Here is a 65,323-nt window from a genome sequence, read left to right as displayed (position 1 = left end):
AAACTGAAAATAGAATCTAACAGCTTCAGTCCAAACAGACAAAGCTCCCAGTTCTCAGCAACTCAGTTACTGGTTCAGGAATCATGAAAGAAAGTTCCTTTGTACTCTGAAGCTTTAAAAAATTCCCCCATTGCGGATGGCGTTGTATCCCAACAGACTAATCCTGCATCTTTAATAACCCGAATCCCATATGGGTGCTGGTGTGGGTCCTGGCTAATCCGCTTCCCACCCAGCTGCCTGTGTGTGGCCTGGGAAAGCAGTGGAGGATGACACAAAGCATTGAGACCCTGCCCCCACATGGGAGACCCGGAAGAAGTTCCTGGCTTCTGGCTTCAGATCAGCTCAGTTCCAGCCACTGTGGTCATTGGGGAAGTGAAGCAGCAGATAGAAGTTCTGTCTCTCCTTCTCTGGAAATCTGACTTTCCAATAGAAAGCAAAGAACCCAATCCAGGTCTGCCATGAGGGTGGCAGGAAGACAGCTTTTTGAGCCAGCTCCACTACCTTCTGGGTGTGTGTGGGCAGAAAGCTGAAGTCAGTAACTGGAGCCGGGTAGGAGCCCAGGCATTCTGACATATGTTTTAGCCTTGAAGCCAAATTGCTGTCCCAATAACATGATTTTAGACACTACATGGAGAGTCATCTAGAGAGGAAAGCTTACTTCAGGGACATTAAAAAAAAAAAAGACCTCTAGTAAAATCAAGGAATAAAATGAGAATGAGACCAAGTCACCAGCTATGATAGGAATGAAAAGAAAGTCCCTGAGATGAAAAAGGCCGGATGGACCTAGAAACTGATCAAAGGCTGGTGGGTGGATGTATGCACAGAAGAAAAAATATGACTGCAAGCTTTGTCCTGGGTGCTGGTGAGAGTGAGTGGCCTCACAGGTGCAGACAGCAATCAGAAAGGAGAGGCAATCTGAGGGAGGGGTGTTCAGTTTTAATACTTTATGTTGGTGGAGATGCAGCAAACAAAGCCTTCTGGTTGAGTGAAATGTCCACTAGGCAGAAGAACACGCAGGTATAAATGTATATATAAACTGTACAACATTTCCCATGGATGATGCAGTTTTCTTGTTAGAGGTTTCCCTGGTGAATATACTCAGGTTCTCTTACCAAAACCTTCCATAAACTAATAGGCTTTGTTTCAAACATGTCAATACCATAAAGCATTTTTAAGAGACAGGGAAGAGTTCTAAATAGGAGAAAACTAACGATTTCTAGTAATTAAATACAATGCTGATGTTTGATCAGATTGCAGATTAAAAAAAAAAAACATTATATGAGTTGCCAGTGTGCCAGCAGATATCAGCAAGCTGACAGACTGGATCCAGGACTTGTGCTCAAGCATGCACGGGCCGCAAGGAGGCAGGTAGGGCCCCAGGCCAGCTTGCCATACCCGAATAAGACTGGGTCGGAGATCTGTGTGCTCACCAGCATAAGGGGCTATGGATTTCCAGGGAAGAATTGTGGAGATTTGTGTGAAGAACTGCTGAAGGAGAATATTGTAGGTAAGGAATGACTTCTGTGGTGAGTCTGAGATGCCTGGTGATAACTTTTGGTGGTTTTTCATTCTGTTGATTTTTATTTATTTGTAAATTAGGGATAAATGCTTAAAGCTATAATGTAATTATTTTAGTTCATTCCTTCAGAGTAAAACTCTCAATTTCTGAACTACTCTCTCAATGAACATCAGGCTCCCAGTGACTGATAGGAAATTTGATGCTCTAACTGTTCCTTGTGCATAAGAATCACAGGAAAGAAATGGAAGGGAAGGAATTAACGCTGAGGGCCACATGGTGCACTGTGCTCTCAGCTTGGTGCTTTGCTTCCATGAGCACTCATTTGTGCACTGCACCACAGTGTGTAGCCTGCTTTTATACACAGTAGGCCTCCAGTGCCTCTGCCCTAGAGAACAGGTGTAAAACATTGTTGTTGGCTTGTTTTTGCAATTGTGGAGAAGAGTATAAGTGACACTGCTTTATTCTGAGCCTGAGAGTTTGTGGTCCAAGACAGGCATGGCTGCCTGGCTCCTCTGATGGAGTGGAATGCCATCCACCAGTGGACAGCCCAGCTCTGAACCTGCTCCGAGGCTCAGGCTTCTCATTGGGCAGTCACCCAGGGACTTTGCTGTGGTTTTCCGGATATCTGGAGTCCCACTAAGTAAGTAACTAAACTCCACCAACTAACTTGAAGTCCCACTAATGTTGGGATTCCAGACAAGACTGCTCTATTCTCCCTAGAGCTTGGATACACATCTCTGTCAGGATCCAGGACTTCAGCATACTAGTGAATGCCAAACAGTGCTGTTTGTTGTCGAGCACACTTTTCCACCTATTAACCCCTTCTCTCCAAGAGGGGGCAGAACAAACAGTTTAATGGACTCACAGAGAGGAGAAACAAGATGGAGGCATGAAGGGGTGAAGCCAGACACCCAGTTTTCTGTCCACCGTTGACTCTCCACGCACTCATGTTCCTTCTTTGTCATGACGCTCACCTCCTCCTCTCACTCTCACAGCAGGGTCTGGGAGAGAAGCCCAGCCACACAACAGCACACTTGACCTTCCTGCACTTCTTAGATTATTTGAGGAAATTGTATCATTGTTTCATCCAGCTACCTTGCCTCCAGCTCTCTCTAGGGACTTGTACATGGCTGATTATAAATTACCAAACAGGCTAGATCTGACTGATGTTGAGGCTATGAATCTAAGATATTCATAGATGGAAGGAGCTTCATGGACCAGAAGAACCAGTATGTGTTAGTTACTCCCTAGGAAATTTTGGAAACAATAGCATTGCCTCCAAGTATTATAGCACAGGAGACTGAACTCAAAATCCTTATCCATGCTTTATGCCTTAGAATAAGGGCAAGCATCTACATTGACTCTAGATGATGACTTGGGCTTCCCCAGAGATAGAGAAAAATATGTATTATGAGTCTCTCTTGAATTCAAGGAAGATGGAAGAATATACAGAAGTCTGGCAATTTCCTAAATATGCTTTGTTTTAGCTAGACCAAGCTTGTCTTCCAATTGTGTAATGATAGGTTATTTTTATTGTAGAGATAGGTCCAAAGTGTGCAATTTTGTTCCTTCAGATACTGGTAAATGATATTCAACTTTTCCTCAATTAACAGTACTAAATACAAAATCTATCTTAATCTGGATTCAGAACTGAAAGTTTCCAGTGAGAGGCATTCACTAATTTTTCTGTATAGGAAAGCTAATATGCTGTTGTCTTTATTGATGCTCAGGAATGGTGACACATAGACAAGCTGTACAAAACTGTTTGCGCCAAATGCTTTCATTACATGGAGCATCTCCACAGCAAAACCAGGTGTTTGAAAACGTGCTCTTCCCTGATCCTAAAAACTCAGAATATGAAGCACTTACAGGGGCTGTCATTCCCATTACCTCAGGATTGAGGAGTAACAAGAAAAGGCCAAGCGGGGGACTGAAACTGAACCCCTATGATGTAAAAGCATGGCCCGGACCCTTTCCACAGCCCCAGGTGTCCTTGTCTGTCTCCCTTAGTACAAGGTTTCCTTGCCTGTTTTTTGTTTGTTTATTAAAAGGAATTCACTAATTGAGAGAAGGACCTCCAGGTTCTAATCATAAGGCGTCTCCTATCTGTAGATAGACCTTGATGGTCAGTATCTTCCTTCTGCAGAATCTTGGAGGAAATGTTAAACTAGCCGCCCCCAATCCCCTGCTCCTGTTCCAGCCAGGTGAGCGATAGCCCACCTGATCATTAAAAACTCGCTAAATCATAGTGTCACTGACCAATCAGGAGCATTGCCTGTATGCACCCCTCAGTTCCCAATTTTCTAAGCACCTTCACCTGATTACTTGGGGACCCTAGGAATTAAGCAACAGTTGCCCGGCTCTCTGCTCTGCATGTTGTAAAAACAAAAACAAAACAACCACCACAAAACCACCTTTCTTCTACCACCCCAAAGTTAGTGATTGCCTTTCTGAATGTTGGGTGAGTCAGCCCAGTTTGGGGATTTTACAACAATGCATCCAACTAGTTTATAGTGTTGTTCAGCAACAATGTCATAGTTTAATACAACAGGGAGTTTAAGTGTACTCCCCTTCAATGCATATTAAAAATGTCAAGAAAGGATTTAATGAAAACTAGAGTACACTCCCAAAAGTCCTCACAATTTTTGTGAATCACAACTGTTCTTACCTGGGGGTTGACTGGCCATTGGTCCTATGACCCGTCTCTTGTCAGCACTATTTGGAAAAATGCAGCTATACATGGCCTGGTTGGTTACCCAGATTAGTTCCCAAACATTGCCTAATGGGTAAATCTTGTTTTACCCATTGCTTTTGAAGCCATCTGCTAAGTGGCTTAAAAAAGGTAGAACAGGACCCGGCGGCATGGCCTAGTGGCTAAAGTCCTCACCTTGAACGCACCAGGATCCCATATGGGCACCAGTTCTCTAATCCTGGCAACTCCACTCCCCATCCAGCTCCCTGCTTGTGGTCTGGGAAAGCAGTCGAGGACAGCTCAATGCTTTGGGACCCTGCACTCGCGTGGGAGACCTGGAGGAAGTTCCTGGCTCCTGGCTTCAGATCAGTGCAGCACCGGTCGTTGCGCTCACTTGGGGAGTGAATCATCGGACGGAAGATCTTCCTCTGTCTCTCCTCCTCTTTGTTATATCTGACTTTGTAATAAAAAAAAAAATAAATCTTAAAAAAAAAAAAAAGAACAGCCTGCCCCCATAGAGAACTGTGGGTGAGTGAATGACAAGTTTGTACACAATGCCTCAACGACAGGCCCTGGGATAGGTGGGATTGTTGGTCCCAGTTCCCTGCCCCTGTCTGAGCCACACATTGCCCTGATCTCTTTGTGGGTGGACCATGCTTGCTGCCCCCCTGGCTTTGGCCTTGCCGATACAGCCTGCTTTGGCCCACGGAATGAAGAAGCAATGACAGGGCGCTGGTTCTGACTTTAGGCTTGAAGAGGCCTTGTGAGTTTCTGTTCACTTGTCCACTTCCATTTCCACTGTGGGTAGAAGGTGCCTCTTTTGCCTGGAACCCAGAGTGGACACCCTAGGACCAGCCCCCGCCCTGCCCTTGCCAACGTGCAGATCTAGGAAAAGCAGAGAAAATCTTAGTTGCAGAGTCCTCTGGTATAATGATACCATCCACCTGCAGACCTTAAATGGGAATCCTGATTATAATCCACTGTTTCAGTATGGTAGCTTACATAGCATTTTTGTGGCCATGGTATAGTAACCCTTGACATGTTTTCCTATCCTTTATGGTCCAAATCTCCATTTCTTCTCACACTGTAAGTCCAAACACCCACAGGTTAGCACCATACCTTCTTTCCCATTTTACTCTCTAGTATTTAAGGCTTTCACTTGAGCTGCATTTTCAGTTGGCATATGAAATTGGGTCATGCGCGCTTAGTAATCAGGATCTGACACTAATTGCAGGACATCCAATTGGTGTTCACAGAGGCAGACAGACTCACTCCTGCCCTGGTGCTGCAGGAACACGATGCAGACCTATGACACCCGCCCTCGGTGCATAGCAGCCTGAGGAGCCCAAACCACCAAAGGCCTTCCCTGCGTCAACTCCAGGAAGTAAGTGAGCACAAGTGCAGGGCAAGACCTGGGGATTCGACCAAGGAGCCCTTCATGCACTCCTTCCTGAGCAGCTGTGTGAGGCTGGTTCTGGCTTCTGGTTCCTGTCCTTGCTTGTGTCTGCAAGACACTGGGGTTGTCATTTCACCTCTGTCAGCTGATGGTTGTGCCGATGTGTGTGGTGCTTGGAAGCTGAGCCCATCCATGTCTCCTTGGGTGCAGCAGTGCAGCCCCGCAGCGCAGAGCCCAAAGCCAAGTCAGAGCCTCCCGCAGGTCTTTCAGGAGCCTGAAAAACATGAGACCTGGCCTTTTCTGTGCAAGCACATACTCAGTTTTTCAGAGCCTTATTTTCTTCTTGTATAAACAGGTGATAAACATCGTACCTTTCAAACTGCAAAGATGAAATGAAATTACCTATCAGATTCTATCAAAGCTCTCTAAAAATGCTAAAATACTAGCAATACCAGCAATAAACACTAGCATTGTTTGACATACACAAAAAACTATGGAAACAGATACAGTATCAACTGGTATGTGGTAGAGTGGGCAGTTGGTTTAAGTAATGTCATTCACATGCAAGGAAATCTTTTAAATCAATTCAATCTTTTGAGTGTTAAGAAACTAAAAATTAATGCTGTGTTTTGCCTCTTGTATGATACCCTGCTTTTTTGGTGGGAGGGGGAGGACACACGGACACGGACACACACACACACACGGAGTTCCCATGGTGGGCAGCATTGGGAGCAGAATGCCTGCACACGGTAAAGGGCATGCCCGGGTTTGAGAGAGCCTACAACAATTCCAACATTCCTGCTAATGTACACCCTGGGAGACAGCCAGTAATGAGTCCCCATTCTGATGTGGTAGAACAACACAGAATTGCCTGCTCCTAGCTTCCCACTGGTCCAGCTCCCTGCACTGTGGCTTGACTGGGTTTTGGGGCCTGCATCCTGTCCCAGAGTGCCTGGAGTAGTTCTGACTGCACTTACTCATCTTGCTCCCTGCCAACGTGCTGGGAAAGGCAGCAGATGAAGGCTCAGATTATAAACACTGCCCTAGACTTAGAATATAAACCTATCATCTTCCTTTAGTATTTTGCTATGCTTCGTTGTAAAAAATACAGATAGCACAGCTCTGGTAGTGCTTCAACAACCTGGTTATAAATTATTTCCAAAAGTAATTTATTTGGATTTTTCAAAAGTAATTTATATTGACAGAAGACTCTTCCCCTGCCAAGCCTGTACAATTCTGAAATGTCAGGGAAAGCAAAAAGAAGACACAAGCTAACATTGCCTCAATGCAGGCAGAGCAAACACATCACACCCACACTTGCACTTTCCCAATCTCACAAAGAAGATGGGCAACCACACTGCTCAATGAAGATCCAGGCTATATTCTGGCTAATCAGACACTTCCAAACATTTTTCTTCAAAAAGAATATTTTTAATAGACTAAATACTGGTTATCACTGAGTTTTTGTATAAGGTACAACAGCAGCATGGTTCAAATGTTACTTGCAGTTCTTGGAAAAAATAAAAAATCTTAAAATAATGAAATACAGAAAAGAGTAGGGACCACCTTTCATTATTTTGAGTACCACCATTCTCTTGAAAAAACAGTCCATTCTTCCAAAATCCCAGAGTCACAAACCACTTCCATGGGGGAAAAAAATCCACCGTCACATCATAACTTCTAAACAATAGTGTGTGTAAGCATACATATATGCATGTATGTGTGCAGCTGCGTGTGTATGAAAGCTTAAGCAGAAAACAGGAGGGCAAAGCACTTTCTACTTCCTTCAAAATAACTTCTGAAATCTGAAGCAAGTATGTGCTGCTCGTTCTGGTTGTCTGATCCTGATTCCATGCCAAGAGAGAAGAAACAAAAAGAGGAAGCGAATAGTAAAGCAGGTGGGGGAGAATTTAGACACCTAAATGACTCTAAAAGCAGGTGTGAGAAAAATAAAAACAGCTCAAAAGTGGGATGAAAATTCCCTTAGCTAGTTTTGTCATAGTATACACCTTCCATGCTTATCCTTGTGTTCTTGGTCTCAAAATCAGTACCAGAATGCTTTTCACCTCTGGCACAGGACATAAGTTCCTATACAAAAAGAAAATGATTACACTTCAGCAAATGATGTTCTGAGCTTAACTCTCTCCAGATTTTCTAATACAGAACTCAGGCAACAATTTCTATGAAACTCTAGATTTGATACTGTTATACAGCTGGCTTATGATTTGCTCCTTAAAAAAATAAAAGCATCTAAAATTAAACATTATAAAACTGCTGGATAATAAAATGGAACATCTGTTAAAATCCAAGTGCTACCCTTTGGGAGCTTTTCAGATATTCATTTATTCCCAACCTTTCCTATTCTTATTTTTATATGTATTTTTAGACAGCACACATATGCATAGATTTAGGTAGGAAATTTTGCTAAATACCTCTCTGGCACTCAAGACTTCATCAAAGACTCTAACTTGAAATTATTTATAATGTTCAAATGAGAAGATTAACAGTAAATTATAGAAAACTGCTGAGTCTATTGGTTAATAACTTTTTTCCTTACAGCTTTTGTAATTACCTTATTTTCACAGCTTGACTAATACAGGTAACCAGTAGATAAGTTTGTCCTTCATCAAATAACCCCAAATAATAAACGTAGGCCTGTCATTCATAAGAAACTATAATTTGTTATATTCTGACATTGGCACTTTATAAAATGTTAACAACTAAGGTTCTTCTAAAAATTTCAATACATTACAATAAGGGATATACACAATTTAAGATGTTTAAATCTGTTACTGTGAAACTCCAATAATTTCCATTCTATATGCAGAATCAGATCTCCAAAATTGTGGCATTTCCCGAAGACATCAACCTACATTATGACAAACTCGGGGGGGGGGGGGGGGGGGAATTGTCTCCTTCACAAGAATGCTCTTTTCTCAAGTTAAAATTTCCAACATCCTAAATCCAGTCACTCTCAGGAAATGTCTTTATGATTTATACTACTGAAAATAATCTGAAGCAGAGAACTGAAAAGGATGGAAATTAATTCAATGCAAGGGAACTGCATGTTCCTGGATTCCACTTGAACACTTAGAAAAGTCAAAGCATACTGTCTGGAACAAATGGAGGCTCAAAGTTAGGATACAATTCTGACTGTATTAAGGCTTTCACTATCATGATCTCCAGAGTCTCTCCACATTAGCAGATTCACACTGATTCCCATGGTGAACTTATAGGTCATTAAAGGCTTTGTTTTGGCATTTAAGTGGGGAACCACTCTACCTTCTCCAAATGTTAAAGGTGATCCCACAGAGTTCAAAGACAAGAGGCAATTATGGTCAGGAACAACTTTAAAGTTTGTAATACCAAGACAACAATGACCAACACTCTGAAGCAAGGTGGATAAATTCAAATTCTTGGTTAGATATTAAGCATTCTTGCCAAGAATAAGTGTACACACATTGTATGGAGGGATATTTGATTCCTACATATGGGTCTCAATATGCCCAATATATTCATTTATACGAGACACTGCAAGTTTAAGGTAATTTACATTCCTTGGCAATCAAGTTACTCTGTTATAGGCATTGTCTTTTATTGTTTCATCTGGCACTTGCTAACACCATTCTTGAAGAACCTAGAAATGAAGGTTAGTCTCTGTTTACCAGGAACAGAACCAATTAAAACAAACTTTGGAAAAATGACCAAGAAATGCTGGTTCTTCACCATTTCCCATATCTAATGGTTTCTTCAAGATAAAACATAACTCTTTGTTCCATGATAGTTTTCCAACAAAGGAGATTAAAGAAAAAAAATGAAAAAGAAAAGAAAGTTCCCCACCCTATCCCCCCACTAAATTGTCATTCATACTGGTAAAAGAGCCAGTCTTATTAGCAGCTAAATATTGCACTGCCTTTCATTTTGTGCACAGTCAGGGTCCAACAGTGGCACACTCATGGTGTAACGGATGATGACACTGCCAGCTCAGAGGGAAGTCTCAGCACATGGAGGGTCAGAAACATGTCAGCACTAGTCACACATCCGGTTGCAACAGCCTGATTTCCCAGAAGTTAAAACTCATCACTTTCGGCTGCATGTAGTTGTGTGTCGTCGGCATCTGTCATGCTGCTCTCCTGGGATTCATCCGTTCCCACTTTAAAAACAAAAGAAACATTGTGAAGTGTCTGACAGATATATCTCTGCTAATTTCAGAAAACAAATATGGAAAAACGGTATCAGATTTGGAGATTAGAGTCTAAATAAAGGCCCTTAAAATACTGGTATCTGATTTTATAGCAGGTCGCCTCTTCCTAATGACTTCCTTGTTCATGCCTAGGAATTAGAAATACCTCTCTGAGGAATCCTCTATTTCCCCTGAAAAAGACATTTCTTCCTCCCACTCAAATCACTGACTCTAAGTACAGTCTATGGGCCAGTGCAGTGACGTAGTAAGATAAACCTCTGTCTGTGATGCCAGCATTCCACAGAGGCGCTGGGTCATGCCCTGGCTGCTCTGCTTCTGATCCAGCTTCCAGCTTATGGCCTGGGAAAGCAACAGAGGATGGCCCAAGAAAGTGCCTGGCTTTGGACCGTCAACTCCAGCCATTGCGACCATTTGGGGAGTGAATCCATGAATGAAGACTTCTGTCTCTCCTCTCTCCACTAATGAAAACTAGACCAAAAGCCAAGACTTCTCACTTGATTCCATAGGTGCTTATTATTACCTTACCTGGTTCACCTAAAATTGCACTTGGTATAAACAAAATACCACGGATGAAAGAAGCAGTCCACCAATCCTGTGCAAAAGGCAGCTTTTGAACATAGAATTATGCACAATACTCACTGATGTGCTCTTCTTGAGTTATGGGCTCCTCATCATCTGGAAGATAGCGCTTATCAATTGCCTCTTTAATCTGGTTATTGGCTCCTTTAGGATCTAAATCCATAGCCCAAGAGAAATTCATCAGGGCGAGGTGTGTCTGACCTAATTTCTTGTAAACCTAAGAAGAAACAGCAATACTACATTTTTCATTAAGTTGTGAGCTTCCGCTGTAAGATTCACAACATTTAAAACTCCAATCAGACTCCTGATTCATGTGCTCAACCTCACCCAGATGTGGAGGACACTGTCATCCTACAGATGAGCTCACACTGACTTCTGAGTTCCTTTTGAATGTTTTCAGATATATTTTCAGAATTCTGTTTCTATCTTTCAGGTAGTGATTTTCCAATAAATCTCACTAGGTTAGAACAATTATAATGGCAAGAAATGGATTCTCAGTTGTTTTCTTAACACTGATGCAAAACAGCAGGGCAGGCATTTGGTGTCTGGTGCTTGGTTCCGTGAGCGAGGGCCTGGCTTTGAGTCCCGGCTAATGCAGCCTCTGGAGGGCAGCAGGTGGAAGCTCGAGTTGTTGGGTCCCTGCCACCCACAACAGGAATCTAGGTTGATTTTTAGATTCCTGCTTTCAGCCTGGCCTAACCGCTGGCTGCTGTGTAGGCATTCAGTGATGAACCAATGGATGGAATATTTTTCTCTTTTGTTTTTTCAAACAAACATGGACAAAAATTAAAAGAAAAAAAAAAAGAAAAAAGTTTATTCATGCTAACTTTAAATGTAGTTGTAACAATTCAATATCCATCCAAAATTTAACTAATTTTTTTTAACAGATTGGGTACCCAGGCAGTTAAACCAACTAATAAAGACAACGCCAAGCTATGAATGCTCTTCTTTTGGGGGAGTTCTAAGTGTTTCATGGAGAACTGGAAGCTACATGCCTTCTATTTGGGTTAATGACTTGCCTTTGGCTGTAAATCACTGATCTGCTTCGAATACCATTCTGGGTTAGAATTCTGGGTGTGTGTTCTTGCACCTACATTAGGATATTATCTTCAATGTCAGAACTCAATCCATCATCCCCGGAGCACTTTATTCAGAGGCCTCACTGATTAGATCATGTCTAAGTTTATATTTGATATGAAAGTCAAAGTTAGGACCAAGGCCCCAATCTTTACCTTTCCTATTAAGAAGTAAACAAGGGATTCTTTGGGAACAATTTGTTTCAATTCTTCAAGTTCTTGTAAAGCAGACTGAAAAAGCAAAAAAAAAAAAAAAAAAAAAAAAAGCAAAATTTTACATTTGACTAAGCAACTATGTTTATTAGATTTTCCAAGTCATTTTAACAAAACCTGAGTATATCCTAGTCAATTTAACTTCCTTATTGCATTAATCCCTGTGAAAAGTAAATGAAAAACACTTAAGTTACAACAGGATATAAGAAATGGCGGCACTCACCATGGTATTCTGAAAACCCCTTCCTGCCCACCTCATTCAGTGAAATACAAAAGGGCACTACTCTTGTTTTTGTCACCATTCTATTTAAAAAGAGCCACCGCACACGTTGTGTGGATGTGTTTTGAAAACTACCCTCCAGAACAAAGTCACTCTGTCCCAGTCTCTTCCGTGAGCCAAGTATCTGTCCAAATTTAACTAATAAACTGAAGCTTAATCTTCTCAAGTGAGATAAAATTATCTAGTAATGTGACCACACTGCTGAAGGGTTGGGAAAATGAGGAAAAATACATGAAAACAAGTTAGTTTTGTGTGGCAAGCATAATGGTACAGTAGATTAAACCACTGTCTGTGACATGAGCATCCAACATCAGAGCACCAATCTGAGCTCTGGTTACTCCATTTCCAATCCAGCTGTCTGCTAATGTGCCTGGGAAAGCATAGGAAATGGCCCAAGTGCTCGGATCCCTGCCACCCATGGGAGAGGCCCAGGTGGAGTTCTTGGTCCTGGCTTTTGTCTGGCCCAGCTCTGACCACTGTGACTACTTGGGAAGTAAACCAGCAGATGGAAGATCTCTTTCTTGTTAAACAAACTGAAATAAATCTCTGAACAAAACAAAAAAATCACACACACACTCACACACACTAAAACCAAATCAAACGAAACCAAACACACACACACACAAATACACACACCTCACCAAGTCATGTTTATAAGGACAACCAATGAAAAATTAGAAGTATGGAGTTCCCTAACTGCAAGCTAACCACAGTCCATCCTCTATGGAATAACAGATTTAGTATCTCTCTCGATCTCTCTCATGCATACACAGTTTATATATTCATACACACATGTATTTTATAAATACACTTCTGTAAGCATACACATTTCCTTACCTCCTGGTGTGTATGTGTCTATCTATATATCTAATCTCTGCTTTACTGGTTTACTTCTGGCAAGATGAAAAAAAGCGGAAGCTGATGTAGAGGGTAAGGGGGAAAGACTTCTATTTTTAATTTGGTAGATTTCTTTTAGAATTCTTTTTAACATCATTAATATTGTATTTTACATCCCTGTAATGTCCACAAGAAAAAAAAGTGGCATAGCCAGCACTAGAATTGGCACCCACACGGGATGCCAGTGCTGCAGGCAGAGGATTAGTTGCAATGCTGTGGCACTGGGCTCCTGAAAGTCCCTTTTGAAGACAGTTGGGTTCTTATAATCTGCTTTTACAGTCAATATATTACAATAATTTTGCAAAAATTCATGTCTATTCATGTTAGGATGACGGAGAAAGGGGGAAACATCTAGATGTTGTTCTGAGAGTAGATTTGACTTCCTAATTCTTTGAAAATGTTCTGGGGACTCTTATTTTTTTAAAACATTGATTATTTTTATTACAAAGTCAGATATACAGAGAGGAGGAGAAACAGAGAGGAAGATCTTCCGTCTGATGATTCACTCTCCAAGTGAGCACAATGGCCAGTGCTGTGCCAATCCAGAGCTAAGAGCCAGGAGCTCTTCCAGGTATTCCACACGGGTGCAGGGTCCCAAGGCTTTGGGCCGTCCTCGACTGCTTTCCCAGGCCACAAGCAGGGAGCTGGATGGGAAGTGGAGCTGCTGAGATTAGGTTAGAACTGGTACCCATATGGAATCCCAGTGCGTTCAAGGCAAGGACTTTAGCTGCTAGGCCACCGTGCTGGGCCCGGTTCTGGGGACTCTTAGGAGGTTCCAGACTATGCTGTAAGAACCATCACTCCACAGAAAGCCTGGGTGACAACCCCTGTGCTCCACTGCTACAACCCACATATTCACTTTCCTCATGACGGCATGTTATGACTGTTAACCAAAGCTCACGCTCTCCCCTCTGAAGAACTACCTCCTCTGACTCACTGAGCCACAGCACGATTTACCACACACATCAAATAGGGTAAAAGGTGCACCTGGTGCAGGCACAGAGAAGCTGGGGTGGCTCTTCACTGGACATTCTTTGATTTCAGAGTCAGAACATTTAAGAAACAACCAGTAACTTCTTTATACATCCCCCTGCATCAAAGTATGTCTTAATTTAAGTTAAATTCCAAATTCATACCCAAAAATGTCTGTAACTATATATTATCCTGAACAACTGATCAGTTTAAAAGTTAGGTTTCTCAGATATGACTAATTTACATGGCATTCTTGGTGGATACACTGGCATTAAAATGGCTTTAAAAAATAAATAAAAGAAAATCCTCTAAGTGAACAATCTCACTTTATTATTTGAAAAAGTGTAATAGACAAAAGCATGACAACAAACATTGAATTAATTTCAGTAATTAAGTAAGTAATTAATTCCAGTAATCCCAACGACTAAGGAGGTAAAAATGGAAACCTCTCATTTTTAAATAACAAAAAACTAAAAAATCTACTACTCCATTAACGAACTAATGTGTGACAGAAGTACTTTATAAAGTTATTCTTAAAACTTAAATTCTAGATTTTTTTCAGTAAGCTTTTCTTCCTCATTCTTTTCAGAAGTGAAAATCTTAATTTACTAAATAAAACCAAAGCTTGAAATTTAATGGAAAATTACTGTTTGACCTATGACAGGATAAATTCTAGCAAAAATTCAGGGGCTAGCAATGAGCACATGGGTTAGTTGCTGCACGAAGTGCTAGCATCCCATACGGGGGATGCTTCAGACCTTGGCTGCACCATTTACAATCCAGCTCCCTACTAGTGTATCTTGGAAAGCAACAAAGCTTCACCCAAATGCCTGGGCCCCAGCGCTCATGTGGAGACTCAGACGCAGCTCCTGGCTCTTGACTGACTTGGCTCAGCCCCAGGTGTTGCTGCCATTTGAGAAGTGAACAGCAGATGGATAATCTGTTTCTCTTCGCACAGTGTGACTCTGTCTTTCAAATATAAATCTTAAAAAATAATTCAATGTCTTTTATCTTTCCTATCTCTTAGCTTTCCTTATCTTCCTACTTCAAAACCTGTTACACACTGCAGATCCATAATATCACACAGAGGAATAAACACATCAGATTAGTTCTAGTTTCCATATTAGAAGATGGAATAACTAGGCCCAGCATGATGGCTCAAGGGGTAAATCCTCAACTTGCCAAGTACTGAAATCCTATATGGCACTGATTCAAGTCCTGGCTGCTCCATTTCTTATCTAGCTCCCTGCTTGTAGCCTGGGAAAGCAGTATAGGATGGCACAAAGCCTTAGAACCCTGCACTTGCGTAGGACACCTGAAGCAGCTCCTGGTTCCTTGCTTTGGATTGGCTCAGCTCTAGCCACTGAGGCCACTTGGGGAGTGAACCAGTGGACAGAAGATCTTTCTCTCTGTAAATCTGCTTTTCCAATAAAAATAAATAAATCTTAAAAAGAAAAAAGCTGTGATAACTCACTGTATTTCTCCTTTATATCCTCCACATGAATTATTTCTGCATTATTTGGTTAATGTCTATACTTCTTCTGGTGGCATACTAGATGGTAAACTCCTCAAAGACAGGAAATGTGACCACTTTACTCAGCACTATATGCTCCTGATGCTTGACATATAGCAGGTACCCAGTAAAATGACTTACTGAATAATGTGCACACATTCACTTGTCACCTGGCAAATATTTTGATCCTAGAAGGATAATGTAGGCTATTGTCAGGTCACTATCTAAAGGACAAACTGCCATTCTATGTACAGAACCTTTACAAGAGATAACAACATATTCTTAAATATCCACATACTCATCTATTACATGAGTGCTGCATGAAGTAAGAAAAACAAAGAATAAAATTAGTGGTTTTCAAAAATGGAAAAAATGAAATACCTTGGATCAATATTATAGTATAAATACTTTTACTTTAATGCAATGCGGAGAACCATTAAGAAATGTGTTTTACCTTATATTTTTCATTTGCAAATAAAACTGAGGCTCTGTGAAATTTGCATAGAGGATTCTTGGGATCAATAACAATGGCTTTGTTTAGGGTATCCAAAGCCTTCTCAGATTTTTTCAGTGCATGCTGAACCTATAAAAAATAAAAATCATGTTAGTGCTTCCTCTTGTTACCATCTATTGAGTACTGCAAATGTCTCAACATGCACATAAAGACAATAAAACTAGGGGCTGGCACCATGGCGTAGCAAGCTAATCCTCGCCAGCTAGACCAGCATCCCATATTGGCACCAGTGTGTGCTGCGGCTGCCCCACTTTTGACCCAGCTCCCTGCTTATGACCTGAGAAAGCAGCAGAGGATGGTCCAAATTCTTGGAACCCTGCACCCACAAAGGTTACCCGGAAAGAAAGCTCCTTGCTTTGGTCAGCTTGGCACCTGATATTAAGGCAATCTAGAAAGTGAACAAGCAGATAGAAGTCCTTGCTCTCCTTCTATCTCTGTAAAACATGACTTCAGATAAAAATAAATCTTTTTTAAAAAGTAACAAAATAGTAGAGGTGAGGTTATACGGCATAAATGTATTTTCACTGCGTTGAGTGGATCAGCAATTGACAGGATTAACAGATTACCTCTCAAACTCCTTTCTATTCTAGTCCAAATGCTTCACTTTGAAAATACATAGGTCCTGGCCCAGGACAATAGCATAGTGGTTAAAGTCCTCGCTTTGCACGCGCCAGGATCCTATATGGACGCCAGTTCTAATCCCAGCAGCTCCACGTCCCATCCAGCTCCCTGCTTGTGGCCTGGGAGAGCACTCGAGGACGGCCCAAAGCCTTGGGACCCTGCACCTGCGTGGGAGATCCGGAAGAGCTCCTGGCTCCTGGCTTTGGATTGGCTCAGCTCCAGCCATTGCGGCTGCTTGGAGAGTGAACCATCGGATGGAAGATCTTCCTCTCTGTTTCTCCTCCTCTCTGTATGTCTGCCTTTCCAATAAAAATAAATAAATGTTAAAAATATATATATACCTAAGGTCCAAGGATGTTCAGAAACTTCCCTTGGTATCAGAACCTAGATGCAACTTTGGGATGGTGCTGTGGTATAGTAGGTAAATACACTGCCTGCTGTGCCAGCATCTCATGGGAGTAGGTACAAGTCCTGGCTACTCTACTTCTGATCCAGGTCCCTGCGTATGACCAGGGAAAGCAGTGGAGGATGGTCCTAGTCCTTGGGCCCCTGCACTTAGTGGAAGACCCAGAAGCTCCTGGTTCTTGGCTTCAGATAAGCCCAACTCTGCTGCTGGTCATTTAGGCAGTGAAGCAGCAGATGGAAAATCTCTTTCTGTCACCTCTCCCTGCCCCTGGACCGTCTGTAAATCTGCTTTTCAAATAAACAAATCAATCTCAAAAACCAAACAACTACAACTAGCATTACGTATAATGGCTCCGGATCTACCACTGATACATATCAATAGCAAAATTGTAGTTACTTTCTTTTGTAAAGATTTATTTATTTTTATTGGAAAGATGGTTATACAGAGAAGGAGACAGAGAAGAAGATCTTCCGTCCGATGATTCACTCCCCAGGTGGCCGCAACGGCTAGAGCTGAGCCAATCCAAAGCTAGGAGCCAGGAGCCTCTTCCAGGTCTCCCATGTGGGTGCAGGATCTCAAGGCTTTGGGTCGTCCTCAACTGCTTTCCCAGGCCACAGGCAGGGAACTGTATGAGAAGCGGAACTGCCAGTATTAGAACCAGCGCCCATATAGGATCCTGGCACGTTCAAGGTGAGGACTCTAGCATCTAGGCCACCACACTGGGCCCAAATTTTAGTTACTTTCAAGTTGAAAAGGCAAGCAAGGTGGGGAAGATTTGGGGAGGAGGGAAGAGGTAAATTTCAGATCCTATGGAATTATATCATAAAATAATAAAATAAATATATTTTTAAGATTAAATAAAGTTCACATTAAAAAAAAAAAGGCAAGCAAAACTGTTCCCATTCACAAAAATCCCTGCAAATTTAATAGGTCTTCTAAGCACCAGGGTTTTCAAAACTGTACCAAGAACCTGCATTTACCAACTGTCTCATTTAGAACAGAACACTTTTACCAAAATTAAAAACTTGCTTGAAAACTTATTTTACATTAAATTATTGAAAATTATTTATAGTAGGGGACAAATAATTTAGGATATTTTAAGAAAAGGAAACCAAATACTGTCGCAACAACAAAATGTACCAGTTTTCATTATGTAATTGTTAGTAATAAGCACATTTCAAATGGGAGATAAACAGCAATACAGTAACAGAGTTACTTACTACTCCAATGTGGCAAAGTAAAACTGAACTTTGAGGGTTGATATCAAGTGCTTTCTGGAAATGCATTTCTGCAAGGCTGAATTTTTCCTGCTTATAATAAATCATTCCTAAACCATACCTGAAAGTAGAAAACACAGTGTAATCTTAGGCATATGAACTGTTGGCTACTAATTTAGTTTAACTGATGAAAAATTCATGTCCAACATCTGGCATTGGAATGGAACAATGGAATGATTTTGGTGGTCTTGGTGGGAGCCAATAAGTATCACTCTTTATACAAAGCAGTAAAGCATTTTAATCATACTCAGAAGTATTAACACCAAAGTATGATAATGTCCAAAAATACTACAATTTTTATTGAATAGAACTTAGCTATGTTCTTTAGGTGACTTATTTTATTTAGTCTTAGGAGCAATCAGGAAGACAGTTACTGGTTTTATTCTCAAAAATTTTTATCTGTCTACCTACATACATTCGTAACTATTCATTCTGTATCTCTAAAGGGTGGAGAGAAGGAAGGGGAAAAAAAAAAAGGAGCATTCTCATCTGCTGGCTCACTCCCCAGACATCTGAGAAGGCTGGGCTGGCTGAATCCAAAGCCTGGAGCCAGAGACACAAGGCAGGACGGCACATGGCCGGCAGGAAGCCACTCACTTGTGCTATCATTGCTCCTCCAGGGTCTGGCTTAGCAAAATGCTGGCGTCAGGAACTACAGCTGGCTTCAGTGCCAGGTATCCCAACCACTATTTTAACTGCTAGCCTAAATGCCTGCTCTCTCATTTTTGCATAAGGAAAATGAGGTTAAACAATGTACTTAAAGGAGTTAAATTTAGAGGAGTTAAACAATGAATTTAAAGTCTGGAGGTATCACACCTCAAACCTCCCCGCCCTAATTAGAGGCCCACATAGATGTGCAACCCTTTTAACTATGTAATCAATTATTAAAAATAAAATAAAATTACAAAAGTTATGGAGGTGATCAGAAATTTCAAGGAATTTATTTGTGTGAAAGGTAGAGTTATATAGAGAAAGAGAATTCTCCACCTGCTGGTTCACCTCTCAAACAGTTGTAGTGGCCAGAGCTGGGACGAGCTGAACCCAAGGAATTTCTCCTGGGTCTCCACTGTGAATACATACCCAAGTACCCAGCCATCCTCAGCTGCTTTCCCAATAGCAAAGAGCTGGACCGGCAGTGGTGCAGTATGCCTCCCTTTAACGTGAATTTGATAATAATTTGTTTCATGCTAGTATTTGTAGTTGTGTGTTTGCCATATTTTAGGAAGTGCAGCCACTTAGAAATGAGGTAAAAAAAACATACATGCACATACCAAAGTGTATTTTAGTAATTTAATGCTTTAAATTTACTGACAGAATAAAACTCAATTGCTAGCTTGAAAAAAAAAAAGTAACAAAAATATTAGAGTTATGCTTTTAAAATTATACCACTTGATACTTAAGCTATTTAGTCCATCAAAAAAGTGTAGTAAATGCCAGCAGTAAATATGGAGTTGGGAAAGAAGCAGAAACACATTGTTGCCTAACTTCTCCATTTGCTAAAATAAATGACTTCCAGCACCAGCATTAAGACTTTGTACTTTAGTAGCACTTACCAGGCATTGTAATGTCTAGCATTGACTCTGATTGCATTTCGAAAACAAGCTAATGCTTTGTCTAGTTCTTCAGTTAACACAAACTCATGCCCTAATAGAGTATAGGCATAAGCATAATTTGGATCCACCTGGATAGCTCTCTGGAAAAACTTGATTGCAATATCATGTTCCCGTTGCAGACTGAAACAGTTTCCTGCAGCACACCAAGCCTTAAAAATAGAAACAAAAGTAGACTATTAAAACTGTATTTTTATAACAAACTCAAATCTCACCAAAATGAAGCTTCAAAGACAAAACTGAAGAGCATTAGTAAACAGTTGATTGCCATTTTCCACCCGTCATTTACTCGCTAATTTATCTGCTTCCTAAAATTTATTTGTGAGACCCAAATCAATGCATTCAACGTTTTCAATATCATGGGTAGATTGAGTGTCAATTACCCAAAAGACACATTTTCCGCTAAGGTCAAACAAGGCGCCCCTCTGCTTTGTGTAAACTCCCACACCCACTCGCATGAGCCACCATTACTGTCCCCAAGGGCTGATCTTGAGCAACAAGCTGGAGCCAGCTATTGAACGCAGGCACTGCGTGGCAACATGCAGGCTTCTTAACCCCTTGTCTAAATGCCCTCTCTTCACACTTGAAAAAATAGTTCAGTATCACTAATACAGTGTTCACAGTGACTATAGAACTACCAAAAACAGCTAAAATTGATTTTACTATATTCTAGGTGTAAATGTTATGAACGTACTACTAATTACAATTCTTACAAATGAAGCATAAGAATTAACTGCCTTAATACAAAATTATTTAATTTATAGTCATTCTTCAATCTATATAACTACTGCTCAATCATATTCTCAATGATCACAGCAACTTTAATACAAATCTTGATTAATCCTGAATGAAGAATATATTCTGTGATTTTTCTATTTATGAATCTGTACCATATCCTAGGACTATTTCTTATCTACTCACTTGCCTTGACAGAGAGAAGTATAAATAATACTAAACAATGTTTGAGTTATTTAGCTTATCTCCATTTGATAAGGGTGAGTAAAAGGTAACTTCCTAAACAAAAGTGTGTTGATTTTCTTACCTCTGGTGAATTTTTATCCATGTCTGTTAAGTCTTTTGAAAGAACTGAAAGAGCAACATCTTTCTGAAGATGCCAGAGTGTTGTAGAATAAATCTCCATGCCTTCAACTCTATAATTCTCAATTCTTCTAACTTCGGCAAATATTCGTTCAGCCTGAAATACAACAATCAGTAAGGAGAAACAAGCTGATCCAATTTGCACATTAATGGGGAGAGTGCTGGAGAGTCTTCACACACTGTAAATGGTGCCTTATATAGAACTTTTTTTGTAAATTAGTAGCAACAAAAAAATAAACTGAGCAACTTCCTGTGGTAGGTCAAATACTGATAACACTCAATCATCCACATTAGCTCACTTTTAATAGTCAGGTCAGGAATTCTGAAAACTTAAGTTTCTACCCAAATGACAAAAATTCACAAGTTTCCAAGTTTAGTTTGCTGCTCTTAATGAAGAAATAAGGAAATAATACAAAATTGGCAACTGAATCTCAAAAAATAGTCATATAGTATCTAGGATTGGCCTGATGACTTGCAATGTTCCTGAAAAGTTCATAAAAGTTATAAAGGCAAGCTTCATTAGTTATGAAAAGACAAATTCAACAAATCCTAGGGCTAGCACATTGGCTTAGTACACTAACCCTGCTTGCAGGGCTCTCATCCCTCATGGGCACTGGTTTGAGGCCTGGCTGCTCCACATCCCATCCAGCTCCCTGCTTATGGCCGGGAAAGCAGCAGAGGATGGCCCAGGTCCTTGGAACCCTGCACCCAAATGGGAGACCCAGAAGAAGCTCCTGTAGCCTCCTAAAGCAGTTACAGCCATTTGCAGAATGAATCAACCAAAGGTAGATCTTTCTCTCTCTCTACCTGCCTCTCAGATAAAAATAATCTTAAACACACATACACACACACACACAAAACAAAAAAGGGGACAAATTCAACCACTAGTCAAATTCAGGGAAGTGTTGATTTTAAATGTTTTAGAAGTTATTTCAGGATTGGCTTTGTGGCATAGCAAGTGACACCACTGCCTGGGATGCCAGCACCCCAGTTAGGCACCAGTTCCTGTCCTGCTGCTTCACTTGCAATCCAGCCTCCTAGTCACCGCCTGGAAAGAGCAACACAATTTGGGTCCGGGCACCCACACAGGTGACCTGGGGAAGTGCCTGGCTCCCGGCTTCGGACTGGCTTCCAACTCTTGGGAATCATTCAGTAGATGCAAGATCTTTCTGTCTTCTTTTTTGTAACCAACTTTTAAACAAAAGAAAAAACGAAATCCTATTGCCATCTTTCAGAAATGAGTATTGGTTTCTTATAAATCTATCAAGTTATTCCAAAGAACCTAAATTACTTCTCCTGTAAAACAAAAGTGTTATATCTATAAAATCTGAGAATTACACAAACATTACATAATAAATAATGCATTTTCACTCTAGTCTTCTCAAAAATTGGCAAATTTAATTATATTTAAGATATTTTTCAAAGATATATAGTTTCTTCTATACTTACTTGCATATACTCTGAAAGTTCAAAATAGGCCCTTCCAATTTGGCACAGTACCCAACCAGTATTGTAGTGGTGAGAAGGTAGATGGCTCAAAATGTTTATAGCTTCTTTGCAGTTGTATGAACACAAAGCTAAATAACCTTTCCCCATCTCACGGAGAAGGCTCATCAAACCTTCTAGGAGAAAACAATATGGTAAGCAAAGGGGAAAAACAAAACAGCAGTTTGATCTTCTACAAAGGCTAATAATATGCTAATCTACTAAGCATTATAACATCTAGAAAACAATGAAAATACTACAGTAAATACAAAGGAATTTACTAAAAACACTTGCATAATAAAATAAAACTCAAGGAAGATAAGCATTTAAAAACAGACCTGCTGCTGCTTTTTGCAGATTAAAAGCCTGGATCTGAGGTGTGATTGTGGCTATTTTCCCTTCTGAAATGATGGAAGAATCCAATTTTGTAATCTCCAGGCTATCATTTATGTTAGGTTGAGTTATACCTCCTTTATTAGTTTTACTTTTTGTTTTTCTGTTTGGGATTTTAGGTGGAAACTTCATTTTTAATTTTTTGCTATTCTCCTGTAAAGAGGGGAAGGGGAAGGAAATTCCTCATTTGTTATACACATGAAATTTGGACCTTAATCATTAGATATAAAGTAAATGTACAATCTTGGATGACTGCATATTTTTCTCATAAATTTCATAAAGGCCTTTAGAATAATTAATTTTTAAAATTTTATTTATTTATTTGAAACACAGAACAACAGAGAGGGGAAGACACAAGATCTTCCACATGTTAACACTTGTTAACTCTCCAGATGGCTGTCAGCCAGACCTGGGCAGGTTGACTCCAGGAGCTAGGAATTTCATCCTGGTCTCCTGTGTAAGCGACAGGGACTCAGTTCTTCAGTCATCTTTCAATGCCTTTACAGACACACTAGCAGCAAGCTGGATGGGTAGCAGGGTAACTGGAACTCGAACTCGTACTTTGATATGGGGTGCCAGCTAGGCATTATGAGCAGGGTCTAAACTTGCTGTTCGATAATACCACCCCCAATTAGCACCAAATTTTAAACGCAACAATTCTGAACATAACTTGTAATACTGTAAAGTTTTGCTCCTTTAAAAATTCTTTCAGATTCTCACTATTTAAAAATCAGAAAATAATACAATGCAAAGGAGGGTGCTGTACGCACAGTTAAGCTGCCATTTGGGACACCACCTCCCATGCCAGACTGCTGTTGGAGTCCTGGCTAGTCCACAGTTCTGATCCCACCTCCAGCATCCTGCTACTGCTCCTGGGAGGGAGGGGATGACACTGAGTCCCTGCTGCCCACATGGGGGACCCAGATGGAGTATGGGGCTCCTGGAGTCACCTAGCCTAGGCCTGATGGTCATGGACATTTGGGGAATGAAACAACAAATGAAAGACTTCTGTCACTACCCCTTTCAAAACGACACGTAAGTCTTAAAATAAACCAACAACAACAACAACAAGAAAAGATAATATAATATTATTTAGCATCTCAGAGCATGGCAACTGATAAAGTCACAAAATCCCTGATCTCCATATGGCAATGTATTAAAGACTGCCCACACAACAGACCAATGACCACAAATGCCCTCCAATCTCTAACAAGTGTTTTATTCGGAAATTATTTCAGACTCACATGAAGTTGAAACAAAACCAGATATATCCATTTACTGTTTCCCCAATGATAATATCTGACAAACACAGATCATCACATTCACAACACAAGAATTGACAAAATATTTATGTTATGAACAAATCTACAAAACTGACTTGGATTTCATCAGTTTGATAAGGACTTTGTATGTATATAGTCCAATAAAATTTTATCACATAAATGGATTTGAGTAATCAGCTATCACAACCAAGACACAGGACTTTATACTATTAAGAAATTCTCTTTTGCATGCTTTAATAGTCACATCCTCTCCCAAGCTCTTTCTCCTCATAACCACTGATATACTTATTTATTGCTATAATTTTGTAACTTTATGCATGTATAAGGATCAAGAAAATCCACAAAGATTACTTACAACTCTAAAAGTAAAACTTATTTCATAAATTCCAAATTGGATATTTATTGACTGGTAAGTAGATATTATTAAAAAAACAGAAATTACAGCAGGAGAAATTCTAAATAAATGTGACATGCAGGAGTCTTTAAATCACCTTGGTTGTAGAGCTGTCACTAGCAAAAAGCCGAGAGCTTCTTCGAGGCAGTGCGTTTGGGGGAGATGTAATAGTGGGGCTCAGTACCTGAGGTGTTGTACTAGAACAAAGAAGAGAAAGATATGTTACTCAGTTGCTAACATGATCTGTTGCTTCAATGCAGATTTATTTTAAAGCACGCATCATCATCTAAGCACCATGAGGCTGAGGGCATGGCCTGTCCTTTCCTGGCCTCTCTTTGAAAACTCAAGACTTAACAACTATTCATATTGCTACAGAAGGGTAAAGATTACAACATATATCTTCATTATACTTAATATACTTCTTAATATACTCTAAGAATACTAATTTGAAGAAAAAATAATCCACTTAAAAGTGATACTACACCTATAAACTAATTAGCCTTCATTTGTGCCTATATAACAAGTTAAGGGAAAAGGAAAAGATATTCAATCACAGAGTCTAAATCTGGTGTTTGCCAACAAATAAATATCACCAGAATAAGTAAAATCTGACAAGTTATTTGAATTCAAATAGCTACATCAAAGTTTTATTACATCTACAGCAAAGCCAGTATCACTAACCACTGAGACGACACATTTTCACTTCATTTGGAAAGCTCTAAAATATAAGAATTCCATTCTTAGAAAGCAAGCAAACTTAAAATTTAAAGTGATCAGCGTGAGTAAATCTATGGACTACTAATGATCAGCAAATTAAGAAGAATTCTACTAGTTATCTGAGTCAAGGTCAAAGAAACTTGTGAAAACATGAGCTGCCGGGCATGTCCAGCACTAGCCTTTTCCATTTCAAAAGAGGCCAGGACCGGGCCCAGCATGGTAGCCTAGTGGCTAAAGTTCTCGCCTTGAGCACATCAGGAACCCATATGAGCCCCGCTTCCCATCCAGCTCCCAGGCCTGGGAAAGCAGTTAAGGATGGCCCAAAGCCTTGGGACCCTGCACCCACGTAGGAGACCTAGAAGAAGCTCTTGGCTCCTGGCTTTGGATCAGCTCAGCTTCAGCCACTGCGGCCGCTCGGGGAGTGAATCATCAGATGGAAAATCTTTGTCTCCTCTCCTCTTTGTATATTTGACTTTCCAATAAAAACAAATCTCTTTTAAAATATATTTTTATTTTGAATTTTGAATTATGTGGTACAATTTTGTATAGGCTGGGATTCCCCCCTAAACTCCCACCCCCCATCAGATTTTTCTCATTTTGTTACAATAGTGTAGTCTTTCATAAGGAATCATAATTCCATCAGTCTCTTATTTTAGTGTATCCCGACACTGTTGGTACAGACAATGTTAGACAGTCCAGCATCCTATTGTCTACACATGCCCAACAGTTTCATTGGGAATCATGGATCCCAATTCCAACTTCCTGGTAATATGAAAGGGGCAAGGCTGAACTGGTTGGGATTTCCTGATTTCTGCTTTCTGCCTGGCCCAGTCTTCACTGCTGTGGACATTTGGGGACTGAATCAGTGAATCAGTTCTCTCCTGCTTTTTCAAGAAAGAAAAAAAAGCAATTTTGTTTCACCGATTCATTTTTATTTAAAATTATAAGATCCTTCCTTTGGTAGGAACAACCACTCATGTTTGTCATCTATACTACAAACATAAGAAACAGGTGTTTGGTGCAGTGGTTAACATGTTCTTGGCACCTTATATCCCAAATCAGTGTTCGGGTCTTGGAAACCTTGCTTCTCATCCAGATCCCTGCTAATATGTACCTTGAGAAGCAGTAAGTTCTGGGCTCCTGGTAGGACTCGCTGCTGTGGGCATCTCAGTAATTAACCATCAAATAAAAGATACCTGTCTTTCAAATATAAATACTGTAAATATGAATTACATTTTGTGAATGTTTTCAGTTAATTAAATAACAGTTTTTGCTGAGAAGTGGGAAGAAATAACTTCCTACAATGAGGCCAGTCTACAGGGAAGATGAGCTTGAGAATACTGCTAAATTGCATTGAGGGCCGCTATAGGAGCACAACTAGTTAATCTGCCTGCAGCTCCAGTGTACGGTGTGAGCACCAATTCTAGCCCCATCTGCTCCACTTCTGATTCAGTTTTCTGCTTATGAACTGGGAAAGCAGTAGAGGATGGTCCAAATACTGGGGACCCAGCACCCACAGAGGAGTCCCAGAAGAAGCCCCTGGCTCCCAGCTTTGGACCAGCTCAACTCTGGTCATTGTGGCCATTGCGGAGTGAACCAGAGGATGGAAAACCTCTCTCTGTGCCTTTGTCTCTCCCTCTCTTTTTCTCTTTCAAGTAAAACAAATAAAGTTATTTATTTTTTAAATAATGAATACAAATATATTCCATATTCAAAATAAAATAAAACACAGGTATGTACAGGAAAGAACTAAATTTGTCTTACAAATCATAAAGCAGCAACATTTTCTTCAAGAAGATTCTTGATTTTCTTTTCCATTTCTTCAGCGACACATTAGTCATCAAGTAGCATGTTATTTAACTTCATGGTATTTTAAATTTCTTTTTTTCTTCCTGTTATTAATTTCTTACTGTGGCTTTTAATTTAATGGGATGTATATTAACTGTGTAATGCAGACTATCATATCCAGATGTGAGGATACAATGCAGTATGCATCTTTACTTCCAAAGATGAACCCCCAATGAATCTGTTTACTATATCTTGGCAATAGGATGCTGGACTCTCTGCCATTGTCCCTGCCGGCAATGATGGACATATGTCTATTTATGAAGAACTATACTTTAGTAATGATATAGGGGAGCACAGTAGTGAGGGAAGGGGACTTGGGGAGGGGATAAGGGAAATCCCATGGCCTATGGAACTGTACCATAAAATAATAATAATAATTGGCCCCAGCGGAGTGGCCTAGGTGCTAAAGTCCTCACTTTGAACTCACTAGGATCCCATGTGGGCGCCAGTTCTAATCCCGGCAGCCCTGCTTCCAATCCAGCTCCCTGCTTGTGGTTGGGAAAGCAGTGGAGGACGACTCAAAGCCTTGGGACCCTGCACCCGTGTGGGAGACCTGGAAGAGGATCTGGGCTCCTAGCTTCTGATCGGTACTGGCCGTTATGGTCACTTGGGGAGTGAATCATTGGATGGAAGATATTTCTCTGTCTCTCCTCCTCTCGTGTATGTCTAACTTTGCAATAAAAAATAAATAAATCTTAAAAAAATAAATAAAACTGACAGAATTATTTCTACTGTTTTAAGACAGTTTGTGGTATGTTGTTTTGGCAGGTCCAGAAGATAAAGGTAATAAAGAAGATAAAATAGTTTCAATGGTAAAGAATACAAAATTACTAGCAGTTGATTCTACAGTTAGTTTGTTTAATACAAAATGTACAATTCCATGAATTACATTTACACACTCTCTCTGGCTAGCTTAGGCTAGCTTACATTATGTGGCTCTGCAGCATGCCTTCCATTCCTTGCAGCCCTGGCATCCCAAGAACACTTAGGCCTTCCAGACAGTCAGAGAAAAGGCACACGTGTCTCTGTTTTTAGACCCTGGCAAAAGTTCGCTATTTTAAAAAGGAAGGAGAAAATTGCATCTTTCCTTTAAATATTAGCTGTAATTCAACTTGAGTTCATAAATAGGAAGAAATACTATTTAACACTTCTGGTAGGAGTGGATTAATTACTTAAAAGATTTACTTGATGGTTAATTTTGCATATACACATGCATAATGGGTCGAGAGGAGATTGAAATCTTTGTACACTTGATCTGAAGATCAAGTATATAAATCATAAAGCAGTACTTAGATATTTAGTTTTAACAAATCTACAAGGCAATTAAATTAAAAGAGCTGTAGCTTAAATTTGGTCTGATTTGCATTCATAAAACTGAATTCAAATTACACTAATTTTTTAGTAAGAAGTTTCAAAGTTTGTAATTTTCAAAATTTATTCTGATTGTTGCAGAATCAGATTTTATGACAAGAAAAGCTGAACAATTGTAACTAATGACACCATGATAAATACCTTGTTTGTGGGCCAGAACTCTGTGTTTGTGCAACAAGAATTGGAGTTACCTCTCGACTATTTCCACTCTGTGAGAAGACAGACTTTGTTCCAGTTTGGCCAATTCTTGCAACAGACTGTAAAACAGGGGAAAAAAAAAAATCTAAGGTTTATAGATCATAAACTATACTGTAAAATCCTAACAGATACCATGATACTCCCCATTTACAATGTCCCAATGAAAGTATTAATATACATACTATCATTAAAAATTTTTATTGAAGATTTACAGAGAGGAGAGAAAAACAGAGAAAGATCTTCCATCTGCTGGTTCAATCTCCAAATGGCTGCAATGGCCGGGCTGAACTGGCTCAAAGCCAGGTGTCATGTCAGGAGCTTCTTCCAGGTCTTCCATGTGGCTGCACTGACCCAAGGAGCTGGGCCATCCTCTGCTGCTTTCCCAAGTAAACAGCAGGGAGCAGGATGGCAGGGGAACAGCAGGGAATTAAAGCAGTTCCCATATGGGATACTGGCAATTGCAGGCTGACAACCAGTTGGGTCATTGCACTGGCCCTATATTCACCTTAAAATACAAATTGGGACGAGCATTTAGCCTCGTCGTTCAAACACTGGCTAAAACCGCTTTATCCCACATCAAAGTCCCTGGATTTAATTCCTGGTTCCAGCTTCTTATTGCTGAATCTAACAGGTGCTAAAGAAGGCTCAAGTAACTAGGATTCCTGTTACCCACAGGCAAACTCAGGATTGAATTTTCACCTCCCACCATCAGTTTCAGCCCATGTCAAATAATTGAGGGCATTGAGGGGATAAACCTGCAATTAGTGCGCTCATTGCCTCCCTGTCTCTAAAATAAATAAACCAACATAGGAAAATTTTAAAGAGATCTGAAAGACAATGTCACAGAAAGAGACTTAGATGGTCTTCCATTTGCTCATTCATTCCCCCAAACAGCCACACAACAGCCAGAGCTGGGCCACCTGAAGCCAGGAGCCTCATTTAGGCTCCCACATTAGTAGAGGGCCATCTTCCCATGCTTTCCCAGGTGCATTAGCAGCAGGCTGGATCAGAAATGGAGCAGCTGGGACTCTTGACTAGGGCTCATGTGGAATGCTGGTACCACAGGAAGACTTACCCACTTGCTGTATCACAGTACTGGTCTGTTAAGATTTTTTTTCCCCGTTCCTTAAGACTTTTTAAAAAACAGGGGCCGTGGGTAATTGGCATAGTGGCCCAAGTTACTTCTTGAAATGTTAACATTAGAGTGTCTACTTTGAGTGTGGGCTACTCTATTCTCCATCCAGCTTCCTAATAAAGCACAGCCTGGGAGACTGTAGATGACAGCTCAAGCACTCAATACAAGGGAGGCCAAGATGCAGCTCCTGGGTCCTGGCTTCAGCCTTACCCAGTCCTGGCTCTTGCAAGCATTTGGGGAGTGAATCAGATTTCTGTCTCTTCCACTCTCGGCCTATCTCGTTGTCTTTCAAATAAAATGAAGATAAGTAGAATTTTAAAAGAAAAGTGATAGGGCCAGCACTCTGGTTCAACTGGCTAAAGTGCTAGAATCCCATTCGGGGCCAGTTTGTTTCCCAGCTGCTCAGCTTCCAACCTAGCTCACTGGTTATGGCCTGGGAAAGCAAGGGAGGACGGCCCAAAACTTTGGGACTCTGCACCTACGTGAGAGACCCAGAAGTTGTTTCTGGCTCTGGATCACCTCAACTCCAGCTGTAGCCACTTGAGGAGCGAATCAGCAAATGGAAGCTCTTTCTGTTTCTCCTTCACTCTTACCTTTCCAATGAAAAATAAACAAAGCTTAAGGGGCGTCTGAGAGCCAGAGAGGTGGTGTTGGGAAGGAAGCAGTATGTCCGCGGAAGCCCCCGAGACAGCCTCCGCGGAGGAGCAGAAGGAAATGGAAGATAAAGTGATTAGTTCAGAGAAAGCTGAAGAAGCAAAATTAAAAGCAAGATATCCTCTTTTGGGACAAAAGCCTGGAGGTTCAGATTTCTTAAGAAAACGACTGCAGAAAGGGCAAAAATATTTTGATTCTGGGGATTACAACAAAATGGCAAAAGCAAAAATGAAGAACAAGCAACTTCCTGCTGCAGCCCCAGATAAAATGGAGGTCACTGGCAATCACATTCCCACTCCTCAGGACCTTCCTCAATGGAAACCCTCCCTTGTTGCTAGCAAGCTGGCTGGCTGATTAAAAGAGCTGAACTGCATGGAAAAAAAAGAACAAAGCTTAAAGAGAGAGAGAGAGAACAGCACTAAGAAATAAATAGAAAGTATTAATAGCAATTAATAATTGAAAATTCTGATTAAAGAGCCAAACCATGGTGGTGTAGGTTGAGCCTCTGCCTGTGGTGCTGCCATCCCATCTGGGTGCTGGTTGGAGTCCCGACTGCCCCAGTTTCGATCCAGCTCCCTGTTTATGTGCCTGGGGAAGAAGTGGAGGATGGCTTAAGTCCTTGGGCTCTCGCATCCTCATGGGAGATCCAGAAGATGCTCCTGGCTCCCGGTTTCAGGCAGGCCTACCTCCAGCCATGCAGCCATTGGGCAGTTAAGCAGGAGATAGAAAATAATCTTTAAAAAAAGAAAATTTTGATTACTGTAGAAAACCCAAAGATGCTGGTTTCTAGAGCTAATATTTCTTTCCAGGGGTGGACATTTGATTAGTAACTAAGATACTACCTGGGATGCCTGCCTGTCACACACATCAGAGCACATGGATTTGAGTCTGGCTCTACTGGCTCGGCCTCTGTTGCAGCTCTTGCTAATGTGAGCTTTGGGAAGGAACCTGTCACCCTCATGAAACCCAGGCTGAGTTTCCAGCTCGTGGCTTCAACCTAGACCATCCTGGTTGCTGTAGGAATTAGGCAAGTAAAACAGCGGATGGGAGATCTCTGGCTTTCTGCCTTTTACATAAAAACATGTAATATTTCTCTTTAATTTGCTTCATTAATTGGGCCCTACTCCCTTGGAAGAAAAAAAATCTTTGCTTGCCTCTTGTGTCCTCTCTGATTTCTATTCATTATCACCACCCACCTTCTTCATGTCTGATCACAGCCAAAAGGCTGACAAGCCATCACCTATGACTACTCTATCAGTGGATTCTTTTCCCCCACTAGATAATTTTCCTTCAAAACTTATTATTAAGATTTATTTATTTTTATTGGAAAGTCAGACTTACAGAGAGAACAGGAGACAGAGACAAAGATCTTCCATCTGCTGGTTCATTCCCCAAATGACCACAATAGCTGAAGGTTAGTACATCTGAAGCCAGGAGCCAGGAGCTTCTTGTGGGTCTCCCACAGGGGTACTGGGTCCCAAGGTTTCTGGCCATCCTTTATTGCTTTCCCAGGCTATAGGCAGGGAGCTTGATAGCATGTACAGCAGCTGGGACACAAATTGGTGCTCACATAGGATCCCAGCATGTAGAAATACAGGATTAGCCAATTGATCCAACGCATGAGGCCCTCTTCTTGCTCCTCTAAATTGGGACAACTACACTAAAGTCAGTCCTGTCACTTCTTTAATTATTAAAGAACTACATTCAGTATTCACTGTTATACTTGGCTTGATAATTTTAGTTGATAATGCATTTTGGATCTAACCATGTAATTTTTGGGGAAACACTTTGTAATAGATAAGAACAGAAGAGGAAGAAGTAGATTAAGTTACTGCAATCCTATACCTGGTTCACTACCTAAACTGTCCTAAGTTGCTATAGTTCTTCCATGTGCATGTGTGTGTTTTAAGATTTATCTATTTATTCAAATGTCACAGTGACTGAAAGGGAAGCAGAGGGAAGGGCTTGAGAAGTTGAGCTACCACCTGTTGCCTCCTAGGCCCACTAGTTGGAAGTTGGTTGCAAAGCTGAGTAGCTGGGCGTCACACCAGGCACCTTGGTGAAGGATACAAGTATTCCAAACTGTGGCTTAACATGTCTGTCACAATGTCCTCCGCAGCATTTACTATTTTGACCTACTTCATCTGGCATACTGTCAATCTACTCTCTTTTAACTGCAATAAAAGCATTTCCATAATTGCATGTCACTGCATAATAAAACAATATCGGGTAGTTGTTCACTTTTAAAAATCAGGTTTAAATCAGCTCATATATGGGCCCAGTGCGGTAGCTCAACAGACTAATCCTCCATTTGTGCAAGTGACAGCATCTCATAAAGGCATCAGTTCGTGTCCTGGCTCCTCCACTTCTAACATAGATAGAGAGAGAGAGATACATAGATAGATTTTATTGGAAAGTTGGGTATACAGAGAGGAGAGACAGAGAGAAAGATCTTCTGTCCAGGTGGCCGCAATGGATGAAGCTGAGTCAATCCAAACCCAGGAGCCAGGAGCTTCTTCCGGGTTTCCCATGCAGGTGCAGGGTCCCAAGGCTTTGAGCTGTCCTCAACTGCTTTCCCAGGCCACAAGCAGGGAGCTAGAAGGGAAATGAAGCAGCCAGAATATGAATGCTGGCGCCCATGTGGGATCCCAGGGCGAGCAAGGTACGAATTTTAGCCACTAGGCTACCACACCGCATCTGCTCCTCTACCTCTGATCCAGCTCTCTGTGGTCTAGAAAGGCAGTGAAGAATGACCCAAGTCCTTGGGAAACCACAACGATAGGGAAGACCCACAAGAAGCTCCTGGCTTCAGATTGGCTCAGCTCCAGCCATTGTGCCATTTGCAGAGTGAATTAGCAGATGGAAGCTTTTTTTCTCTGTCTCTCCTTTCTGCAAATCTGCCTTTCCAATAAATGAATAAATAAATAAATATTTGAAACAACAATAGGGCCCAGCATGATAGCAGAGCGGTTAAAGTCCTCGCCTTGAATGCACCAGGATCCCATATGGGTGCCGGTTCTAATCCAGCGGCCCCACTTCCCATCCAGCTTCCTGCTTGTGGCCTGGGAAAGCAGTCAAGGATGGCCCAAAGCTTTGAGATCCTGCACCCGTGTGGGAGACCTGGAAGATTCTTCTGGCTCCTGGCTTCAGACTGGCTCAGCTCCAGCCATTGCGTCTGCTTGGGGAATGAACCATTGGACGGAAAATCTCCCTGTCTCTCCTCCTCTTTCTATATCTGCCTTTCCAATAAAAATAAACACATCTTAAATAACTAACTAATAAATAAAAGTAAAACAACAATAAAACCAATACCCACAAACATACACACACAGAAGAAAACAGCTCATAATATATGCTACCTTGCAGTTCCTTTTTAACTATTCAGAGTTTTGAATACCATTCCCTAGCTAATATACAGAAAAAAATGTTTGCAGCCTCAACAATACTTATGAGTAAAGAGCAAGTATGTTTTTACACAGGTGAAGGGACCGCATCCGTTAGCCATTTGTTAACAACTTACTTAACTTGCACTTCTTTAAATTCTATGAAGTGTGGAAACAGACATTTCAAATCTACCATCTTCTCTAATTTAATTATTTTAATTTTTACAGAAGATATTTTGTGCACTCTACTATCATATAGCTATGAAAACAATGAAAGAAGTGTCTCATAAATGTATTACAGTATTTACTACAAGAATACTGACAAATATCTTTGATCTTGACACATTTGAGTACCCACTATAAAAATTGTATTAACCCAAATATCTGCTTTATCTAAATACACTTGTTTTCACACAATTATTAGTGGTAACAATAAAAAATAAAAAAGTAAATAAACTCCACTGGAGCCAGCATTGTTGTATAACAGGTAAAGCTTCTGCCTGTGGCATTGCCATACCTAATGGGTAAATGCCCTGGCTGCTCCACTTAATGTCCTATCCAGCTCCCTGATAACGGCCTGGGAAAAGCAGCAGAAGATGGGGCAAGTGCTTGGGTCTGCCACTCATTTGGGAGACCTGGAAGAAGCTCCTGGCTCCTGGCCAGACTGGCTGTTGTAGCTACCTAGGGAATGAATCAGCAGACAGAAGATCTTAATCTCAGTGTAACTCTGATTTTCAGATAAATAAATTAATTAAAACAAAAAAATCACATGCACACAGTAGTGGGAACAAGTGAAAAGGCAACTATAATCTGTTATTTATGTTAAATATGATAGAAACAATTATCTTGGCTAAAAAAGGAAAATATATTATTTAGCTATATGCTGACTGAAGTAAGCTTTCTGAGTTCTAATCTTTTTTTTTTTAATGATTTATTTTTTATTTTAAAGTCAGAGTTACAGAGAAGAGAGGGAGAAACACAGAAAGAGAGAATCTTCCATTCATTGCTTCACTCCCCAGATGGCCACCATGGCTAAGAGCCAGCAGCTCATCCAGCTCCCACGTGGGGTAGAAGGGGCCCCAAAATTTGGCTTATCCTTGGATGCTTTCCAGGGTCACACACAAAAAACTGCATAGAAGCAGAGCAGCTAGAACTCAAACTTGCATCCAGAGGGGGTGTTGGTGTTGCAGGCTGAGGCTTTAGCCATTACACCATAACACTGGCCGTGAGTTCTAACCCTACTGACCAAAAGAACAAATGGTTTTCTCCTAATATAATGAAGAGGCTATGACAATGATGACATTCTTTCACTTCTTCAGCAACTCTAGAACAGGCATGTGGCACAGTGGTTAAGATGTCACTTGGGCTATTTCATCCAGTACAGGAGGGCCTGGGTCTAGCTCCTAACCTACTCCAGTGCCAGGTTCTTGCTAAGGTGCATGCTGAGGGGTACATGGTGATGGCCAAGTAATGCGTCACTGACATCCACATAGAAGACCCGGACAGAGTCTGAGATCCTGGCTTTACTCTGACCTATTCCCAGCTTGCTCTAGGCCCTTGGAGAGTGAGCTAGGGAATAGATTTTTCTCTGCCTTTCAAATAAACAGAAATAAGCACATTCAAAAAATCACATCACTCTTCTCAAAAACAAAAACAAAAAAACATCTAGAGTAAGGGCAGCTACATAGAGTTGGACCCTCTCTGAACTTCTCACAGACTGTACTTCTAAGCAAATTTTCTTTAATCAATAACAAAGTTAAATTTTACAAGGAAAATACCTTTTTTGTGGGGGCTCCGGTGGATGGCACATCAATTACAGAAGGTGTGTTAGTGTAGTTTTGTAAATAGGATCCATCTCCAGGACTTGGGGTTTCTAATGGCAAAATCCCAAAACTGAGAAGAGGTTGAAATCAAGGTGTCAAAAAGTCATCAAGGCATATATAAAGCAGCAGTATACTTAAATTAGAAGGTCTAAAAGGAAGAGAATGGCAAATCAGTCTTGGGGGCAGTGAGTATCTGAGGGGCAGATTATAAATAAACTGTGAATGTAGACTATTCCACCCACCATGACTAAAACAGGAAAAAAAACTCAAACAGGGAATGACACTGAGCAACAATAACTGTTCTTAGGAGATTTACTAGAAATAAAGAAGAATTATTAATGAAAGCTAAGATCCAAATGATCCAAATTGTTAGGATTTCTGAGCTACAATCACAAAGAAACTGCTGTAAAATCACAAAGAAACTGCTTAGTATCTCCTTCACCATAAAACCAAACTGACACAATCAGCTTTAGCACAGGATCTTAATTTGGATGCTCTTAGATATGTATTCTCTGGGATAGGTCCCTGTATGCACACATATATGCTTTAAATAAACCTGATACAATAATTCATAATTATCTATACTTTCTCCCTGTTTTGGAAAGCAGCACTCCAACAGTCACTAGTGTTGCTCTGTTTATATCACAACATTTCAAAGGATCACTGCTCTCCACCACACAGAGACAGACAGTATCTTTTCATGCACTCTATTATTTTCCTTTTGTTGTGGTTCATTTTCTGAGAATCCTCCTCTATTTCAACAACAACTTATGCTGCTATATAAATTAACTGACATTAGTAATTACTAGGAATCATAAGATCACATAAAATGGCATATTTTAAAGTATCTTTTCTGTGACTTACCTTGGTGTTAATGGGCTAAGAGCAGCTGGTCCTCCTAACAAACTTCGACCTGTTTTTGGTTTATTTTGAACCTGTTTAGCTAATATAGAAGTTCCTGTTCCAAGAGGGACAGTATCTGGTGAAATCACTGCCGAATCAATATAAGACACCGAGGAATCTGTATTCAAGGAGTACTTTGAATTGGAAGATTCTAAATTCAGTCTATTTAATTCCTAAAACAGAAATTTCCACAATGTGACTTACAATACATTATTTAGCTCAGACTATTCCTTTTAGCTTCCACAGTATTTTGAACATTAAAATTTGATATACTTACAATGGTGTCCTGGGGTGTTTCCGTAAGAACTGTCTCAGGCTGTCTGTGAGATAAACTATGATTTGATACTAGTGTTGTACAAGAGTTGGGTAGACAGCTGCTAAAGTTCTGTAAAGATGTTAATTTAAAAGTCTGGTCAGGATCTGGCTTTTCACCTGTGAAGACCCCAGAAAAGAAAAAAAAAATGTTGCCTGTGAGGAAATGAAAGATAAATATTTTTTCAAGTATACATAAATATCTGGGAATAAAGTCTTTTCCACAGTTTCAAAATTCTCCTGCCTGTTTCTGCTAAGCAAAAGTCTCATCCATCTGCCTGTCCACCAACTTACAAAACTTACCCCTAACATAAAGCTGCAAATACAGGAAATAAACTATACTGTAAGGACTCTGATTTACACTAAATCTCAGGAAAATGCAGTCTTCAGAGTCGTTTTCAAAGCAGAAGCAACTAGATCTCATTTTTCTCAAGTTAGGGGGTAAGGTTAGACAGCTGAAACAGTAAAGACCAAAGTCAAAGCACTTCCATGCATACAAGTGCCTGCTAATGCATTCTAGAATACACAGGCTGAGATACTACCCTTTCAGGTACCAGATTTCTCTGGGAGCTCTATTATGTCTTTTCTTATCCAGAAAGCTATTTTGGCTACTGTTCTACACACAACAAATCCAGTAGAGGACATATCTGAGGCAGACAGATGGCTAAACAAGAGATTGTTGACTTACTTGGGTTATTTAACGTTGCAAAACCTTTTTCTTGTGAACAGACAGTTTGCATTATTCAGGGAAGGGGTGGGGGTGGCGAGAAGGTGGAGAAAAACGCAGGCACCTTTCCTCTGTCACCTCCACACACTTACCTATTTCACATAATGATTCAAAGGGAGACCAGAGGAAAGGATTTAAACTAAGGCTCTTCTGGTAACATTCTGATCCTTTGGCAAGCCGATCTGTTTTGCTGCGGAGGAAAACAAATGGATTTAAAAATCTGCAAACTCTAAAATACTTATGACATTGTGGGGATAAGAATTAGGCAACATTATACAAGTCCTAAAAGCGCTCTTCTGATATTTCCCTATATTATCAATTTCTTCTTATTAGCACTGTATAAGTTTCTTGTCATAACGGAAAACAAATAAAACATGAATTGAAAGAAATGTTAAAAACAACACCCAGTCCAAAACCTTCTTGATGACTATTACTACTTCTAATTTCCTTATACTAAAGTTTCTCAGGAAGACACAGAAAATATTTAAATAGTTTTTTAGTTCTGATTTTTAAGCCCCATGGTTAATTTTGAAAATTATGTGAATGCTTTAAATATAGCATTTGCAAATGAACAGCTTTTAAAACAAGTATCTTTAAAAATTATTTCTTTGAAGGAGTTACAGAGAGGGAAGCAATGAGAGAGAAAGAAAGAGAGAGGCTTCCAGCAATCAGCAACGGGCCAGGCAGAAGCCAGGAGCTTCATCCAGATCTACCTGGGTGGGATCCAGACTGGAAGAGAAACACCCAGGACTCAAAATGATGCCTACGTAAGGATGTTGGTGGCGGCTTTACCCATTATATCACAATGACAAAGTAATAGCTCTTAATGAAAGGGAAAGGCATATTTTTTTTTCTAAATCAGATGAACAAGAATTTATTAGAAATCTAGAGAATATTCCTGGAGAGAATGAGTTAGTTGATAATGATTCACTGACAAGAGTTAAATTACCTGGTCTGAGGTTCAAGCACTTTTAATATCAAATGGAAATAACTGAAGATACAATAATGCTCTCACAATTCTAAGGTTTTTATAAAAGAAGCATTTTGCATCTAGGCAGGATTTTCAAAGGAATGTTCACGTGAAACAATCAGTGAAAACACACATCATCTGCTTACATGATACCCATGGAATCCCGGAGAACTGTACAGAAAGCAGTTTATCTATCTATTTGAAAGTCAGAGATAGAGAGAGAGGGAGAGACACAGATCTTCCTTCCATCTGCTTGCTGGCTCACTCCCCAGAAGCTTGCAACAAGGAGCAAGAAGAAGCCAGAGCCAGGAACGTGGGCGCATGGGCCCAAACACTTGGACCATTTCCACTGGTCTTCCAGGTCAGCAGTAGGAAACTGGATCAGAAGCAGAGCAGAAGGCCCGCGAAGCAGCAGCCACAGGGGGTGCTGGCCCTGCAGGTGGTGGTTTTACACACTTAGCACAACTCCTAATCCTCTTTGGGGACTAGATTATGGTTTGTTTCATTTCCAAATTCTCAAGTGAACAGAATATAGAATAAAGAGTATAATAAAGACTTCCAGTTAAAGGATACCCAGTTTTCCACACTTGCCTAAGGTAAGTTACTAAACTCATGGACAAAATGGGAGGAAGCAAGAGTACCAGGCAGATTTTTGGAAAACGTTAAGTCTTGTCAAAGCCAACACTTAAAAATAAAATTTCTTTTAAAATGTTTACTTATTCATCATGGGTCTGGTGTGACGGTTCAGTGGCTAAATCCTCATCTTACATGTGCTGGGATCCTAGATGGGTGCCTGTTCATGTTCCAGCTGCTCTACTTTCCATCCAGCTCCCTGTTTCTGGCATGGGAAAGCAGTCAAGGATGGCCCAAAGCCTTGGAACCCTGTAGCTGTGTGGAAAACCTGGAAGAAGCTCCTGGCTCCTGTCTTCGGATTGGCTCAGTTTGGGCAAAGCAATGGCACACATCGTATCATACTCCCTGGGTTCAAACCCCAGCTTTGTTTCTGATTCCAGTTCACTTCTGCTGAGCACCCAGAGACAGCAAATGATGACCCAAGTAAATGAATTCCTGAAACCAACATGGGAGACTCAGATTGAGTTATTGGCTCCTGGTTTGAGATTGATCCTGCCCTGGCTATTGTAGGTAACGGGGGGGAGCGGGGGTAAACCACAGGATGGGTGATCTTTCTCAAATCCAAGTACTAACCAGGCCAGACCCTGCTCAGCTTCCAAGATCAGACGAGATTGGGCACATTCAGGGTGGTATGGCCGTAGACTGGATGATCTTTCTATACTTTCTCCATTACTATACTCTGATTAATCTAGCTCTCCTGTCAAATAATTTTTTTAAGATTTATTTATTTTTATTGGAAAGGCAGATTAAGAAAGAGGAGGAGAGACAGGGAGATTTTCCGTCCAACGGTTCATTCCCCAAGCAGACGCAATGGCTGGAGCTGAGCCAATCCAAAGCCAGGAGCCAGGAACTTCCTCCAGGTCTCCCACACATGGGTGCAGAGTCCCAAGGCTTTGGGCCATCCTTGACTGCTTTCCCAGGCCACAAGCAGGGAGTTGGATGGGAAGTGGAGCTGCTGGATTAGAACCGGCGCCCATATGGTATACTGGTGCATTCAAGGCGAAAACTTAAACCACTACGCTATCATGCTGGGCCCGTGTCAAATAATGTTATACTCTTCAAACATCTACTTCTTTTGGAAGTCATCTCTTAGTTAACATCTCAAATCTCTTCTTTTTGTAAGACTTATTTTTGAGAGGCAGATATACAGAGAGAAGAGACAAAGATGTTCCATCCTTGATTCACTCCCCAAATAGCGACAATAGCTGGAGCTGATTCAATCTGGAGCCAGGAGTCGGGGGGTTTCTTCTGGGTCTCCCACTTCAGTACAGGGGCCCAAGGACTTAGGCCATAAATATAGAGTTGGATCAAAAGTAGTGCAACTGCACATGAACTGGCACCTATATGGGATATTGGCGCTTGCAGGTAGAGGATGAGACTGCTGAGCTACCACACCAGCCTGGTCACTTCTCAATCAGGTAGAACTGATCATTCTCTTATTTGAACAAAACAGTGCTCATATTTTATCACAACACTTCTTCTTTTATTGTGATAGCTAGAACTTTCAAACATTTACTGCTCCTCCCTTTCTATTCTATAATTCACTGAGGGTGGGAATTGTGAGTTATTTATCTTTACATTCCTAGTACCAAGGTCTGTATCTACCTATAATGAGCAGATGCATCCCAAGTTTCTGAATGAATGACAAGAATCAGTTATATAAAGGCAACTCATTACACCCAGGTTCTTTTCTTAACTTAAATGAAGACACTAATATATATCTTTACTTATTTCTCTGTATTCGCATTAATGAATAGACAAACCTCTTCAACATATGGCAGTGGGTCTCAAAATTCAGCCAAACACTTCATTCTGCTCAACATTAAATTTTGAAGGCTTTAAAAAACTACCTCTCGGGCCCGGCGCGGTGGCGCAAGTGGTTAAAGGTCCTCGCCTTGCACGCCCGGGATCCCATATGGGCGCCAGTTCTAATCCCGGCAGCCCTGCTTCCCTTCCAGCTCCCTGCCCGTGGCCTGGGAAAGCAGTTGAGGACGGCCCAAAGCTTTGGGACCCTGCACCCGTGTGGGAGACCCGGAAGAGGCTCCTGGCTTCGGATCGGCATAGTATTGGCCCGTTGTGCTCACTTGGGGAGTGAATCATCGGACGGAAGATCTTCCTCTCTGTCTCTCCTCTCTGTATATCCGCCTTTCCAATAAAAAAATAATAAAAATAAATCTTTAAAAAAAAAAAACTACCTCTCAACTAGCCCGAATTTATCAGATGCTATCCTGGTTCATGAATCAGCAGCCCTCAGTCACTGTTTCTATGAAGTGACAGAGGACATTTACTTATGTGAAGCATTACTTATGGGTACACCGTAACTCCCATTGTATCCTCACTATATCCCCTTCTTCTCAACTCCAAAAGGACTTGATAACTTTGAATTCATACTCATTTTAAAAATTCAAGTAAGTGTAAACATTATTTGCAAAATCACTATTGTAGGACATTTCTTATGACATATTTCAAAATCTCTGATCTACTAAATGAAGATCATTACTGAAACTTGTCTTGAAGTCTCTTTCTGAGGAGCACAGTCAAACACAGGATTAGAGCAAGCATAGCGGGTCACATGAGGACCTTTCAGCAAGGTGATATCACAGTCACATTCTGTGCACTCACACTTCTGCAGTGCCGAGCAGCTACTACTATGCCTATGCAGAGTCAGAAACAGGTTCAATAGTTCCACCATTTAACAGGTTTCAGAAGGAATGGAATCAGACGATTGTATACGACTCAAACAATTGATACTTCACACAGACCAACACTGGTTTTTATAAAAAAAACATTCTCACTTGGAAATCATTTTTCTAGCAGTATGAATCACTTTTACTCACCAATACACATGTCCCAACAAAGAAAGAGTAAAGCAAGCTGAATCACCAAACTCAGTAACAATATCATCATAGCTTTTCTGCTTATTAAACACTCCGCCAGATAAGATCTGTTCCCCTTCTGCAAGCCTTTAAAATACAAATTCACAGATTTTTAAAAATCAGTATACAAAGTACTTTAGCTAAAGGCATCTTCATTACCAACATACATTTAACCATGTGTAAACAAAAAACCTTTTGTAATTTTGGATTGTGGTAAATATGTATTTAGACTCATTTGAGAGGCTAGACATTTAGGACCTTAAAATTGTACTTTCACCTTAAAAGCAAAACCAATTAACAGTTCATCTGTTTTTATTCATCAATTATATTTTGGTTACTCAACTGAATAATAAGCACTCAACTAAAAATATTTGCCAGATTTTACTACACTTTTTAACATATCGAGTTTGTAATGGTTTGTATTTCTCAAGATTTTATTAAAAAGAATCTACATCATTATGTGAAAAACTCTTAAGGTTATACAGTATATCTTGAACACAAGAGATGATATCTGAAGCTCTTTTACTATCAGGGAATTTCAACAGTCAAATTAAATAAGATAAAATTTCAATATAAAAATCTTTGGAATTTAATGATAAATACCTCAAAATTCTCTATTTTTAACTTAAAAGTCATCAATCACTACACATTTAATATCACTTAATATATCTATACTTTGTGACTTTATGAGAATGATTTGTATCTTCCCAGTGTAACCCTATACACCAAACACATATATGGTCTTTTACAAATATCTGTTTAGCTACTTTTATCACTATTCTGTCTCTTTAATATAGAAAAGTGTTTAACAGAACTAACTATATCTCTAGCTCAGATTTGGAACAGGTGACTAAGTTTAAATGTAATGTGATTACATTACGTTTTAAAAAATCCCAAGGGATGTATTGAACAAAAGCAGCACTTTCCTGAACCTGTCCCCTTGCTTTAGCGGGGTAGGTAGTAGAGCCCAAGTAAAATGATCCTGAAAGGAGTCTAGCAACACCTAGACACAGGAGTATTGATCTCAAGCGATGGGCAGGTTGTCAGGGCATGCAAAGCAAAGGAAAGGATCATTCTTTTCCTTGTGCTCATTCTGAGAACTGCTATGAATCAGCTGCAATCTGATTTCTCCAGAGTTAAATTCTATTGTGTGTAACAATGACATCTGCCCTTAACAAACATAGTGCCACCGACAACAGTGTAAACATTTTAAATATTAATTGAAATACAAATTCCTACTACTTCAAAGCAAAGGGAAGATAGGGAGTCAGTTTAATCTCAAAAGAATTTTACCCAAAATTCTACAGTGTAAGCAGAATAAAAATAGAAAATATTTTAAAACTTACTTGCTGAGATCAACACAACATTTTGCAAGCAGATATTTGCACTGTGGTGTAGTACAACTGTGCCCTTTCAGGAGTCTGTAGGCTTTATATGCCTTTCCTGAGCGGTAATAGCAGGTTGCCAGTAGAAACAAGGCTTCTTCTGAGTGAACTAACAAGAGATATTCAAAAAGCTGTTGTTCAGTCTATGTAATGGTAATTGCTTTATCTGATAATAGACAAGTGTAGCAACAAAAATTGAAGCATATTTTTTTTGAGGTATGCTGTTAAATACCAAAACAATCACTCAGTATTTCAAAACTGAATTATGGAGAAGTATTTAGAAGATAAGAGTTACTAGTACCCTTAGATACTTTAAAACCATGAAGAGAGTGAACGTTCCACAGAACACGGCTGTAGAAAATTACCTAGGACTCCTTATTATGTGAAGAGGAAAGAGACTATACGAGAAGCAAACAAGCAGATGGCTGGATTGTGTAGCACCGTGCAAGCTATATAAAAACTTGGGGATTGATCATTACAGCAGACTACTCTGAGTTACAGAGAGAGGGAGAGACACGTCTTCCAACTGCTGGTTCATCCCCCAGATGGCTGCAGCACCCAGGGATGGACCAGGCTGAAGCCAAGAACCAGCTGCATCTGGCTCGCCAATGGGAATGGCAGGGGCCCAAACATTTGTGCTATCCTCTGCTTCTCCCAGGCACATTACCAGGCAGCTAGGCAGAAACAGAGCAGTGAAAACGTGAATAATACCTAAATGGGATATGGACTTGGCAGGAAACAGCTTTATCTGGTGCCCCATAATGCTGGACTCAGCTTTTCGTGTGTGTGTTTCATACATTTTTATGTACTTATTTGAGAAACAAAGATTCCCATTCACTGAACTCCCCAAACACCTGCAATAGGTTGGGTTGGGCTGAAGGCAGAAGTGGAACACAAACCAGGTCTCCCAGGTGAGTGGCAGAAACCCAGTCACATGCTCCATCACTGCATTAGCAGGAAGCTGGAGTCAGGAGCTAGAACCAAAACTGGAACACAGGTATGCTAAAGTACAATGTAGAAGAGCAGGCAGGTAAGTTCAACAGTAACTAAATGCTCACACCCCATGAAGAGTTTTAAGAAGGACAGTAAAGACAACTGGTCAACTTAGAGGACAGGGATGATGCAGGGAAGGATAGGTATCGGGGTTGCCAAGGCTGGGCTAGGCTGCAGTACCCGCCAGAATGAGCTGGAACTGGGGCAGGCTGGGCCGAGCCAGGCTGCAGCACCTGCTGGTGGATACCAAGGTGAGGCAAACCATGCCAATCTGGGCTGCAGCTCCCACCAGCACACAAAACCTGGGATGGAGGGTGAGCCTAGCAGAGGAATTATGAGGATGACTCTTCTGTTGGGCCACTGCTCCTGCTGGAGCATGAGAGCTGGGAGTGGGCACAGACCAGCCTGGGCAGGGTTATAACACCCATTGGCCTGTATGTGAGCTGGGTTGGGGAAGAGCCAGGTTGGGCTAAGTGACCATATCCACTGGTGCATGCATGAGCCAGAATTAAGTGTAGGCTGGTTTTGAGCTTTGCCCCAGCATCAACTGGCGAGTGCTGGGAATGGAGGCAAGTCTTTTCAGACTATACTGTAGATCCATCTGGAAAATGAAAGGGCTGGGAGTGGGCTCATAGGGAAACTGTGGGCACCATTCTGACAGGCTACAGATCCCACCAGTGAGCATGAGAACCAAGGCTGGGGCAGGTCTGGTTAGACAGGTGGTGGCACCCACTGGCATGAGTGTAGGCTGGATAAGCGGAGTTGGTTAGGTTGAGCTAGGCTTCAATGTTCATGGATGTATATGAGAGCTGAATGGGATATGGGAGAGACTGGACCAGTCTGCTTCACCTACCGGTATGCACAGGAACCAGGGCTGAGGGCAGGTCTAGTGGAAGTTATTGAGGGGTTGTTCAGGCTTCAGTTCCTGCTGATAACACTTGAGGGCCAAATGGGTGGTGGGCAGGGTTAGGCTGTGCCAGAATCCATTAGTTTGAGCATGAGATGGGGCTGGGGACAGAAGTGACCAGGTGACTGTAGCAACCAGTATGTATGTAGGCTTATGTGGGTGATGGACTGAGCTGGAACCCATATTCGCTGGCACACACAGTCATGTTAGGGTTACCTCTGGTGAGCTTTATTTGGGGACTCTCCCCTCAACTGGATCACTGGACTCGAAATCCAACCACAGTAAAAATTACAGGATCTGTGGTCTGATCATGGAGTGCATGTGTCAAAACTGCATATGCATGGTTGCAGAGGCCTATGCAGTACACAGCATACCTAGATGCTCATGGGGGTCATAAACAACCAGTTTATCAAGGCCTACAGAGGATATCTAGTAGCATGGAGGGCAGAACAAATTGGACAATGTCAGCCAATGGACCTTGGAAGGATTTCCTCAACCTTGCAACAAGAAAATCAACAGCATCTCAGAATTATCAAAACCACTTAAGCAGTATCCTCAAAACATGTTCCACACTGGGGGTCCATGGGATGACATCAAGTGGCCTTCCCCCATTCCTGGGTACTGATGTAGTCGGGCTGCTTGGAGTGGCTTTCTCCCTCCCCTCTTCTCACCACTTTCCCCAGATACCAGAAGAAAAAAGGAATTTGGAGGCAGTCCTCTCATCTACTTTCCCCCATGCTTCGACTCTCCCCACCCTAATTAGTGGTCCACATGGGAATAAACATCATCAAAAATAAATGATTTAAAAAATAAACACTAGCTCTATAAGACAGTAAAACATAGGGACTCCATACATATTAACAATATAATTATTCATAATAAACCAGGAATTTGTAGGAATTGAGTGCAATAGGATAAGGAGTACAATGAATATTCAGAAAGCTCATGGAAAATTAGTAGATTTCAACATTGGACGCATAAAAAAAATTTTTTTTAATTCCACTTTCTAAGAACTTTTTAAAATTTACAGATTTCTGTTCATTTTACAAATTAATTTATTTCAAAGGAACAGAGAGAGACAGAGATCTTCTGTCTGCTGGCTCACTCCCCAAATCGCTACAATGTAAGTGATGTACCAGTCCAGGAGCCAGCGGGTTCCTCTGGGTCTCCCACATGGGTGCAAGGTTCCCAGGATTTGAGCTACTCCACTACTTTCCCAGCCTATGAGCAGGGAACTAGATTGGAAGCAGGGCAGACAGGATACAAACCAGCATCCCAGCCATGGAGATGGTGATTAACACGCATCACACCAGACCGCGGCACCATATTATCTTCTTTCTAAGCTTCCTGTTTCTCCTCCTTTTGGATCTTTTCACTAGGCCTGCAAACTCCTGCCGGACACATCTTCCCCTTTCTTTCTTCAGTGAACTCCCATTCTCCCTGGAGGACCTGGGGCACTTTCATAACAATGGCAATCCTCTTATATTCAGATAAGGTCAGCTTCTCCCTCAAATTCTCAAAACTTTTCTAAATACTTCTTCTTGACCTTCTGGGATATTCTCTTCCCCAAAGAGTCATATCCTCTCCTTACAACTATTATTAAACTCAGGATACTTTGGTTCATTAATTAAAGAATTTATATTCCTTTCTATGTTCCAACACAATCTCACTATGATGGGAGATATACTTTATTAAATAGCAAAAAAATACAGTGTCAATAAATAAAAACAATATTTAAACCAAGTAAAATGCCATGTGGCAGGAAAAATATTTTTAAAATAATATCAAATAAATAATATAGGAGAAAATTTTGTTCTTATTTTACTTGATGTAATTTCTTTTAAAATTTTAAACTACTGGGGGCCCGGTACGATGGCGCAAGTGGTTAAGGTCCTCGCCTTGCACACCCGGATCCCATATGGACGCCGGTTCTAATCCCGGCAGCCCCGCTTCCCATCCAGCTCTCTGCCTGTGGCCCGGGAAAGCAGTCGAGGACAGCCCAAATCTTTGGGACCCTGCACCTGTGTGGGAGACCCAGAAGAGGCTCCTGGCTTCAGACTGGCTGAGCTCCAGCCGTTGCGGCCGCCTGGGGAGTGAATCATCAGACGGAAGATCTTCCTCTCTGTATATCCGCCTTTCCAATAAAAATAAAAAAATTAATCTTTAAAAAAAAATGTTTAACTACTGGGCCTGGCACGGTAGCCAAGTGGCTAAAGTCCTCACCTTGCACATGCTGGGATCCCATATAGGCACCAGTTTATATCCCAGCTACTCCACTTCCATTCCAGCTCTCTGCTTGTGACCTGAGAAAGCAGTGGAGGATGGCCCAAACCCTTGGGTCCCTGTACCCACGTGGAAGACATGAAAGAAGCTCCTGGCTCCTGGGTTCAGGTTGGCTCAGCTGTGGCTGTTGCCACCACTAGGGAAGTGAGCCAGCAGATATTAAAGCTTTCTCTCAGTCTCTTCTTCTCTCTGTAAATCTGACTTTTCAATAAAAATAGATAAATCTTAAAAAGTTTTTTAAACTACCAAGAATTATATATTTATTGTAGTTATAAAAAGACAACTTCCAACTTCTGAAATAATGGGGAAAAAAATCACAAATAACAAAACCAGTGATTTAAAAGAATTAGGAATAATAAGCTGCATCCTTAAGAGTTTCTCATATAAGTAAAGATATATTAAAAAAAAAAGGCCAAAATCTGATGCTGGTAAGACTTTCTAAATCAAGTGTTTTCTTATACTGTCAGCAATAATCTATATGTGCTTGTGTAGTAGCACTGATCATATCCTTTAAGTGTAAATCCCTTTAAGAGAATATGTAACCCTAAGAAAAGACTGGAAGAAAAAGAAGTTGCACTCAAGTATACCTATCAGCATCTTAGAAAGAGAATGCTCCAATGAAAAACATACATTAGTAATATTATTTATTTAGCATTCACCAGATGATTGTGTCAAGTGCTTTAATATTATTTTTAATATTATTTTATTTAATTTTTCCAATTCTATGAAGCAGGCATTATTATCTTTATTTTATAAGTAAAACTGTTCAGGCATTAAGTAACTTGTCTAAGGTTACATATACAACAATATTTAAATATGACAAGATCAAGACTTGTACCAAGACTGAAAACTCTAAATTTATGCTTTTGGCTACAGAAAATAAACTTTGTTCTTAAACAGAAATCTGGGAAGATAATACCTGATGATTGGAAAAGTATTAAATAAACTGTTGTGTATAAACCTGAATACATCTGACACAACTCTTTAACAAATAATGGAGCTAACAGAAGGTGAAGTTTCTATGAACTATCATCAAGTCATAAAGAATAAAAAGGACCCAAACTCCTGCTACAATCATAAAAAATGACAGAATTCCATGCATTTTGCTCATTTATGGCTTTACAGAAATGAACAGATTACAAACCTTCTGCATACAGTCGTTCTGCGAGGAAAACTGCATCTCGATAAGCATAGTGATTTAGTGCTTGCCATATAGCAGCCTGTAAATACAGGAGAAGAACATAAACACCCATACATAGTTCAAGGTAACACTTGACAGTCTTGCACATAATACTCCAATTACTACCCCTGAGCTAAGTGATAAACCCCAGCGTGCACAGAGCAAACTCCATAGTTTGTTTGGTAAGTCTCTTCATAATATGGCTGATGCAGTAGAACGTACTCTTCATGGACTTGTAGCCTTCTGTGCCTTCATATTAAAGTGGACTCCCTTCCCACTCTTCCTTTTTCATATTGATCATCCCTCCAATTCTCACGCATTTAAGAAAGCACATAAGAATCCAAGTAAGTACGCCTTCAAGAGTATGTCAAAAGGTTTGTGCAAAATGGAATTGAAATATACTCATTTTAATGTAAAAACTTATGAAATCCATGCATGCCAATTTTCAAAATCATGGAAAAAATACATGAAAAAAATGAAGAGTTCAGAAAAATTTCTGCACCAAAATACATCTATCTTTCAGTTCCACTTTTCCAAGAACTTTAAGGAGTATTCATGTAGAGACTAGAAGCACTTTTTAAGGGATGCAGTATGTGAAGCTTCTGACTGCAGCGCCACCATCCCACATTAGAAAGCCTGTTTGATTCCCTAACGTGCCTGGCAAAGCAGTGGAGGATGGCCTGCATACTCAGAACCCTGCATCCCATGGGAGACGCTGATGGCTTCAGCTTGGACCAGCTCTGGTTACTGCAGTCATCTAAAGTAATGAACCAGTGGATGCAAAATCTAATCCTGAGGTCAAACAGATGGGACACGAACCAGTGCCCATATGGGATCCTGGTGCTTGCAAGGGGAGAATTAGCCAATTTGAATCATCACGCCAAACCCAACATTCACAATTTCATACAAATATAATTGTGTCTTACTTCACTCTCACAAAAAAGAGTATTTTTACCATTTACCTTAGTAAAAGGATTCATTAGTAATTAGAGAGTCCTTGTTACCACTTAGGAAATTACGGGCAGAGAAACAGAAACAAGGCCACTAAATACAATTGGACCTATTAAGGTTTATTAGATCACCCAATTCTTCCCCAATTTGAGCCACTTAAATTAAAAAGCTGCCAAATACAAGTGGTGCAAAACAGCCAGAATGCTCATCAAAATGTTATACTATGCTTGCTTAGGGTAACACCTGCACATCCCACCAGCCAAGGATCCCACTCCTTTATTTCCCCTGACATCATCCAGTGGCTGACCCCAAAAACATACTCAGCTGTTCACAGCTGTTCAACACTGTGAGCACTTTTTTTTCTACTGCTTCTTGCCTTGATTTACCATGAATGACAACAAACAAACAAAACAACAAAAAACAAAAAAGCAGGGAGGGAGTTTCTGTCTCCCTCCCTGCCCCTGAATCTCTGATCTGGATGAGTCTATTCATTTTTCTGAGAGTCTACGATATAGGCCAGGTATTTTTTTAAATCTAGGAATACGGCAATAAGTAGTTTCTGTTCTTAAGGGGTGCTTTTTAGTATTACTCTTGTCTAGATTAGTTGCTCTCAGGATTGGCCTGATAAAAATTTAGCCTAAATCTACAGAATCAGTCTCTTTATAAACCTTTCTACCAGCACCAGACAATTGGCAGTCTTTAAATTGCTGCATTCCTTATCAGAGTACCTGGTTTGAATCCAGGCTCCAGCTCTGATCCAGTTTCCTGTTAATGTGTGCCCTGGGAAAACTGCAGATTGCTCAATTGCTTTGTTTCCTGCCATGCACAAGGGAGACCCATTGACCTGACTCAAATCTGGCTGCTTGGGCATTTGGGGAAAAGAACCACCAGATGAAAGATTGCTCTGTATCTCTCTTGACCTTAAAAAACAAACAAACAAAAAACTCAATAACAATTCTTTTTTTTTTTCCCCCAAGCAAACAAACAAAACCCCAAGCCTTTCCATTGCTATTGCAGGTATTCAGGGACTAAAACCATTTTTCCACGTCTATAGATAAGTAGTTCTCCTCCTTTAATAGCATACTCTTACTTGAAAAGGTTACAAAAAACACGAACTCCTGTTTCAGAAAACAGGATAAATACTAAAAAAGCTGCAAATATATTGAAAACGTAGGTCCCAGAGTGATGGCTCAATGGCTAAATCCTTATGAGCCAGGACACCACATGGGCACGTTTGTGTCCCAGGTACTCCACTTCCCATCCAGCTCCCTGTCTGTGGCCTGGGAAAATAACAGAAGACAGCCCAAAGCCCTGGGACCCTTCCACCTACGTGGGAGACCCGAAGAAGTTCCTGGCTCCTGCCTTTGAATCAGCTCATTTCTGGCCATTGTGGCCACTTGGGGAGTAAACCAGCAGACAGAAGATCTTTCTCTTTCCTTCTCTCTGTAAATCTGCCTTTTTTTTTTTTTAATTTTTTTTTATTTTTATTATTTTTTTATTGGAAAGGTGGATATACAGAGAGGAAAGACAGAGAGGAAGATCTTCCGTCCGATGATTCACTCCCCAAGTGAGCACAACGGGCCGATACTATGCCGATCCGAAGCCAGGAGCCTCTTCCGGGTCTCCCACATGGGTGCAGGGTCCCAAAGCTTTGGGCCGTCCTCGACTGCTTTCCCAGGCCACAGGCAGGGAGCTGGAAGGGAAGCAGGGCTGCCGGGATTAGAACTGGCGCCCATATGGGATCCCGGGCGTGCAAGGCGAGGACCTTAACCATTGTGCCATCGCGCCAGGCCTGTAAATCTGCCTTTTTAATAAAAACAAATAAATCTTTTAAAAAATGTATATGGCTTAGGCGCTTACTATCTATTATATATTTGTGGCTCTGTATGTATATATATATCAGCATATACACTAAAAATCTACATAGCAGTAGGAATTCCTTAAGACACCCTGGTTCACCAAGAATTGCTTATCTAGCAGAAGGGAAGATAGTATTACAATTGTGTGTGTGTGTGTGTTTGTACACATGTATTTAAAGATTTATTTGAAAGGCACAGTTAGAGACATTTTTCATCTGCTGGTTCACTCCCTCAACAGAAGCAAGAGCTGAGGGCTGGGCCAGGCCTAAACCAGAACCCAGGAACTCTTATCTAATGTCCCAGGTGAGTGGCAGGGGCTCAAGAACTTGGTCCAGTTCTACTGCCTGCCTGGGAGTATCAGCAGGGAGCAGGCTTAGGAGCGGAGCAGCTGGGACTCAAACTGACACTCACATGGGATACCAGTGACACAGGTGGTGGCTTAATGCTGGTCACCAGAGTCTGGCACATTTAATTAAGTGTTGAATAAGTAGCTATGTAATTCAATATTTAGAGGAGAAAAGAACAGAGCGCCAATTTAGAAATGTGTTTTCTAGTTAGTGTATTAGAGACCACTATTAAGGTGCTAGTCTTGAGGAACACTGTAGTTGACAGGGCTTGGGGAACAGTCCTTGAAATGTCTTACCAAAGTCACAGATGTTGGGTGAAATAATCAATTCACTGGTTTTCATTTGGGTACACTAGGGATTTAAAGTTTTAACATGCTGGCTAGTGAATCTAATCATCTAAACAAACTTGTTCCTAAGAAAGGGGATCAGAATTTATCCTGTGTCTAATTCCTGCCCATAACAAATTCTTCATTCCTTTACACTCTTAAGTAGCCACCTAAATGGCCTCCTGACTGCAAGCTGTGAAAGAACTCATCCTGTCTCATATTACCAAATATTATCCTATCATAGTTGCAGCCAATCCCTGACCTAGGACCAACCAGTCGGTCTTGGGTAAGTGACCACCATTCTTCAGTATTTTCATTTAAAATGTATGAATTCAGTGAAATACCTAACAGTTCCTAGCACATTCCTGATAATTTTGCAACAAATTTCAGCTGCTGCTGTCATGATCTTCCTAACATTATCTTATATTCTCTGATCAAAACCTTCTAATGATTCCTCTTAAAGATATTCAGTTTTACAGAACAAAGCACAAACTCCATAGAAAAGACATTCAAATCAGAACTCCATTGTGGCTTAGAGAACAAAGCCACCATCCACAGCACCAGCATCCCACAGAAGAACCAGTTTGAGTCCCAGTTGCTCTGCTTCCAATCCAGCTCCCAGCTAGTGTGCCTGGGAAAGCAGTGGAGGATACCTCAAGTATTAAGACCGGTGCATCCATGTGGGCGACCCAGAAGAAGCTCCTGGCTCCCAGTTTCACAACAGCCCAGCTCCAGCTGTTGTGACCATTTGGGGAATGAAACAGCAGATGGAAAATCTTTGACTCTCAAATAAACATAGAAATACATCTAAAACAGAACAAAACAAAAACATAAAAACCTAACTAACATAGAAAAATAAAGTTCTGCAAGTCAGCTATACAAAATCTTAACAACATTTTTGATATTCAGGTCTCAACTGACCACCCTGGAACAAAAATGAGGGATTGGTAAGGAGTGAATAGCAGATCTGCTTTTAAATACACCACAAAATCCCTGTTACCTAACTAGCATCTCTATGCTACAACACAGCAAAGAGACAGAAAAAAGATGCTGTGATAAACAACAGGTCTTCTCCTGAAAGACAACCCCAGCAATGTCAGGCAAGACAGTAAATGCTAAAGGGCAATCAAATCTCATTTGACTCAACAGTTACTTCCTGAATGCTTACTATGATCGCCACATCCCAATTCAGGACAGATAAGGAAGAACCAAGATGTCCAACTAATTTATCTGAACTTTATTCACCTGTAAAATGAAAGATAAAGTCTACCTCTGACATAGATTTATGAACATTTGGGGCAGTGCTCAGCTAAATTCTAAATCCCCACATCAATGGATCTGGTATTCTAGACTGTGATTTAGCTACTATGGGTTCGGATCCCATTGTTAACACTCTTACATGTTAGTCTTAAGTATCTCTGGATTTCTGTATAGCCAATAAGTAAGGAATTCCGTGATGATAAGAATTACTTTGTAATACAAACAATTGCCATGTCATTTCCCCTTAATGAAATCCACAGATTTCTACGAATGTATGTGTTTAATTTGTTGTACATGAAAGAAAATGGTGAATAAAAAATACACAGAAGTTGATGTTGGGGACATCAAATTGGGTTCAAATTTTTGTGCTATCACTTTCACAAGTACAGTTTTGCAAGAAATATTTAACTCTTCTCAGCCTCAATTTCCTCATCTGAAGAATGGTGCTCTGTTTTTGGAGTTACATGGAATATATGAAATGATATATAATATCCCTAACACTGACACACATTCTACACCTAAAACCTTTTTTAACCAATTTCTAAATACCAACAATTGTAATAAATATCATTTACAGTTCACATTATACAACTTCTTCCCAGTGTATCTGCTATCATTGCTTATATCTCACAGATAAGTCATAAGAGACCCAAAAGATTCATACACTAAGGATCACTAGGATATCTGACATGCATACTAAGGCCATAAAGTCTTAACACTTTTGAGTCTCTTCCTTTCAGAAATGAAACAGCCAAAACTGTGCCACATTCAGGAATTGTATTCTTTTCTGACTTAAAATCAAGCTTTGTTCAGAACATCTTTACCAACCTCCTTTACCAACAATTTTTTAAATTAATAATTCTTCTTTTTTTAAAGATTTGTTTATTTTTATTGGAAAGGCAGATTTACAGAAAGGAGAGACAGAGAGAACGGTCTTCCACCTGCTAGCTCACTCTCCAAATGCCTGCAAAAGCCAGAAATAAGCCAACCTGAAGCAAGGAGCCCCCTCTGGGACTTCCACACTGGTGCAGGGCTTTGGGCCGTCCTCCTCTGCTTTCTCAGGACACAAGCAGGGAGCTGGATGGGAAGCAGGGCTGCTGGGACATGAACTGGCATCCATATGAGATTTGGAGCTTAGAGCTGGAAGATTAGCCAATTGAACCATTGCACTGGCCTTTTTAACCAACAATCCTAAAGTATCAGAAAGATAGTGAAATCTGCCATGTCAAACTTACGAAAATCCTAGAAATAAAACTTGCCACAGGAAAAATCCCCACATATGGCAAACATCCCCGCTCTGCTCAGCTGCCTCTGGATTCCTTAGTGATGGAGTGCTGTGGAGGCATGGGTGAGGAACAGACTACTCTCTAAGGCACTTCGCGACAGTAGGGGGTGGGGAGAGGAGGAGGTACAACCAGCTTGCTGCTTATTCTGTTACCTCTGCCCAACAAAACTGCACTCAGTGCACCATTTCCAGAGCTCTACAGATTAAAACCAGATGTATGAAATGCTACAAAAAGGGAGTTGTGAAGCCAAAAAGAACAACACTCCACTCTCCCTCACTTAAAAAAAAAAAAAGCAACACATTTTTTACATTATGGCTTTGGGTCTGATTGCATTAATTTAAAAGTTACACAAACCACAAAATTCACCATTAACTATTAAAACACAACGTCTTTCACTTGGAAAGTCAACATTACAGAGAGGGGGAGAGGGAGCGAAGGAGAGAAAATGTTCCCTCTGCTGGCCCACTCATCAAATAGCCACAAAATTGGAGTATGGGAGCCATAAGCTTCTTCCAGGTCTTCCTCAGGAGTGCAGGGGCCCAAGGAACAGGCCACCTTCCACTGCTTTAACAGGCCACAAGCAGGGAGTCAAATCGGAAAGTGGAGCAGTAGGGACACGAACCAGAGCCCGTAGGAGTTGCCCACACTGGCAGGCAAAGAATTAGCCTTTTATGCCACCACACCAGTTCCTCCTGTTAGTATTTTGAAACACGAAATACTACTTTAAAACTATAACTAATCCCAGTAAGTTTGTTCAGATTTAATATGACCACTACAAATGTCCTTGTTTTTGTCAAAAAAGAAAACAGCTACCCATCTCTTGGCTTTAGTGCCACCTTTGTGGACACCTCCGCTCCAGGAGAGCCAAGCAAGCAAGAAGCGGCTGTGCAGGCTGAAGCAGAAGCCAAGAAAGATGCGGCAGCCGTGCAGGGAGACAGCACCGGAGGAGGGACAAGGGACCACAGGAGACGGTGGCCGCAATGCTGCCTGCCTGTCCCAGAGGCTCTGCACTGTCACCACAGGTGAACCCAGAGCCCGGAGATGGCCTGGGCGCCCCTGATATCCAGACTGTGTCCCCACTGTGTCCCAGCATGTCCAGTAAACCCTCCCAGCTGGTGTTTCAGCCAGAGAATTGGATAACATAAACTTCAGGCAATAATAAAAGATGGAAAAACTGCATAATTTTCATTATTACACATTACAATCCAATCTTCAGAATTCAAATTTAGCTTTAAGATTTACATCATTGCTTCTCAATCTGGTGAACGTTGCACCTGACCCCTACATTTTGCAATATCTGGGGAACAACTTTGCTTGTCACAAATGGCAGGGACTTCTACTGGGGGGTTTGAAACACCCTACAGTGCCATGCCACTCACAACAAAGTATGAGCTTGTCCACAATGTCAACAGTGCCAAGATTAAGAAACCTTGGTCCAATGTAGTTGGATTATTCTACCACTTTGCAGGTCTCTTATGTTTCTTCCCTTTGAACACTAGAGACATCAAAAAAGATGCTCTCATTGCATGATTCTACTCAAAAACTCTCCTGCTCATATGATGGCTACTCATTATCAATTCATTAAAACTTAACTTCGCAGCCGGGATATTAAAACCCCTGGAACCTGATTTTACACGGCTACTCGGACAATGGTTCCTTTTCCTGCCAGACTCCCATTCTGGCCAAGACTCTACTATTATAACATTCTCTTCTTCCTATCATTCTCAACTTTGGGGCTTTTTGGTCATATCATTTAATACATGAATATTCTACCAGTTCAAACTCTTGCTATCTTCTAAGGCTTTCAGTTCTACTCTTTCAGGAGGACTTTCTCATTTTTCTGGCCTATTAGGATCTGTTTCCTAAATTCCTTTATTATTATCTATGCAAACAAATACTCACTGATGTGCAACATTACCCAATTTTTCCTGTTATATATCCTTATCATTTCAAGACTAGTGTTCCCTCAAAAGGCTATGGTTCATGAGTCCCTTTTTCTTCTTACAACCCAAATTTGTTTACACAGAACACTTAAAAAACTTTCTAGCACCATTCCCAAATCTACAGGGCAAATCTAATGGGGGAAGACAAATTTGACTTTTTTAAGCCTTAAAATATGTAAGTGTATTGTTGCTAAGAGTATGTAAGAAAAAAAAAAAAGAAACCTGGTGGGTTCTAAATGAGTAGGCCATCTGTTCTCATACTTTTATACAATTGAAATGATTATTAAACAGTGGCATAGCCTATTAATGCAACTAGTTGTCACCTCACAAGGTTTGAAAGACCGAAAAGTGAAAAGGATTCATTACAACAAAATTACAAGAATATGAACTAGAAATTAATCAACCTAATCAATCAATTAGGCATATAAAAAATTCTCAAAGATGACTCTACATTGGGAAGAGAAATCAGGGGGAAAAGAAATACCTTTGGGCAAAACGAACACGACTTGCAAACAGGTAAATTCCTCACCAGAGAATCTTGTACTAATGCCAACAGTAATTGCTACTATGTGTAAAGAGCAGAAAGAAAAACTAAACTTGGAGGAATGGGAATTTTGTGAAGAAAAATTACACCAAGTTTAGGGAAGCGGGATAGAGTCAAACACGGACTCTTTGGAAAACTCACAGGCCTGTGAAAGGACACCGTGGAGGAGTTTCTAATGTGGATCTTCTTTGTAACTTGGAAGTTGATGGCGCCGTGACAGCAGCTGAGACAAGTCAATTCCTCACTCGGTGACCAATGGGTGAGATGAAGTCTCCCAGGGCAGGACCCACCGGCCAGGGACAAAAGACCCAGCTCCTTCAGAGGACCGGGGCAGGGGAAGCGCCCTGGCAGCGCATCTCAGTCCGCAGGGCCAGCGGGGCAGGGTGTGCCAAGGCATCCCTCGGGCTGGGCAGCCCCGCCATGGACAGCCCAAGGCGCCTCTCTCTCCTTTCCCGGACGCCTTCAACTTGAACAATAAAATGTTCCTGAGCCCCACCGCAGGGAACGGGAAACCCTACCTCCCTTTTGAATAAGTGGCTTGGAGTTTCTCCGCTTGGATCATCATCCAACAGACAATTCCCTGAGCAAGGAAGGCAGCCGGGGCAGAGCGGGAGAGGGGAAGAGGGGCAGGGCTCTCAAGTCCGTTCCCACCACAGCCAGGAACATCAAAACCACTGATCCCACCGCTCCCTCCTTCCTCACACAGGAAACAACACAACGCAAACCGCTGCAAACTTGCCCGGCCATGACGAAGGTGTCCCAAGCCCGGATCCCACGGGCTTCCCAGCCGTCCCCTCACACAGGGCGGCATGCGGGGCGCCTCCCCTCAGCCCCGGCCAGGCCCCTGGGCTATCCCGAGGGCCGGCTGCTCGTGGGTCCCGACGGGAAAGGGGCTAACACCGTCGCAACCCGCTCACGCTGTGGAGTCCCGGGGAACACGGCCTGGGAAGCGACCAGAGCCAGGCAGGACCCGCAGGAGGGAGGCGGGAGAGGCTGCCGGGCCTAGGCCGCAGCAGGCCGCGGGGTGGCCTGACGCGGCTTCCCGACCGAGGCGGGACGCCAAGCCTCACAGAAAGGAGTTACCATTACCTGGACAGGTTCCTGCAGCACCGTCATCCTTGAGGCTCAGACCCACTTTCTGCAATGCCTCAGGCCCCCCCCGGCCAGCGGCTCCAGCCCGGCCAGCCCCGGCTCATTTAAACTATCCAGCGACCGTTACCGGGGATGGGGGAGGCCGAGCAACTGCCGAGCGCCGCCGAGAGGGAAGCGGAAATACCCGAAGTCCACAGAACGCAGCGAATGCGAGACGGAAAAACACGAAGCTGACCGGAAATATCCGAGAGGGGTCGGAGGAGGAGGAGACCGTTGGACGGAAATTGTCGAAGCCTTCCGGAAACTACCGAGTCGGCCCGGGCGCGCGTACGTATCTCTTCCCAGTCACGCCTTCACCCACGCACGCCACGCCCAATCGGCCACGATAAACTGCACCACGCCCAATCGGCGACCGGCAGCCTGGGAGTGGCGTCACGGAGCGGGCGGGGAGCGTTACGTGGCGGGGCTGCAGCCTCGATTCACCAAGCTGCTTTTTCGGAACTTGTGGGTTCACGACGGACTGTGCTCAAGGGTAAAAGTGCACGACACCATGGTTTTGGTCTGACGTAAGTTAGTGAAGTATTTCCCTGTTGAGTTTAGGACATTCATTTATCCCGGAAGTACCCCCCCTCACAGCTCCAGGGAAAATTAGGGATGATTGCCACGGACCGAAGTTGAGATCTATTTACAGGAAAAGAAGTGTGTTCAAGGGATTCCACAGTATTTGGTGCCCTTGACAAATATAAAATTTCAGAGGACAGGGAACTGACTTGGGATTAATATAAAAAAAGGATGATAAGATACTAATTGGCCTTTGAAAGCTGGATAGAATTAGAAGAGAACGTAGTGAGGAGTGCTGGTTTTGGGGCCTGGCTGCCTCAGCTCCCATCCAACCCCCTGTAACATGCTCTGGGAAAGCAGCAGATGACCCAACTGCTTAACTTAAAAACAGGCTGCAGAGCTATGCTGATACATTCAGAGTGCAGACACTGCTTGGGATGCAGCCATCGCATTTTGGAGTGTCTGGGTTTGAGTCCTGGCTCCTTTATGTTTCCAGTTTCCTGGTAATGTGCACTCTGAGAGGCAGCACGTGATGGCTGAAGTGGTTGAGTCTGTTCCAGTCTCAAGACAGAGATCTGGGTTGAGTTCCCAGCACTGAATTTCAGCCTTGACCAGCCCTGGCTGTTGCAGGCTCTGGGTAGCTCCTTCACATTCTTTTGTTATTTCTCTGCCCCTCAAGTACAATTGAAGAATTTTAAAAGATTTATTTATTTTGATTAGAAAGGCTGATTTACAGAGAGAAGGAGAGGGATACAGAGATCTTTCATCCATTGGTTTATTCCCCAAATGTTCTCAACAGCCTGAGCTGAGCTAATTAGGAGCCAGCAGCTTCTTCTGGATCTCCCACATGGGTGCTGGGTCCCCAGGCTTATGCGCCATCCTCCACTGCTTTCCCAGACTATAGCAGGGAGCTGAATCAGAAATGGGGCAGCTGGGACATGAACTGGCATCCATATGGGATGCTGGCACTTGAAGATGGAGGATTAGCCAGTTGAGCCATCACACAACCCCTGGTTAAAGAATTTTTTAGGAAAAACGTGGTATGAGTTTTTGTTATTGTCTAGCACTTGTATTTCTATTTCCAGTTGTTAGCAGCCATATCACACTGCTGATATTTTGTTTTTGGTCATTTCACAAACTGCCCTTTTTCACATGGCAGGCTTCCAAGACAAGCCTTCTACCTGGGCAATGGATTTTGTAAACCTAACTGTGGGCTCTTACCACAGAGGTACAAAAGGTGATACTTCAGGTACAAGAATGTGTTCTGTAGGATAAGCATTTAAGCAGTCTGCTTGGCTATCTGGATCATAAGCTTAGAATTTGCCAAGAGCATTGTTAACCCTTAAGAAGAATGTTTCTTTCTGACTTTTGTCCACCAGGCATGTCTCTGTGTTACCATTTGCCTCTCATCCACAGTAAAACCAGGTTGTTCGAGGGACCTACCTGACGTCTTCATTCACCATCTCTCTCATCCTGCCTCCATCTGCTATCCAGTCTGGTGAGCTGGTGAGTGCAGTTGGTTTATAATACCGTATTTTAAAAATAGGAAACTGTTTCTTGTACTTGGCTGTCTTCTTTGAATATGTAACGTCTGTGTAACATTCAGTTGGAGTTGAAGCTGGTATTTGAGGAATTACTAAGCGAGTGAACCATGGGAGCATCAGGAATGCAGGGCTCAGAGTAAGTGTGCTCTTGTGTGTTCCTCCAGCCCTTCTTGGCCACAACTTTCATTTTGTCCCTGTTGCATGAGGCTTCAGTTCTGTTTGTCTGACCTGCCCTTGGGGTGTTCTCTCCCCTGTGTTTCATCCTTCCTCTTGGTCACATCAACCCTGTGATTTGACACACAGTGTCCTGATTTTCCTCCTCCTAGTTTCTTCTTCATCAGCTTGTTAGGAAGCCTCTTGCCCCTCTAATGTAGGGCTGGTTCAGGGATGCAGTCTAATCTCTCCATCTTGCCTCAGCGGGTTCTTCAAGGCCTGGTTCCCGTCTCCTCATCACTCAACCTCATCACTCTCCTCTCCCCTCCATGCTCTGTGCTGCAGGTGTGTGCAGCTCCTTGCTTCTCCCTCTTGCCTCACAAGTGTTGCATGTAGGTCTCTCTGCCTGCAGCACTCTCAGTCCCACCCTTCTCCTGCCAATCCCTGTTTAGCTTCCTAAGAGTCTTGCAGGCCTTCTCCGGTCCACTGAAGTAGGTTGGCTTGCACTGCTGTTAGTCGAGTGCTACCAGACATGTCGTTATTCCCATCACCCTTTACTGTAATGCTTGTTTGAGTGTCCACTTCCTGTCTAGCATGAAGCTCCATGAGGGCAGAGGCCCTGTGTGTTTGCCTGGGTACTTGGATATAAAGTACCTGGTATATATCAGATACTTCGTCTGGTTTAATGAATAAATAGAATGTTCTGACACCTCCTTATGTGCAAGGAGTATGTGCTGAGATTCCCAGGGGACACCTGAAGCAGTGAGTAGGGCTAATATATGATTGATATCTATACATAGATATATATATCATGGTTTTTTTCTCTATGCATTCATACAGAAAGAAATCCCTTCTCATCCAAGTAAGCTATGACTGAAGCATTTGTAGTTTGACGTGTAGTAGCAAAACTAACATAAATTTTTTTCACTTCACTGTTTTCTTTAAGTTATTTATTTGAAAGGCAGAGTGACAGGGAGAGACAGAGACAGAGAGGTCCTCTAGCCGCTGGTTCACTCCTCCAGTGGCCACAAAAGCCCATTCTGGGCTGGAACTCCATCCTGGTCTCCCGCATGGAAGGCAGGGGCCTACACACTTGAGCTATAGTCTACTGCTTTCCTGGTCAGAAGCAGAGGAATTGGGACTCAAAGCAGCACTCTGATATGGGATGTGGTATTGCAATAGTAGCTTAACCCACTTTGTCACAATGTCAACTCTATGATTTTCGTTTTTCTCCTTAACAATTTTATGGGTAAGATTATTTTTAAACAATTTTTTAAAAAATTTTTATTTGAAAGACAGATAAAAAGAGAGAGAAGGAGAGTCAGAGAGACAGAGAGGTCTTGCATTTGCTGGTTCAATTCCCAAATGACATCAAAAACCAGAGCTGAACTGATCTGAAGCTGGGAGCCAGGAGCTTTTCCTCAGTCTCCCAAATCTGTGCAGGCGCCCAAGGACGTGAATCATCTTCTGCTGCTTTCCTAGGCCATAAACAGAGAGCTAGATCAGAAGTGGAGCTACTGGGACTAGAACCCGCACCCATGTGAGGTACTGGTCCACCAGACAGAGGATTAGCTTACTATAACACCATGCTGGCCTCAAAAGATTCATTCTTACTGTAGATCTTAGCAATCCTCAGAATTTTTTTTTTTCCTTTTTAGTCAAGAACTTTCACCTTTTCACTTAAAGGAAGCCCTTTGCAGCTTCTCTTTGGCATACCAAATTGGTGACATCAATATTGTTGCAACTTGAGTCCATTATTAAGGAAATTAAGGTTCCTTGACTTACAGTGCTGTAACACTGTAACAACCTGATAACTTTGCTAACCATTGAGTGACTCCTACACTGATAGCATTGAACGGCATGGATGGTGTGGGGAAGACGTCATCTCACTACTCAGAGTGATGTGCTGCAGGAATTTTGCAGTTAAAGAAAAAAAAAAGATGTGTCTATATATTTATTTGAGAAACAGAGTAGCTCAGAGAGAAAGAGAGACAAAGAGAGGGGAACAGTTGCAGTGGCTAAAGTCCTCACCTCACTGGGATCCCATATGATACCTGTTAGTGTCCCAGCTCCTCCACTTCTGATCCAGCATCCTGCTTGTGTCCTGGGAAAGCAGTAGATGGTGGCCCAAAGCCTTGGGACACTGCACCCATGTTGGAGACCCTGAAGAAGCTTCTGGCTCCTGGCTTTGGACTGGCTCAACTCTAGCAGTTGCAGCAGTTTGGGGAATGAACCAGCAGATGGAAAATCTTTCCCTCTTTCTCCCCTTCTCTCTGCAAATCTACCTTTCCAATAAAAATAAACAAATCCTTAAAAAAAAAAAAAAGGTGGTGATGAAGAGAGTTCTCATCTGCTGGCTTACTCCTGTAGTGGTCAGAGCTGGGCCAGGCCAAAGCCAGGAGTCTGAACTCCATCAGAGCCATCTTCCTTCCATTGCCTCCCAGGTGCATTAGCAGGGAGCTGGATCAGAAATGGAGCAGCCAAGGCTTGAACCAGTGCCCATTTGGGTGTCACAGGGGGCAGCATATCCTCGCCCCTGGGATTTTTCAGTTGCTGCGTTCAGGCTACACTCAGCCATACTAAACTGAAATCCTAGAAAGTGAAACTGTAAGGGAGAGCTACCGGGAACTCAGTCTTAGGTTTTGTTTGTTGATGTTGTAGAGTGGATGTTTGTGTCCTGCTGAAATTCACAGCTCTGCTTGTCTCCCAGGTGTACTGGTACAAGCCTTAATAGCCTACTGCAGACCTGCGGTCTCTAAGGTAGTAAGAAAGGTTAAAGGAGGTTATGAAGGTGGGGGCCCTGATTCCTTTGAGAGGCTTCTGAAAGCTCGTTCTCTCCCACAGTCCATCCCTCCCTCTCCCCTCGGACATGAGGGCAAGGTCAAGTGAGAACACAGGGAGAAAGCCACCATCTACAAACCGGGAAGAGAACTCTCACTGAACATCAATTTGCTCCCATCTTAATGGACTTCAAAGTTCCAGAACTGTGGGAAAGCAAATTTTTGCTCTGTAAACATTCAGTCTGTGGTATTTTGTTGTAGTGGCATAAGAAAAACAGTACTATTGGTTGTTCTATTTATATCTTGTCTAGCTAGGGAAAGAACCAAATCTTAAATTTCTCTATATTGTGCTTTGAAAAGCATCACATTTACAAGTATTTAAAAAAAAAAAACCCTATCAACTAGGTAATTACTCCTTAAGCATTTTGCACATTTTTTTTTTTTTTGAAAAAACACTTGTTCCTGGACTCAGTGGTGGCGTAGAGGCTGAAGTCCTCACCTTGAATGCTCTTGGATCCCATATGTTTGCCGGTTCTAATCCTGGCAGCCCTGCGTCGCATCCAGCTCTCTGCTTGTGGTCTGGGAAAGCAGTTGAGGACAGCCCAAAGCCTTGGGACCCTTACCCACATGGGAGACCCCGAAGAGGCTCCGGGCTCCTGACTTCGAATCAGCTCAATTCCAGACATTACGGCCACTTGGAGAATGAATCGGTGGACAGATTTTCCTGTCTCCTTTTCCTCTCTGTATATCTGACTTTGTGATGAAAATAAATAAATCACTTGCCCCTTAGTGATAGACGTGCTAAATGTCTTGGGAGCCTTAGGCCTCTGTATCATTCCTCAGGTCAGTCCCTGTTTTGTGTAATCTGAATTATCAGCTCCAGCCCTATGGCCCCCTCTCTTGTGGTGTCTTTGTTCTTTTCTTTTACAGTATGTTTAGTGACTTTGATTCTGATAGTTTAATGGAACTTTCAGGAAGGCAGGAACCTTGCCTCAGCATGGTGTTTGTATCACCTGGCATGGTCCTCTGAACAAATATTGTAATATATTTAGATGTTTAAAATATTTTGGATTATCTGATGATTGAATAGCTTGGCCATTTATTTTTGTCTCTCATCCATCTAAACTCTTTTTTTTAAAGCTTCTTTTTATTATTATTATTATTATTTTTGATGTGCCAATCTTACACCCAGGTCTTTAAGAGAGTCAAAGTCAAAGTAGTACCTGAAACATTGAAACTCAGCAGAGGTCTGTGGGGCTGAAGTGAACTCTGAGGTGTGCTAAATACCTTGTGGCTAGGAGGGCTGGGGAGGACTCCAAGGCAGGAAGAAAGAAAGAAGCTAGTCACGGTTCTGTGAGAAGCAAGCTGCCCTCAAGCAAAGGCTGAAAGAGCTCAGCTGGAATGGTGGTATTAGGGAGCGTTCCAGGCTGATGGCTTTGGATTTTGAGAAAGTAAACCTAGGGATTGGCTGGTGGTGATTGAACTGGGGAGTGACCTCAGGAGGATGGGATGTGAGCCCCATTTGCTAACAGCTGAGGATTATGTGTCTTTCAGCAGAAAGACTAGCCAGGCAGCACAGCCAAGGCTTCTGGGAGTTTGGCGGCTCTAAATTGCCAGTATTCTGGGGCCCTATAGTATTGAATATGAAAAAAGATGGGCAGCTAAGAGTTCCAAGTCATCGATTTCAAGTTGGAAGACTTCTCATACAGTTCCTATTCCAGAAGCACGCAGAGTATAACCAGAGGACTGCTTGCTGAGGGCAGACGTTGAACCAAGAGTAAATTCAATGATTGTACCAGCTATTGTGTGCTTTTCTCAGAAGGAACATGTAGATGATGCCTGATGGCTAACCAAAAATATCTACGTCTTCTAGGGAGGGCACCCACCAAGTAATAGGTTATCTCTTCCTTTCTAGGTAGGTGCTTTCAATGTCTTCCATTTTTCTGAGATAAAACTT

The 65,323-nt window shown here is 41.6% G+C and overlaps 2 protein-coding genes across 11 annotated transcripts; one reads left to right on the top strand and one right to left on the bottom strand.

The window, feature by feature from the left end:
• Positions 1-7,016: 7,016 nt before the first annotated feature.
• CDC27 (cell division cycle 27) lies at positions 7,017-58,482 on the bottom strand. 10 transcript variants are annotated; one of them, XM_040986829.1, is made up of 20 exons: positions 58,326-58,482; positions 48,685-48,760; positions 43,319-43,466; positions 41,934-42,059; positions 37,586-37,683; positions 36,732-36,886; positions 36,416-36,627; positions 35,507-35,621; positions 30,829-30,933; positions 28,500-28,615; positions 24,520-24,619; positions 22,691-22,898; positions 22,317-22,489; positions 20,812-20,964; positions 19,713-19,921; positions 18,103-18,220; positions 15,796-15,924; positions 11,623-11,697; positions 10,451-10,607; positions 7,017-9,760 (listed from the first exon to the last, which is right to left on the bottom strand). In XM_040986829.1, exons 1-20 carry the CDS (start codon positions 58,350-58,352, stop codon positions 9,678-9,680), a joined length of 2,583 nt encoding a protein of 860 aa, XP_040842763.1. In that variant the 5' UTR covers positions 58,353-58,482; the 3' UTR covers positions 7,017-9,677. The 10 variants fall into 10 exon arrangements, with proteins under 10 accessions (XP_040842763.1, XP_040842765.1, XP_040842768.1 ...); XM_040986831.1 differs by having other exon boundaries at positions 22,317-22,486; XM_040986834.1 differs by lacking the exon at positions 30,829-30,933 and having other exon boundaries at positions 28,500-28,626; positions 35,500-35,621.
• LOC121160773 (cAMP-regulated phosphoprotein 19-like) lies at positions 30,315-30,736 on the top strand. The gene has a single exon (XM_040986841.1). The coding sequence runs from the start codon at positions 30,358-30,360 to the stop codon at positions 30,697-30,699; it is 342 nt and encodes a 113-aa protein (XP_040842775.1). The 5' UTR covers positions 30,315-30,357; the 3' UTR covers positions 30,700-30,736.
• Positions 58,483-65,323: the final 6,841 nt, after the last annotated feature.

This window comes from Ochotona curzoniae, unplaced genomic scaffold (assembly GCF_017591425.1).
Source record: "Ochotona curzoniae isolate NIBS_2020 unplaced genomic scaffold, NIBS_Ocur_1.0 contig_4560, whole genome shotgun sequence".
Taxonomy (NCBI): Eukaryota; Metazoa; Chordata; class Mammalia; order Lagomorpha; family Ochotonidae; genus Ochotona; species Ochotona curzoniae.
This window is presented reverse-complemented; position numbering and strand designations above follow the sequence as displayed.

Bases quoted from the DNA above. Each gene is read 5' to 3' on its own strand.
- LOC121160773 (XM_040986841.1), top strand. From the start codon at position 30,358: ATGTCCGCGGAAGCCCCCGAGACAGCCTCCGCGGAGGAGCAGAAGGAA.
- CDC27 (XM_040986829.1), bottom strand. From the start codon at position 58,352: ATGACGGTGCTGCAGGAACCTGTCCAG. The intron at 37,684-41,933 runs GTGAGTAAAAGT...TTTCCTCCGCAG, and splicing joins TTGTTGGGACATGTGTATTG to CAAAACAGATCGGCTTGCCA. The intron at 15,925-18,102 runs GTAAGTAACTCT...TATTTTTTATAG, and splicing joins TACTTTGCCACATTGGAGTA to GTTCAGCATGCACTGAAAAA.